The sequence below is a fragment of the Convolutriloba macropyga genome, chromosome 13 (genome assembly GCF_964194025.1).
Source record: "Convolutriloba macropyga chromosome 13, txConMacr16.3, whole genome shotgun sequence".
Classification (NCBI taxonomy): domain Eukaryota; kingdom Metazoa; phylum Xenacoelomorpha; order Acoela; family Convolutidae; genus Convolutriloba; species Convolutriloba macropyga.
This window is the reverse complement of record NC_134480.1, coordinates 42,454,887-42,522,727: the sequence shown is the minus strand read 5'-3', so window position 1 is coordinate 42,522,727 and position 67,841 is coordinate 42,454,887. Positions and strand designations below refer to the sequence as shown.

The 67,841-nt window shown below is 36.8% G+C and overlaps 1 protein-coding gene across 1 annotated transcript; it reads left to right on the top strand.

The window, feature by feature from the left end:
- Window positions 1-8,786: 8,786 nt before the first annotated feature.
- On the top strand, window positions 8,787-32,368 carry LOC142351544 (uncharacterized). The gene is made up of 5 exons (XM_075403627.1): window positions 8,787-8,847; window positions 12,704-12,907; window positions 29,179-29,326; window positions 31,415-31,529; window positions 32,034-32,368. The coding sequence occupies exons 1-5, from the start codon at window positions 8,817-8,819 to the stop codon at window positions 32,181-32,183; spliced, it is 648 nt and encodes a 215-aa protein (XP_075259742.1). The 5' UTR covers window positions 8,787-8,816; the 3' UTR covers window positions 32,184-32,368.
- Window positions 32,369-67,841: the final 35,473 nt, after the last annotated feature.

Here is a 67,841-nt window from a genome sequence, read left to right as displayed (position 1 = left end):
GGTAACAATTTGCCTAAATACTTTAATACGTGTTGGAAAAAACCATTGGAAACGGCGGTTGAGAATGAATCATAACACTACTAAACAAAATACACGGGATAGTTACTGCAAAACTAGTTGGTGGCATGATGGTATTTTAATTCGAAATTATTACTAGCTATGTTTTCATGCTCCAACAGGCAGTTTGAGACAGAGACGCAAATTCAGTTGCGTTTAAAGCCCCAAAGTCTCCCATTTTTCGCATAAAGGCGTACAAATTCTCTCTAATAGCCTAAAGCTTTGCTCGGAATGGTATTTTTGGAACTCTACCTTGTGAATCAGAAACCAACAGAACACAACACGCTCTCGGAAAAAGACCTGTACAGACTCATTAAGAAAGATTTCAAAATGAAGAACTGAAAAACGCGAATCAAAGCATGAGAAAAAAAATTGATATTATTTTGTAGTTGAGACTACGATCTTTTCTAGGTTTGCCAGACTTGTAAGATTTGTATTTAGACTTGCCCAGTACTGGGAAACTAAATAAGTCTTGGATTTAGACTTGCCTAGTACTGATATAGACTTGGAGTTCGGTCCGGGTGTCTATTCAAAGCCGAACAGCAATGACCAGACCATGCGGTCCAGACCAAAAATGGGCATTATCAGATACTGTGATACATATGGATACCTAAATATATATCGAAACCTTTATGTGTACTAAATTATTTACCCTCTATATCTATAATTATATCATGTGTTTTATAAACTAAAAGTTATGACTTCTATTTATTCACCTATATTAATATTCCCGTTAAGTCTACTAAATTATTTCATATTTTGTTCATACCAGTTTATTATTAGTAATCATAATTTCATTTAGTCAATCTGAATTCAAGTTACTCTGCAAACGCTCTTCATAATCCTAAGTTAGTCTTAGCAGTGGATCCGCGTCGCGTTTCCAATAATCAGAATTCGTAATACACAATTAGTTGTGTATTCGCCCTGCACTTGCTACTACATTCGTAAGACAAAGCATTCGCAACGCGAATCCTAAACTATTTAGTAAGATAAGATATAGCATGGCGCAGTCAGCGACAAAGGACAGCGGCAAATCCCCACTTGGAACTCAACCCTTTTGGGAAAAGGCGACACTAGAACCCCCAATTCGCTGGGAGTTCTGGAGAATACAATTGAAACTCGCAATCCTCGCTAGAGAGGGAATTGAAGTGGACCTTCTCTTGGTAGACCCTCCAGAACATGTTCTCTTACCTCCTGAACCAGCATATGAGGACGCAGTGGACAACCCGACGGCACAATCAGAACGAGATCGACGTACCCGCAATGAGCAGGCAAAAACAGCGTGGAAAAATCAATGTCGACGTGGCACTACAGTCGGCGTACTTTGTGGTGACAAACCGTGGAAGTTATGTGATCGAAAAGCATCCTCTCTGATGTACTTGAGTTTAGGCATGGAAGGGCGGCGCGTATTCAACTCAAAAAATTCAACCATCAACCTCGAAACAATCTCAACGAAGGATCTTTGTAATGTTCTAAATACAACTTTCATTCGGATCCATAATATAACCTTCGATAGATACCTCTTCCTCACACGAAAACAGCAAAAGGGAGAACCTATTGAGAAGTTCTATGGACATCTCAAAGAACTTTCGGAAAACTGTGGTCTAGGAGATAAAGGGGACACTGTCAACCGGGACGTCTTTATCGCGAATATGCAAAATGAAGATATTCAGAAGGAACTTCTTAAAGAAACAGTAGACCCGGAAAAAGCATTGGCAATAGCAATTAATATTGAGATGGGTACACTCAACCAATTAAAAATGAACGCAAGCAAAACCGAGTCACAATCAACGGTTAACCAAGTACAACGGACACGTATCGCGAATGCTACCCCTTTTTCCAATATGAACACAACAGCAAGGAAAAAGCCTACAACCTGTCATTTCTGTGGATCTAATTGGACCTCCGACCACCGTAATAAATGTCCCGCTCGGGGAAAAAGATGCAACAACTGTGGTATTGAAAACCACTTCGCAAAGGTTTGTCGCAAACCTAAAGATCCCAATTCGTACCCAAAACCTAAACCGCGGGTCAATAACGTAGAAGAAGACGATCAAACTGAAGATGTCAATCAAATTTCGGCCAATTTTGATCCCGATTTGGAGTCAAACTATTCTTCAGATGAAAATAACTGTGTCGCAGTAATATCTTCAACAGATTCCGCAACTTCGGTGGACGCAACCAATCTCCCTGTAACTCTCGGCAATACATCAACAAACGTTTTGGTGGATTCGGGCAGCGTATGCACAATAATAAATGAATCCTTGGCGAACTCAATCATTTCCCATGACCCAAAATTGAAGTGGATACGCGAAGCGAATCCTAAACAATTGAAAACATTTTCAAATGAACCTATTCATACGGTGGGCATTCTCCAAACTTCAATTCAAAGCAGCAATTGGTACGCGAATCCAATCGAAATTCAAGTAGTGGCGGATGGACATCGTTCTCTATTTGGTAGAGATTTGTTCCCAGCTCTTGGACTTTCAATACATCAATCAAGTAATCAAGTAACAATCAATCAGGTAGATCAAGAATATTGCCCAATCAAAAAACAGATTGCTATTGATTACGCCGACCTAATCTCCAGAATTGGTAAGTCCAAAGTACATATAGTTCGTTCAAAATTCCACAAACATTATACCCCATCACACCAAAAAGGCCGCCGTGTTCCTATAAATTTATTAGACAAAGTATCCGCTGAACTAAAGAAACTTTCTGAACAAGGACACATTGAAAAATTACAAGAATGTTCGGATAAAAACTTCATTTCTCCCATTGTAATTACGGTCAAAAAGTACAAATCTGTACAATTAGCTCTTGATTCGAAAATATTAAACAAAGCGATCCACAAAAACAAGTATCAAATGCCAAACATAGATAGTCTCATCGATTCAATTTCACAACATATTAATAACTCAAATCTGGGAGATAATGTCTATTTTTCAACAATCGATCTAAAATATGCCTATAGCCAACTAAAGCTGCATCCAGATACTGCACGTCATTGTAATTTTAATATCATTTGCGGCGAAGCAACAGGTACGTATCGTTTTAAAACGGGATTTTATGGCCTTACAGATATGCCGGCCGAGTTTCAAAAGGCAATGGATTACACATTGGTTGGGCTGACTAACACATACTGTTTTCTGGATGACATAATCGTAGTTAGCAAAGGCACCCAGGAATCGCATCTCAAATACGTATACAAATGTCTCCAAAAACTTGAAGCAGATAACCTTAGAATTAATTTAAGCAAATGCCAATTCGCAAAACATCAAATAAATTGGCTTGGCTTTACATTCTCACAAAGTGGTGTTAAACCTATCGAATCTAAAACAGCGGCAATTGCGGAAATCAAAGCCCCAAAAACATTGAAACAATTACGGTCATTTTTAGGTAGCGTTCACCATCTAAGCAAATTTATACCTAATCTTGCCAAAATATGCCACCCTCTTCGACCTTTATTAAAGAAAAACGAAAAATTTATTTGGAATGAGAATCATCAATTACATTTTGAACATATCAAAACTGTTATTGCAAACGCTACAGAAAATACTCATTTTACTCCAACACTGGAAACGCGCATCAAATGCGATGCATCCCGCCAAGGCTTAGGCGCTGCGCTTGAACAATTAGATTGTGAAGGGTGGAAAACAATAGCTTTTGCATCTCGTTTTCTTAATAGCAGTGAAGAACGCTATAGTGTAAATGAACTCGAATTACTTGGGGTGGTTTGGGCCATTGAATATTTTAAATATTATCTATTTGGGAAAACTTTCACAGTTTTAACAGATCACAAAGCACTTCTTTCAGTCTTAAAATCACACCGCTCTAATAAATCTTACAACAGTAGATTAACACGATGGATTGACCGTTTGTTACCATTTGATTTAAACATCGAACATATTCCTGGTACCCGAATGGGCTTGGTTGATTATATTTCGCGACAACCAAATCAGAACGCTAAAAGTGTCAATCAATACGATGAGGAATTTATGGTAGCAACAATTTCCCGTATCCGCGACGCGATTACATCTTTATTTAGTAACGCAAATAAAATTCCTTTCCAAAAGCGGCACATAACTAGTAATTATAAGCAACAAGTACACCCGACGCGCGTCCACTCTTGCAAACCTGCTAAAATTAGCGCGCATAATTCAAATGCCTCAATTAATCCATTCATTCCTCGAGCACAAGTAAACAATTACAATTCTGAATTCATTTCTAACTTTAATTGCCGTGCAAATCAATTGCTTCAATCTGATACCACACTCGCATTGCGAATCCAGTCGCAAAATTCTAATTGCCATTTGATAGCTAGCTCCACACAGCAAGTACTTCACATCAACATGTCAGCAAAAGAGGCACCACAAAACAATCAACCAACCTCACCACACACCCCAAGAGTGACATTCCGCACCCAATCCACCCCCATCTCATCTACCAGAGCCGGACCCAGCAACACCCAAGCATCATCATCACCCGAGGAATATGACATCGAGCTCTCTCGGGAAGAGATTTTTGAAAACAACCTCAACCAGCTCTTCACTAAATCTTTCCTGGCAGTCCTCACGAGCAAAGAGGCGGTGTTGAAAGAGATCCGCGATTGTGTAATGCAGGATGATGAGGCCCGTTGTAAAGAATTGAGCACATACATCCACTCCTTTTGGAAGGGCTTACACGTGAAATCTGGGTGTCTGTGTGTTGACCAACGCGTGGCCATTCCAAACTCTATTAAGGATTGGTGCTCGAATCCATCCACATGACGCACCCGGGTAGTTGGGGGATGATATCTCTCTCTCAATATGCATGGTGGCCCTACATGCATAGGGAAATTTTAGCAAAAACATCTGATTGCGTCCCGTGTACGGAAATTGGTAAGAATCTGAGACCTATTATACCAAAATCTAATTGGCACCCACACAAAGCTTGTCAAGAACCAAACGAAGAAATACAGATTGATTTTGGGGGTCCGATAATTAATGATAAAGACAAAGACATTTATTTCTTAACATGTATTGACCGTTATTCTAAATATCCAACTGTTAGAATATTCGACAATGCTAATGAGGTAAATGTAGTAAAATTTCTTCGTGATTATGCATATACTCATGGAATCCCGCGAACAATACGCTTAGACCAAGCAACTTGTCTTGTAGGTAAACAAGTTACAAACTATTGTAACGAAAATAATATCGACATTCTCGACGCTCCGGTCGGTGATCATAGAGCTATTGGATTGGTGGAGCGAATGATCCAAACAATTAAAAGACGCTTATCTTGCATGAAAGCCGAAAATAAAGATACATTTTCCACAGCTAAAGCAATAAAGCAAATAGTCTCTGATTTACGATTAACTAAACAGAAAACAACAAAGATAACACCTTTTGAAGCTCATTTCGGTCGTCCTGCAAATACTCCTTTAAGGAATATTAGCACACTTCCATCAAGTCAAAATCTAACTTATGAAAAAATTGTTAATCACTATTTAGATGCTGAAACAGTTTCTGCTGAGGATTTGCTGGACGAAAATGGATGGATCAGTGCCAACAGAAGTGACATTGAAATAGAGCAGAAGATGTGCCAGGCCTCCTTAGACGCAGGTCAACGCTATCGGGAGTCCGACAATAAAGAGTCCCGTTTCATAACTCATCCGCAGATCACAGACCCTATCCCCAGGACAGAACAGTCCCTTAATGTCAAACTGGCTCGAAAATTAACACAAAAGAAACGAGCAAAAAGACAACTGGCGGGTCTGTACGAAGTACTAAAGCCTGGATCCTTCGTCACCAAGTCGTCACCAACAACGACGATAATCAATGAGCCTGGTAGAACCCCAGTGAAAGTCCGAGATAGTGATCTCGCAAAAATTGGGACTAAAGCCGAAAGATCCAACAACTTGTGGGTATATGCCCAGCGACGCCCTGCTCCCTACGAAAAGACCACAGAATTTAAGATCGCGAAGCATAGTAACGATCTTAAGAAACAGAAGAGGGGCGAAATCAAAATTAGACATCGCCAACGTGATACTACATCAGTAGTATCGTCTGTAAACTCGAACGTATCGCGTGCGCTAACGGTACGCAAGCCGACCAAACCACAGTTCAAAAGACGCCTTAATGTCCCCACAGCTGATATTCAAAAAGACGTACCAGCTCAAAACCAGCCCCTCATTTCGATTGTACCGGCTCCACCTACACCTGCATCACAAGTACCCTCCGCACAGACACAGGACGACTAAACAAAAGGCCGCAAGCGCAATCGACCCCAATTCTATGGCTTCACAGATGCCGACATTTCTCCTACAAGTTCTCTGGCTTCAACAAGTTCTGCTCAACCAAAGAAGCGCAAGAATAAAAAAAAGAGAAGAAACGATCAAAACAGTCCGATTCGGTGGTAGCTCTCATCCAAACGGCCGAACAATCTAGAATCCCGTCACCACCCCGACCCGACTTACAATTGGGACAAGTTTCACCACCGGACCCCAGAGTTCGATATTTTGAATATGAGCAAGAACGGGAAATGTCGGTTTGGGATGCAGAGAATTAAATTTAAGCCCAAAAACTCAGCAAAACTGTCTTAAACTACATTCATTTATTTAGTCTTGTTCCCGCTCTTCTGATCCAAATTTAATGTTAATTTTACTTTTAATTGATTACAGTTCATCCTCAATTGTCGGCCTTTAATTTCTTTCAGTATTCGCCCTTCGAATCCATTTAATTCTGTGTGTGCATTTAAATTATTCAGTATAATGTATTCACTTTACATGTTGAAAATATGACGCGTATTCGCCTTACACTTACACAATTATTTAACAATAGTAGTACCTCTACATTTTGAGTTAAGTTATGTTCATCTCATTCAATTTCATGCTTTGTGTTGATACTAAAAAATTGTAAATACATTAAAATGTTTTTTTGTCACAAGGGAAATGTGATACGTATGGATACCTAAATATATATCGAAACCTTTATGTGTACTAAATTATTTACCCTCTAAATCTATAATTATATCATGTGTTTTATAACTAAAAGTTATGACTTCTATTTATTCACCTATATTAATATTCCCGTTAGTCTACTAAATTATTTCATATTTTGTTCATGCCAGTTTTTTATTAGTAATCATAATTTCATTTTGTCAATCTGAATTCAAGTTACTCTGCAAACGCTCTTCATAATCCTAAGTTAGTCTTAGCAGTGGATCCAATTAGCGTCGCGTTTCCAATAATCAGAATTCGTAAAACACAATTAGTTGTGTATTCGCCCTGCACTTGCTACTATATTCGTAAGACAAAGCATTCGCAACGCGAATCCTAAACTATTTAGTAAGATAAGATATAACAAGCTGCAACGAAACAAAATATGTCAATGTTAAGGCTTCCAGTGGTACCGAGCCACCAGCATACAACTGTCCATGGCCACCGTTCTCATACGCTGTTGGATATAATCCCAAAACCTCGGAATGTTTATCTCGGCAAAGCCGTGACGCGCTTGGATTGCGCGCACCGACCAACCAGGGACGACCTATAATACCGTTTTCTTAGATTTATTCGTCTTGTTAATCTTCTTTTCCAAAATTTGGCGTACTTGCTTATCGGCATGCTTGACCGCCAGGGTAAAAAAAATTGATTTTTCAAAAATAAGGGTTAAATTGCTAATTGCGAACATAACTAACAATTTTCAATCTAGAATTAAACAAAATTGCCTTCATTTTGGTAAAATAATCGCATCAACGACAGTGGTCACCTTCCTTCTAAGCATGCAAAAAGAGAAGATTGAACTTACAAATGTACTGTTTCGTTTTTTAGAAGAAATTTGAACAGAATTATAATGGAAAAACCAAAACTTGCTGAGTAACTGGTGAAAACTTCTCTGTAAAAGACCTGGTAAAAATTACTGACTTAAATGAATTTTGTGGGCAAATCAGTGCTGACAATTATAAACCCATATTTTATTGGTAAAATGATTTGTTTCGCTTTGATGATGTTCAATTGTTTTTTGGAAGGACGTAAATGTAAGCCGGTCAAAACTAAAACAAACAGCAAACACTGTGGAATATATACATTTAAATTTCCTGATATACCCAACAATATACCCCGTTCCCCCCCCCCCCAAAAAAAAATTTTCTTCTATTTATCCTTTATTCCTTTATTCCAAAACATCTAAAAAACGAAGAAAACGAAAAAACTCAAACAAAGATTACATTACTTTGCCAATGTCAGAAAAAGAAAGTTTAGTTACTGGCATACATTTAGCCAGAATTAATCAGAGATGAATGTAACCGATTTCCACAATTGTAAGTACGTATTCAGCCTGACCAAATTCAATGAATTAAATGTTCTTCTGAACAGTGCTATGGCTAACTGCAAAAATGCAAACTGTCTTTTTAATGCACTATTGGTACTGAGCGAAACAATTCCGATTTTAATCAACAAATAGGCTTTCTTTCATGGCTTTTTCATTTCGGTTTAATTGACACTACCTTAGTCACGTAGAAATAAAAAACAAAATCGAGTAAACATCTTCAAAAAAACAAACACTGGCCACGTATTGTTATGCATTTGAACAAATACTTTGGAATTAGAATTTTTTTAAAGGAAAAAAGTCTAAGAATGCATTGAGATAATTACATTGAAGAACTGGGAGGAAAAAAATGTTTTATGTTTTGCGCGAAAAGCATCTTCAATTGTTATTGGCGTTAAACAATGTTTTTTTTCTGATTTGGTTTCAGAGAATGAAGTTGGACAAACTGAGATGTCCGCTGAGTCTACCAAACAATGTGAAGGTAAGGAAGTTTAGTGTTCACACTTTTTTCTCTTTATTCTATATTTACCATCCGAAGTACTATAGAAACTCTTCTTATTTATATTTTAATTTAGGCTCAAGTATTAAGTTGTTCATTATCTTCAGATATTAGTTAAATTTACTCATTTTTTTAAAAGAAGCTATCACAATTAATCCGCAAATGATATGGTCGAAAATGCTACAAGAAATCAGCGGAAAGTTATAATAATTGGTTATCAAATTCTGTATGTTTACCAGCTCATACTTTATTCACAATTGTCGTTTCTGAAAAAGGATACGGGCGAGAACATTTTTTTCCTTTGGAGTTTCAAGGGTTGCAGTTAACTTAATTTCAAAGGCCGTTGTTTTCGCTACAGGCAGTTTGAAGTCTATATCAATTCTTTTCCTTTGAAATGCTTGTTATAATCTGATTTTCAGTCCGCATTGATCGGAACGTATTAATAATAATAAATTGTTTACTGGTGTCTTTACAGAATAAATAGAGCACTTACACAGTTGATCAATACATATAAAAAAGAGCACCAGAAAGATCGCCATTAGACCATAAGGTCCGTTTTCAGGCGTCTCATAGTCGGAAGAGAAATTTCATGTTATTTATTTTAAAAGTTATTTAGTGGAAATCAAAATTAAAGTGAAAGCGAGAAAAAAAGGAACGTTAGTATTAAAATGATTTCAAATTGGTCATAAATTTTGATGAATAAAGTTTCTATTTTAAGCCATAAATTAACCTAGTGAGTTGTTCATTCAGTAAAAAATAGTTTTCTAGCTTTTCGTGAGCAAAATTATTTAACTGTGCACCGCTCAAATTTTTCACTTTTGTTACAAAATTTGAATCCAGTCTTAAGAAAAACGTTTAAGAGTTTTCGGATTTTATTTGACAGACTGTTTTCGGTAAAAGATGAATTAAGGGGTACAGCTTTAACTCGTTTTTCGCATGAGCACAGTTTTGACAGTTCATTTTGTGTAATGATGTGATTTATGTCCATGATGAAATTTTCACGTCTTATGCATTTTGTCATCAATTTGAAAACTTCGTACAGATGAACCTCCTTGGCCAAAAAAACTTTGTATTTCTCTCTGGTGAGAGAAACTGAGTCAAACTTTCGAAAAAAAAGATTACTCTTAGTATTCTACTAATTTTTGCATCGATTTTCTGCATCGTAGCTTTACTGGCAGTCCCATAGACTAGAATCCCGTATTGAACCACTGGTTTAACATAAGTGTTGAAAATCTTGATCAATTGGCTGCGATTTAAAATTTTTCTCAATTTATAGAAAAGTCCGCAAAATTGTACCAATTTATCTTCTACGCGTTTCGAGTGTTCTCTAAAACATAATTTTTTGTCAATCGTTATGCCCAAGTAACTTAAGGAATTTAGATTTTCAAGGCGCTTTCCGTTCTTTGTAAAGACATCATTTCGGTCATGCTTAGTCTTAAAGCTTATGGTTTTATTTTATCCATGTTCAGTGTAAGTTTGTTCATTTTAAGCCATTTTTCTGGTTGAGATAATATCTGTTGATGTTCCCTACAAGCATTTGTTTATTTGATTTTGTGTAAACTGCAGTATCATCAGCATAGGAAATGAATATCGAGCATGGGCTGTTGGTTTTCAAATCATTTATGTAAACAATGAAAAGAAGTGGGCCTAATACTTTGTGGTACCCCGTATTTGACTTCTGTCATTTGCGACTTCCTTTGTCCAGACTGTACAAATTGTTTCCTATTTTCCAAGTAAGTTTCCAAAATATTATATACAGGACCCCTTAGTCCATAAATTTTACACTTTTGAAGCAGAATTTTTCTGTCAATAGTGTCGAAAGCTTTACGTAAATCTAAAAATGTGCAATAAGTGTGCTCTGTATATGAATGTTTTGATGATCGTATCAACTCAACCAAAGTGCTAACTGCGTCAACAGTTCCTCTTTTTTCCCTAAAACCGGATTGTTTGCTGTTTAAAATTTCAAAGTCTTTAAAATAGTTAGAAATACGATATAGAATAATTTTTTCTGAAATTTTACAAAGAGTTGGCAAGAGAGATATTGGGCGGAAGTTATTTGGTTCATTTTTTTCACCTTCTTTATGTAGCGGTATTATTGATGCTATTTTCAATGAGTCCGGAAAACTGCGTTCCTGAAAACATGCGTTAATCAGTTTGGATAGGTAGCGCGCGATTGTAGCTGCTACAGATTTTATAAAGATATAGCTAAGATCCATATAGTCTTCGCTGTATTTTGACTTTCACTCCTGGACAACTCTAAGCACTTCTTTTTTGCTCGTTGGAAACAAAAACATAGATTGAACTTGTTGATTTTTTAAAGAACACTCACTTTGTCTAAACTAAACTTTTTATTCAAATTTTCACCAATTGTTGCAAAGAAGTGATTGAAATAGTTTACATCTTTTTGATTGAGATTTTGTACTTTTTCTCGCTCATTTCCACTAAGATTTCATATTAATTGAAAAATTTTCTGTTTGATTTTGCCGCATGTTTTTCTATTATTTTATGATAAAATTGTTGCATTTTACTTTCACCATACAGTTGACTTTTTACGTTGTTCTTGGTACTTTCCTTTGGCCTCAGTTGTTTTTGATTTCATACTTTCTCTGAACATCCAATTCTTTTTTGCAGTTTCTCTTTTCAATTTGTTATCAACCCAGCAGTGATGGTTTTTATTTTTTACAACCTGCTTGGGAAGATATCTGTCCAAAATTGATTTCAAAAAAATTTGAAGCTCTTCAAACTTGTTATCAATTGTCTTGTATTTCTAACAACTTTCCAGTTTTGATATTTCATGACTCAGAAAAAATTTTTTTTTCAATAAGGGAGATATCTTTAAGTTTTTGCCAGTTTCTTGAAGTGATGTATTCAAGTTTGTTTTCTATCTGTGTTCCTGCTTGAAAACCAAGAAATACAGAATAATGATCAGATATACATATTTTTTTAAGTTTTAACTCTGCTGTAAAATTCCAAAAAAAGATGTCTAAGTTTGATTTTGAGCATTCGGTTTCTCGCGTGATTGAACTTTCATCAATTTCTTTCATACAACCTCCTTTCATAATTTCCTTCAACGTCTCTCGTTTCTGATTGTTCTTCAAAGAATTGATATTAAAGTCACCACAGACGATATTATAAGATTGTGGTTCTATTATTAAACTGTCAATATAACTTTCAATTTTTGTAAGGGTTTCCGTGTTAACTGAATATGGAGGCATATACATGCACGTTACATAGATGACAGTTTCGACGGTTCCGGTAACTCTCATAGTGAGTGCCTGAAGTCCATTTAAACTTTTGCTTGTAGAGATTTTTTTAATAAAAATGGCAACACCACCTTCTCTTTTTTTCTGTTGATATTAACGAGAGGTCTATAACCCTCTTGGAACATTGATTTTGTTGGATGAACTTCCTTGAGCCAAGTTTCCGTCAGACAGATTGCCGACGGTTTCTCTTTTATGCTTTCTAGTAATACTTGTAGATCATCAAAGTTTTTGGTTAGTGAACGAATGTTTTGAAGCATGATTTGAAAACAGTTCGACATGTTTATCGATAAGAGTTGAAGTTTTAACTTAATTGATTAACTAACTAGCTACGCAGGCCGCCAGACACAGCCTAATGTAAAAAGTTTACAAATGGTTTAAAAATTAAAATGGAAAAAAACAAAAAACAAAAAAATAAAAACAATTATAGGTCTTAGAAATTCATGTGCCACGCTTGAAAAAAGACACGAACATGGCTCCGCTCGACTTTCTGGTTCTCTTAGTCAGCACTGATTATAACTTGACTTCGGCATTTTTAAATTGTGCCAGGCTACTTTTCCTTTTTTTGCCTATGCCAGGCTACGACTTAACTGACTGGACTGACGACCCTTGTCCCTGCTACTGTGGCCAGGGAATAACTAAATCCAGACGTGAGTGCGTTTGGAAGGAACTAAATGAAGATGGGATGTGTGTCGAGAGGAGAACCAGTGATGATAATGAGTCACATGGGTGTGGGAATGCTCTTCTGACCAAAGACAAAGATTGCTACAATGGAACATGCTGTAAGTTCACCTTCTATCGATGATAATGATAACACGTCATTCTTATAACAAATTTTCTGGAATCAAGATAACGATTATAAAAAGTTGACTTCACTCGAGAACAATGTTTATCACTCTCCTTGTTTGACTGAATCGTACACAGTCCGAAATTCAATTAAAAACCATAACCAGGGTGGGGGGAAATATCTTGTGGCTATGATGGGAATGCCCGGACTTTTTTAGTGCCCGGGTTGAATTTTTCCGCCCAAAATGATGTAAGAGTGGGGCTGCTATGGGAGGATTTTTTAGGAAAATGCAGCTCAAAACTCTTACGTCTTTTTGGGCTGCATTGGGCTTCCAAGGGGGGTAAAATGGTGTAAGAGTGAGGGGGTAAAAGACAAATTAACCCCCCACTCTTACATCTTTTTTGGTCTGCCAAGGGGGGTAAAATGGTGTAAGAGTGAGGGGGTAAAAGACAAATTAACCCCCCCACTCTTACATCTTTTCTGGTCTGCCAAGGGGGGTAAAATGGTGTAAGAGTGAGGTGGTAAAAGACAAATTAACCCCCCACTCTTACATCTTTTTTGGTCTGCCAAGGGGGGTAAAACGATTTAAGACATGGGGGGTAATTTGTCTTTTACCCCCTCACTCTACCACCATTATTACCACCACTGTACCCATGGGAACACTAAAAAAGCTCTAAACAGCTATTTTAGTGTTCTCACTGCAAAGTTAAGGAATTTTCCATTATAGCCAGAAGAAAATTTTCTCCCTTATCATGGGTTTTTCACTTTATTTGTGGTTGTGTTCATCCCAACAAGACACTCGGGAGGGAGATGTTAGTAGTATAGTAATTTGCCTAGTGCTTGAAGGGGGGTGTTCGGACACCCCCCCCCCCCCCCTACAAGATATTTTCCCTCTGAAAAAGTGATTTTCTCTAAGTCAAATCAAGTTTTTTGGCTAAATTTCGCCAGCCTGGGTGCAATCTCACCCACGCTGGCAAAAGTTAGCCAAAAAATTTGATTTGACTTAGAGAAAATCACTTTTTCAGAGGTAGAATTTCTTGTAGGGGTGGTGTTCGAACCCACCACCCTACAATCACTGGGCAAATTACGGCTGTTCCAATATTCACTAGAGAATAACTGGATAGACCCTAAACTCATAGAATATCATAAAATGATTTTTTTAAAAAAACTCGAAAAATCCTATATGAGACACCTGATGCCTACAACTTAGAAAAAAATTTCAAATTTTTTGTAAAAAATTTTCAAAATTTTTTGAAGTCCTAAAATGGTACGAAATGGATTTTGCGCTATAAAAGAGCACTAAATGATTTTTTGTTGACTTCACTTTTTTCACCTATGCAGTATGGGGGTCCTAACATTGAAAATTTTGAATTTTTTTTTAAAATTTTTCCAAGTAAACTTCGATCCTAAAATGGTATGAAATGGATTTTGCGCCCAAAAGTGATTTTTTGTTGACTTCACTTTTTTCACCTAAGCAGTATAGGGGGTTGAAACATAAAAAATTTCAAATTTTTGAGAAAAATTTTTCAAAATTTTTCAAAGTCCTAATATGGTCTGATAGGGATTTTGCGCTATGAAAGAGCACTCAAAAATGATTTTTTGTTGACATCACTTTTTTTTCACCTAAGCAGTATAGGTTTTGAAACATAAAAAATTTCAATTTTTTGAGAAAAATTTTTCAATATTTTTCAAAGTTCTAAAATGGTCTGATAGGGATTTTGCGCTTTTTTTGCAGTGTAGGGGTCGAAACACCAGAATTTCAAAAATTTTTTTGAAAATTTTTCAAACTTTTTCAAAGTCCTAAAATGGTATGAAATGGATTTTGCGCTATGAAAGGGCATCAAAAGTAATTTTGTGGAGTTCATTTTGTTCAACCAGTTAGTACCGGAACAACTCAGTTTCTGATATAGTCTGAAATAAGTCAAAGAACAGTCAGAAGCAGTTTATGTTGACAATACTTTTGCAAATGTGCAGTATGATGTGGAAACCTTGTCTTCATTTTTTATATATGCATGCGTAACTATGTATGTTTCTATCAAAACAAGTCCGTATATTTGCTTGCATTTGTTCAAAATTGTACTTTTTATGTATGAATAAACAATTGAAAGAATGAAAATTTTATGTATAAAATTATGCGTATTCATATATATAATAATGAAAGTATATATGAAAGTGTATATTTGTTTAAAAAAATATAACTGTGCTTATGTTTAGTAATATGTTTGTATGAGTATAAGCTGAAATGTATGTTTGTGTGTAGAAATTGTAAATGTGTGTATATGTCAAGACGCTCTTGGTTTTATGTGTGTATGTTTTTTCTAAATGTGTACAGTGGAATGTATGTATATATGTCTGAACGTGTTTATGTATTTATGTATTTATATGCTTACAAGACAGACGAGAGAGAGAGAGAGAGAGAGAGAGAAAGGGAGATAAGTCCCTGGAGGGCAATTGAATTGCCTAGAAGATTGTTGTTACTTGTCTCCACGATCCCTATATTATTATATCTTGCAAACAGATTTTGACCTTCAGCGTTGATAAACTCTGTTCTTTAAACATTGGCAAGCAAATTGTAACAACCGAAGACGACAACAATTTTTTTTGATGTTCTGAGCATGCTTTTTTGAAAACCGATTTCTCAACACTTATTCAGCTACCCGTCTAGGAATGGGCAAGATTATTTACCGGAAAAATATATATGAGAAGAATTGTTGAGAGATTAACAATAAAATGAGCTAAGTAAAAAAAAATAAACTCTGTAAAAAACCGAAAACGTTGAAACAGCTTCAGCAAGGCATAGGTCTGGTTTGCGTATTGGTAATAGCAATAATGGATTTTGCGTGCTGGGACTGAAATATTAAACAATAGCGAAACGCATCTTCAGTAAATACTTCCGATAAATTCAATTAATGAACACTGCAAGTAAGGTACCAGAGCAACTCAAGCAACCAGAAATCAAAAACGTTCATTATAGTGTTTTCTTGGATCAAATTTTTTGCGTTCAGTAACCCTGTGTTAAAACTTTGGATTACTTATTATTCTGTCCACGTTTTAAAATGAGATTACCGAAACGATATTTTATAGAGCATCGGAAAGAGGTAAATCCAAAGGAATCTAAAATTAAAAGCAGCAGAGTCTTTATAACAGATAAATGGTTAAGCAGTCTGGTGAACATATTGGAATTTAACACTACTCTACTACTACCTACAACTACTATCTACAATAAGTACCTACTACTACTGCAACTTCTACTACGTAGTACTACCTACAACTTCTACTAGACACTATTACTAAGTACTACAACTACTTATTGGTTCTAAGTTACACTAGTGCCTACTGCTACTTCCTTTTAATACCTTCAAACTTTACCTATTGTTTAGTAACTATCTACAACAATGTGTTTCTGTTTTTTCTAAAAAATGAAAACAATTCTTATCTCTAGAGACTCGTTGAGCATAAACAACAGAAGCTTTCATCTATCTCAAAGTAAAATGCCCTGACTGTTACAGATCATAGAATGTAACCGCCAATATTCACAACAAATCATTAAGTGTTTGAAGTTTTTTGAAAGATATAAAAAACGCTGAATCTTTGTCGTATACATTAACCCAGTAATTTTCAACTCAATGTTAATTTGTTAATTAACAATTAAAAAATTCATGGTATGATATATCAGGTTGATATTTAATTAATTAAATCAATGTAGGGTTTTACTGTTTAGCGAACCAGTCTAATTTTTAGAATTTCAAACAAGTTTTATTGCAATGTTCTTTAATTGAAAAGCAAATTTTATATACCATTTTCACATATGAGGGATCAGTCACAAACTTAAGTCTTTTGTTCAAATGTTGTTTTTTTGTTAATTCAATGTTTGACGTCTGATTCCATTTGCTATTAATGGATCGATATGAATTGCAAATTTTTTAACATTTATAATATGAAGGATTGAATAGCGTGAACATTGACTGGTTCACAATGGCGTTGCACTATGTCTATTTATAATATCAACTTTTTAGAAACATGCTGGCTTCAAAATGTCCATAGTGTGTACCTTAATGGAAACAAACACTTTACAACGTACCTACATTACTGAAAAAACTGAGGTTTTACTCTATATAGTTGTTTTCGTATTTTTATACAGAGTCACCTGTTGTTCAGTTTCAGGTATTAAAAAACGTTTTTGAATCCTTACGTTTCAAAAATTTGTATAGATTGAAAACTTCTGGGATAGCTTTCAGAAGGACATGTGTTAGTTGAATTTCATATTAACCTTAGCTTTGGCTCAGTATGTGTTCACAGCTAAGATTGTAATTGTGAACTTGCCATTCATCAAAATTTAGCGCTACATGATTTTGCAATTTTTGTTATATTAACTTCTTCCTAATTTTATTGAATTTCATTTGGTCATTGTTTATCTGAAGAAAATTAAAAATAAATCAACCTCATGCAACGTTTCTCCGCAAAATTACGTGAAACAGTCTTGTTTTCATAATAGTTGAGTTGTGTTATAAAGTTGCGAACGCAAAACAATTGAAACACGTTCTCACAATCTATTTAAACTACAGCTATATATGAGTCAAAAAAGCGAAGGAGACCTTCTGGTTTTACTAAGCTTTTTGATATAGTTTACTATATTATATAGACTATATTAACATGGTCTGTTATGTAATCTTTTCTGCACGAGTTCTACAAACATTCCTGAAGACTATAATTTTGCATTTTTCTGTAGAAAAGAACAGAAGAAACGCATGGTTATCCGAACTAAGCAGCGTTGACATATTGTACCAGTAATTTTTGAAACCAGCGGTCAGTGCAACTTCTTAAAATATTAATTTTCTCTGAAGAATGTTCGGCTAATGAACTTTAAATATTGCAAAATAACTAATAGGGAGATATTTTCAGTCATGACCACATTAGGTAACAGTTAACACAACTAACTGTGATTTTTGCTACCATAAAAAACCGTCAACACAGACAGTAGAAATCAGCTTAGGCGCTCTGATTCCATCGTAAAACTGACAAGTAAGTTTCTACATTCTTTTGGTCAATTTGGAAATGGTTCCAGTGTTAAAACCCTGTTATCCATAGTAAATTAAGTTCAAAGTTTAAAGTATTCAAAATTTTCGGAAATTAGTGCTTTATTTTTCTATGTGTTAATAAGTATTCTTGGCTTTGTGTACCTCGTTTTGATGGTATCTTTCCGAAAGGGTTTTTAGGTTTTCAAACGTTTGATTGTTATGGATCCTATGAAGAGTCGATTTGAGTTCTAAGACAAAAAACTGAGTCAACTGAGTCAAAGACAAAAAAACAACTGTCAAAGACAAAAAACTGAGTCAACCAAGTCAGAGACAAAAAGCAACTGTCAAAAAACAAATCCTGATTATAGAGGCAATTAGGCTAATTTGATTTCCAGGTTTTTTAATGCAGTATTTCAATCTTATCTGAGATTAAACAATGTGAGAACTATGTAAAACTGTCTCTTAGAAAAAAGTTCCTGGTGGAATTTCACTACTATGTGTTTTGCTAAATGCCACTATTGTCAAAAAAACCATTGTAATTTAACATGACTTCTATCTTCGTGAAAGTTTGTATCCCTATAACAATAAATGGTAGAATAATTATGTACAAGAAAAGTTTTTTTTTTCACGAGTAATCATATAGCTAAATCTTAATTTTCGATAAAGTTTTATTGATCTGCAATTTACGCTAGGAATCAGAGGTCTCACAGGTAGTATGTAAACATTTTTTTCGTGGTGCTCAAAAAAAAGAAAGCCCTAACGGAACTGCAATATTAACAATGGTAAAGAAAAGAAACGTTTTCCACGTTAAATTTGTTTTTTATTTGAAAGACTTAATGTAAAACAATGCCTAGCTGACATAAAAAAAGTTTAGATTATGCAAGACAAAGTTTTATAAGACTTCCCTGTCAAACAAATGTTTATGAATAAGCTGATTTTTCATTACAATTTTAACAAATTTGTACTTTTAGAACGTCAATGGTTTGCCTGGAGGAAACTCATAAGAGTTCTTGCATTCACTTCTTGCATTTATTGGAAATTTCGTTCTGATACGTTAAATGCTTACTATTATTGATACCATAGCTTTATAGATTAACGAAGTTTTGCGTCCGCGTTAATGAATACTTAGAATTTAAAACTTTATGAATTACTTAAATAACAACTGAAATACTTCATATTGACACATAGCTTTAAAAGCTACTGATTGAATTCTGTGAAAATCAAATGTTCCATGACAAAAACAATTTGTTGCGCATGTATAAGGAAAAGAATCAATGTTTGTTATCTACTAACAGAAAACGTGAGCTGAGGGTTTCTTATCGTTCCTCAAATTAAACCACCTCAATACAAAGCAAAATCAATACTATTGTGCAAATAACTTGATATTAAACGTACGACTTAGAACCAGTTACTATATAACCTAGAAGCAATTGTAACCATGAAAGTCAAACAATAAGGCCAATAGATGAATTTAAAAGAATTTGATTTGTCCTATTTATTCAATTCTTTATGTAAGTTAACGTTATTTTGTTTAACTGGAGCACACTGTGGGTTGAAATGTAATAAACAATTGCAAGCCTATGTACTCACTCTCTTGTTATCTCAACGTTTGCTGCAGCACATGTATATACGCCTTCTTGATCACAGACAAGAGAATACTTAAACAAACTAATAAAAGTGCTTTTAGCCGAAAATATTATGCAAGAATTTTGCAGAGCAGACTGAATTTCTCACACGCACAGTGTAATTCTTCTGCTTTATGCATAGCAATCAGATCAAAACCTTGAAGTGTCAATGTCCGAGGTACTTAGGAGAAACTTCAACCCATTTTACAAATGAAAACGAACAAGAGATAGTCTAACAAGTTTAACAACTGAGGCCTCCTCGAACTGATATAGGTATTCATTCAAAACTATTTGTCTAATTAGTCTAATAGAACGAATGCTAACATACCAGGCAAAAGTTTGAATTTACTTTTAACTGAATGACCTGCTTCTCAAAACAACATTTTAGCGTTTTCGATCTTGACTTGTATTCCATTCAGTTAGTGTATGCCAAAACCCAAACTCAACTGCCGGTTTACAAATTATAATGTATCATATCCTAACGCATTTTGAAGGCTCATATCAGCGCACAATTGTCTATCAAACTCGATATGAAAACGATATTGCCTTTATACAACAAAGGAAGGACAGTTTAATTTCAGGCTAGACTACCTTCGATCATTGCCTTTATTGACTTTGTTACTACATTACCTAATATAACCGAGGAAGAAGACTTTATCAACAACTCAACCCCCTCGGAAACTGAAGTAACTTCTCAGCATATACCCAATCCTTTGACTTCTGACATAGGATCATTTCCCATGGACATCAAGAAGATTTTGCGCAGTTACGATTTCTAAAGTATGCCCCTCTTCAGGAGCCATGAAGAATACTTGGCTGCTTTAGAAGATTCGGAAAATCTGTGGAAAAAGCTCGAATCATGCAGAAAAGAAACCAAACTAACCACTATTCACGATAAAATTGATCATACTACATCATCAACTTTCGATGATAACAGAAAGACTTTGATATCTTCCATCTTAGAACGATTCCCTAGTCTTCTTGAAGAAAACTCAAAAATTGAAGAGAATTTCCAGAAATTCAGCACTGAGCCATTGTCTACCAATGCTCTACAAAAGAGGAGCCATTTTCGTGTAGCTCGAGGATGTGGATGATGTAGTATGATCAATTTTATCGTGAATAGTGGTTAGTTTGGTTTCCTTTCTGCATGATTCGAGCTTTTCCCACAGATTTTCCAAAACTTCTAAAGCAGCCAAGTATTCTTCATGGCTCCTGATGAGGGGCATACTTTCGAAATCGTAACTGCGCAAAATCCTCTTGATGTCCATGGGAAGTGATCCTATGTCAGAAGTCAGAGGATTGGGTATATGCTGAGAAGTTACTTCAGTTTCCGAGGGGGTTGAGTTGTTGATAAAGTCTTCTTCCTCGGTTATATTAGGTATTGTAGTAACAAAGTCAATAAATTTTTTGGATATGACGCAATGATCGAAGGTAGTCCAGCTTGAAATTGAACTGTCCTTCATTTGTTGTATAAAGGCAATATTGTTTTCATATCGAGTTTGATAGACAATTGTGCGCTGAAATGAGCCTTCAAATTGCGTTAGGATATGATACATTACAAGTTATAAACCAGCAGTTGAGTTTGGGTTTTGGCATACACTAACTGAATGGAATACAAGTCAAGAATGAAAACGCTAAAATGTTGTTTTGAGAAGCAGGTCATTCAGTTAAAAGTAAATTCAAACTTTTGGCTGGGATGTTAGCATTCGTTCTATTAGCTTAATTAGACAAACAGTTTCGAATGAATACCTATATCAGTTCGAGGAGGCCTCAGTTGTTAAACTTGTTAGACTAATTCTTGTCCGTTTTCATTTGTAAAATGGGTTGAAGTTTCTCCTAAGTACCTCGGACATTGACACTTCAAGGTTTTGATCTGATTGCTATGCATAAAGCAGAAGAATTACACTGTGCGTGTGAGAAATTCAGTCTGCTCTGCAAAATTCTTGCATAATATTTTCGGCTAAAAGCACTTTTATTTGTTTGCTTAAGTATTCTCTCGTCTGTGATCAAGAAGGCGTAAATACATGTGCTGCAGCAAACGTTGAGATAAAAAGAGATTGAGTACATAGGCTTGCAATTGTTTATTACATTTCAACCCACAGTGTGCTCCAGTTAAGCAAAATAACGTTAACTTAAATAAAGCAATTGAATAAACAGGACAAATCAAATTCATTTAAATTCACCTATTGGACTTATTGTTTGACTTTCATGGTTACAATTGCTTCTAGGTTATATAGTAACTGGTTCTAAGTCGTACGTTTAATATCAAGTTATTTGTACAATAGTATTGATTTTGCTTTGCATTGACGTGGTTTAATTTGAGGAACGGTAAGAAACCCTCAGCTCACGTTTTCTGTTAGTAGATAACAAACATTTTTTGCTCAAAGGCTCAATCTGAACCATAAACGTAAGTATGCACTAGTTTTTTCTGTATACATGCGCAACAAATTGTGTTTGTCATGGAACATTTGGTTTTCACAGAATTCACTCAGTAGGTTTTAAAGCTATGTGTCAATATGAAATATTTCAGAATGTTATTTAAGTATATCATAAAATTTTAAATTCTAAGTATTCATTAACGCGGACGCAAAACTTCGTTAATCTATAAAACTATGGTATCAAGAATAGTAAGCATTTAACGTATCAGAACGAAATTTCCAATAAATGCAAGAAGTGAATACTTGTCCGTACTCTAATGAGTTTCCTCCAGGCAAACCATTGAGGTTCTAAAAGTCCAAATTTGTTAAAGTTGTAATGAAAAATCAGCTTATTCATTAACATTTGTTTGACATGGAAGTCTTATAAAACTTTGTCTTGCATAATCTAAACTTTTTTAATGTCAGCTAGGCATTGTTTTACGTTAAGTCTTTCAAATAAAAAACAAATTTAACGTGGAAAACGTTTCTTTTCTTTACCTTTGTTAGTTTTGCAGTTCCGTTAGGGCTTTCTTTTTTTGAGCACCACGAAAAAAATTTTTACATACTATCTGTGAGAACGCTGATTCGTAGCGTAAATTGCAGATCAGTAAAGCCTTATCGAAGATTAAGATTTAGCTATATGATTACTCGTGAAAAAAAACTTTTTCTTGTACATAATTATTCTACCATTTATTGTTATAGGGATACAAACTTTCACGAAGATAGAAATCATGTTAAGTTACAATGGTTTTTTTGACAAAAGTGACATTTAGCAAAACACATAGTAGTGAAATTCCACCAGGAACTTTTTTCTAAGAGACAGTTTTACATAGTTCTCACATTGTTTAATCTCAGGTAAGATTAAAATACTGCATTAAAAAACCTGGAAATCAAATTAGCCTAATAGCCTCTATAATCAGGATTTGTTTTTTGACAGTTGCTTTTTGTCTCTGACTTAGTTGACTCAGTTTTTTTGTCTTTGACAGTTGTTTTTTTGTCTTTGACTCAGTTGACTCAGTTTTTTGTCTTAGAACTCAAATCGACTCTTCATAGGATCCATAACAATCAAACGTTTGAAAACCTAAAAACCCTTTCGGAAAGATACCATCAAAACGAGGTACACAAAGCCAAGAATACTTATTAACAAATAGAAAAATAAAACACTAATTTCCGAAAATTTTGAATACTTTAAACTTTGAACTTAATTTACTATGGATAGCAGGGTTTTAACACTGGAGCCTTTTCCAAATTGACCAAAGGAAGGTAGAAATGTACTTGTCAGTTTGACGATGGAATCAGAGCGCCTAAGCTGATTTCTACTGTCTGTGTTGACGGTTTTTATGGTAGCAAAAATCACAGGTTTTTATGGTAGTTAGTTGTGTTAACTGTTACCTAATGTGGTCATGACTTAAAATATCTCCATATTAGTTATTTTGCAATATTTAAAGTTCATTAGCGGAACATTCTTCAGGGAAAATTAATCACTTAAGAAGTTGCACTGACCACTCTTTTCAAAAATTACTGGTAAAATTTGTCAACGCTGCTTAGTTCGGAAAACCATGCGTTTTTTCTGTTTAATTCTACAGAAAAAAGCAAAATTATAGTCTTCAGGAATGCTTTTAGAACTAGTGCAGTAAAGATTATATAACAGACCATGTGAATATGGTCTATATAATATATTAAACTATATCAAAAAGCTTAAAAAACCAGAAGGTCTCCTTCGCTTTTTTGACTCATATATAGCTGTAGTTTAAATAGATTGTGAGAACGTGTTTCAATTGTTTTGCGTTCGCAACTTTATAACACAACTCAACTATTATGACGTAATTATTCCTCGAATACTATTTTTAGATCACAAACTCAAACTCAAACTCAAACGTTTACATAGAGCGGTAGGCCAAGTTTTCAATTTTCATTATATTTGGTAATTCAAAGAAAGTTACACGGTCCCCAATTATTGTGTTTTTAGTTGTAAAAGTAGTCTTTTTTCAAAGTCAATTATACTTGAATAGTGTTTTTAGATCACAAATTCAGACACAAACTCAAAACTTCCATTTTATGTAGTGCGATTGACCAAGCATCACCATTTTATTATACTTGCTTATCGAAATCCATACCGCCTCCGATTGTTGAGTTTTGAAACCTAAAAAAGAGGTCTTTTGTTTTTAAAAAAGTCCATTATCGTTGAATACTATATTTAGATTACAAACTCGATATACGAACTCAGTGGTTCAACTTTTAGGTAAAGTGATTGACCAGGTTTCACAATTTTATTATACTTGCTTATCCAAAGCCATACCGTCTCCGGATGTTGAGTTTTGAACTCTAATAAAGAAGAATTTTGTTTCAAATGCCGCGAAAAGTAATTCTCTGGAACCATTTGGTGCCCCTTGAGTGTAAGCAGACGTTGAAAACAAATAAAATTTGTTCACCTAAACACCTAAATTCAAAGTTTTCGTTTGAGCTCTCAAATCCAACAAGACTGTTTCACTTAATTTTTCTTAGAAACGTTTCATGAGGTTGATTTATTTTTAATTTTCTTCAGATAAACAAAGACCAAAAGAAATTCAATAAAATTAGGAAGAAGTTAACACAACAAAAATTGCAAAATCATGTTGCGCTAAATTTTGATGAATGGCAAGTTCACAATTACAATCTTAGCTGTGAACAAATACTGAGCCGAAGCTAAGATTAATATGAAACTCAACTAACACATGTCCTTCTGGCAAGCTATCCCAGCAGTCTATAGAAATTTTTGAAACGCAAGGATTCAAAAAAAGTTGTGTAATACCTGAAACTGAAACAACAGGTGACTTTGAATAAACATACGAAAAAAACTATATAGAGTAAAACCTCAGTTTTTCGGATAATGTAGGTACGTTGTAAAGTGTTTGTTTCCATTAAGTCACACACTATGGACCTTTTGAAGCCAGCATGTTTCTAAAAAGTTGATATTATAAATAGACATAGTGCAACGCCATTGTGAACCAGTCAATATTTACGCTATACAATCCTTCATATTATAAATTTTAAAAAATTTACAATTCATATCTATCAATTAATTGCAAATGGAATCAGACGTCAAACATTGAATTAACAAAAAACAACATTTGAACAAAAGACTTAAGTTTGTGACTGATCCCTCATATGTGAAAATAGTATATAAAATTTGCTTTTCAAAAAAAGAACATTGCAATAAAACTTATTTGAAGTTCTAAAAGTTAGACTGGTTCGCTAAACAGTAAAACCCTATATTGATTTAATTAATTAAACATCATCCTCATATATCATGCCATGGATTTTTCATTGTTAATTAACAAATTAACATTGAGTTGAAAATTACTGGGTTAATGTATACGACAAAGCTTCAGCGTTTTTTGTATCTTTGAAAAAACTTCAAAGACTTAATGATTTGTTGTGAATATTGGCGGTCAAAATTCTATCGGTCTGTTACAGTCAGGGCATTTTACTTTAAGATAGATTGAAGCTTCTGTTGTTTATGCTCAACGAGTCTCTAGAGATAAGAATTGTTTTCATTTTTTCGAAAAAACAGAAACACATTGTTGTAGATAGTTAGTAAACAATAGGTAAAGTTTGAAGGTATTAAAAGGAAGTAGCAGTAGGCACTAGTGTAACTTAGAACCAATAAGTAGTTGTAGTACTTAGTAATAGTATCTAGTAGAAGTTGTAGGTATTACTAAAATGTAGCAGTAGCATAGGTACTTATTGAAGATAGTAGTTGTAGGTAGTAGAAGTGTAGTGTTAAATTCCAATATGTTCGCCAGACCTCTTAGCCAATTAAATGTTATAAAGACTCTGCTGCTTTTAATTTTAGATTCCTTTAGATTTACCTCTTTCCGATGCTCTATGGAATATCGTTTCGGTAATCTCATTTTAAAACTTGGACAGAACAATAAGTAATCCAAAGTTTTAACACAGGGTTACTGAACGCAGTAAATTTGATCCAAGAAAACACTCTCATTAACGTTTTGGATTTCTGGTTGCTTGAGTTGCTCTGGTACCTTACTTGCAGTGTTCATTAATTGAATTTTTCGGAAGCATTTACTGAAGGTACGTTTCGCTATTGTTTAATATTTCAGTCCCAGCACGCAAAATCCATTATTGCTATTACCAATACGCAAACAAGACCTATTCATTTCTGAAGCTGTTTCTAGCAACCACCCACGGATCCATAGTTTGTGTTTGTTCTTGCTTAATTGATAAAGTGACTAACTAACTTTTGAAAATTTTAGCACTTTTCACAGTTCCAGTGCAAATTACTCTTCTTGTACATCATTACAATTTTGTCTGATTCAAGCTCTTGATGAACTCCTATCATTCTACTTTATTTAACAAAAAAGTTCAGCTGCTCCTGCATATCATAGTTTTCTCACCAACTTTTTCGGTTTTTTACAGTGTTTATTCTTTTTAGTTAGCTCAATTTATTATCTATCTCTCAACAATTCATCTCATATATATTTTTTCCTGTAAATAATCTTGCTCATGCCTGAAGCTCATTCCTCTTGCTCATTCCTGAAGGGTAGCTGAATAAGTGTAGAAAAATCTATTTTCAAAAAAGCATGCTCAGAGCATCAAAAAGTTGTTTTTGTCTTCTGTGTTGCAACACTTTATCAGTTTCTTGCCAAGGATTAAAAGACAAAGAGCATGAATTTAATTTTTTTTCTCTAAAAATCCTTTATAACTTTTAATATGGTAGCTAGATAGGTCTCGAAATATCAATCTTCAAAAAAGCATGCTCAGAGCATCAAAAAATTGTTGTCGTCTTCGGTTGTGACATTTTGCTTGCCAATGTTTAAAGGACAGAGTTTATCAACGCTGAAGGTCAAAATCTGTTTGCAAGATATAATATTTTTGGATCGTGGAGACAAATAACAACATTTTTCTAGGCAATTAAATTGCCTTCCAGGGACTTTTCTCCCTCTCGCTCTCTCGTCTGACTTGAAAGCATATAATTACATAAATACCTAAACACATTCAGACATATGTACATACATTCCTTTGTATACATATAGAAAAATATACACACATAAAAGCAAGAACGTCTTGACATATACACACATTTACAATTTCTACACAAAAACATACATTTCAGCTGATACTCATACAAACATATTACATAACTTAAGCACAGTTATGTATACTTATAAATAAATATACACTTTCATATAAACTTTCATTATTATATACATGAATACGCATGACTTTATACAAAAAATTTACATTCTTTCATTTCTTTCAATTATTCATTCAGACATAAAGATTACATTTTTGAACACAAGCATGCAAACATACGTACTTGTTTAGATAGAAACAAACATAGTTAAAAATGTATATAAAAAAATAAAGACATGCTTTCCACATCATACCGCATATTTGCAAGATTATTGTCATTAAAATTTGCATCTGACTGCTCTTTGACTTATTTCAGACCATTTCATAAACTGAGTTGTTCCGGTCCTACTTGGTTGAGCAAAATGAAGCCCACAAAAAATCATTTTTGAGTGCTGTTTCATAGCGCAAAATCCATTTCAAACCATTTTAGGACTTTAAAAAATTGTAGATTTTTTTCTCAAAAAATCAAAATTTTTATAATTTTTGACCCCCATACTGCCTAGGTGCAGAAAAGTGAACTCAACCAAAAATCACATTTGAGTGCTCTTTCATAGCGCAAAATCCATTTCATACCATTTTAGGACTTTTGAAAACTTTGAAAAATTTTTGAAAGTTTTTGAAATTTCGTTTCAACCCCTATACTGCATTGGTGAAAAAAAAGTGAAGTCAACAAAAAATCATTTTTGAGTGCTCTTTCATTGCGCAAAATCCCTATCAGACCATTTTAGGACTTTGAAAAATTTTGAAAAATTTTTCTCAAAAATTTGAAATTTTTTATATTTCAACCCCCTATACTGCTTAGGTGAAAAAGTGAAGTCAACAAAAAATCACTTTTGAGTACTCTTTTATAGCGCCAAATCCATTTCATACCATTTTAGGATTGAAGTTTACTTGGAAAAATTTTCGAAAAAAAATAAAAACTTTCAATGTTATGACCCCCATGCTGCATAGGTGAAAAAAGTGAAATCAACAAAAAATCACTTTTGAGTGCTCTTTTATAGCGCAAACTTCATTTCATACCATTTTAGGATCGAATTTTACTTGGAAAAATTTTCGAAAAAAATTCAAAATTTTCAATGTTATGACCCCCATACTGCATAGTTGAAAAAAGTGAAATCAACAAAAAATCATTCTTCAGTGCTCTTTCATAGCGCAAAATCCATTTCAGACAATTTTAGGACTTTGAAAAACTTTGAAAATGTTTCGAAAAAAATTTGAAAATTTTTGAAATTTTTTCCAAGTTGTAGGCATCAGGTGTCTCATATAGGGTTTTTCGAATTTTTAAAAAATCATATTATGATATTCTATGAGTTTAGGGTCTATCCAGTTATTCTCTAGTGAATATTGGAACAGCCGTAATTTGCCCAGTGATTGTAGGGTGGTGGGTTCGAACACCACCCCTACAAGAAATTTTACCTCTGAAAAAAGTGATTTTCTCTAAGTCAAATCAAGTTTTTTTGGTTAAGTTTTGCCAGCGTGGGTGAGAATGCACCCAGGCTGGCGAAAGTTAGCCAAAAAACTTGATTTGACTTAGAGAAAATCACTTTTTCAGAGGTAAAATTTCTTGTAGGGGGGGGGTGTCCGAACACCCCCCCCCCCCCCCCCCCCTACAAGCACTAGGCAAATTACTATACTACTGATGTTAAAATGGGAAAACAATAAAATTAAATCCATAAAATGTTTTCAAAGACATATTCCTGACCTTTTCGTTGTCAGCTATTTGACAAGATTGCATGAATGTATGGCTGATGTGTCTGAAAACGATTATCTATTTTTCAAACCTCGGGATCTGTGTTGAGGGCATAGTTGCTTCAGTTTGGCAGAATCTCTTTCACTTCATTTCAGTTCCAGGTCTCATAAAACCACTGGTGGGCGTGATTCCACTAATCCTGAAAGGCTGTAATGCTAATGCGATTAATTTTTGCGCGTGCTTGGTTTTCTATCTTCGGTGACTGGAAGATATTTCGACTCGCTGGACTGTTTACAGCTATAAATTCGCAAGAGTGAAAACATGAATAAATATTTTTATTTCACGATTTGAGCACTGTTCGCTCATTCCTCACTGTTTTACAGTGATCAACTTGGTGAGTGAGCAGACACAAGACGTGTATGAGGCTGGATCCAACTCCGACTTCTATTATGAGGCATACACCCTGGGAGGACAGGTGTGCAACATTGGCAAACTGGATCTGCCGGACTATAATGACCGACAGAGGGGAAAGTAAGCACCGTAGCAGACTTTTGTATTATAAGATCCGTTTTGGAACACAATAACATTTTGAATTTTTGGTTTAAAAATAAAAACTGCCATTGAAAATTGCAAAACTGGCTCAAATTTTTCTAGAGTCAAATTAATTAAATAGCCTCATCATCGATCAAATGTTGCATGTTGGTTTCAGCTTTGTTGTATAATTTTTAAAGCTGTCATTAAGAAAGAATCACGTTCTGTGCAAAATAAACACTGGGGTTGCTAGTTTAAAACATTTCGCCGCATAGTCGAGAAACCGATATTTCATCATTACCAAAGTGACCAAACTCTAATTTATTGTTTAAACGTCAAATTAAAAACAAAATATCTCTAGAAACTCTTTCTTCTCTACCAAAAATTGTCTTGGATGCTTTAGATTGGAAGTTTTCAGTTGAATTCGGACCAATAGAAAAAAAAACGAAAAATACGGAAAAGCAATTAGAATATATCTAAATAAGATAAATGGGATAACATAATTTTGAAAAAAAAACAGACACAAAGACTCTAATGTCCTATAACCAACTTTGCTGGCTAAATTAGTCTAATAGACAAAATATCACTTATCTTGTTCCCGAAACAATAAATCAAGTTTCCTTGGGTTTAAAGTCTTGTGTAAACTGTCCAAAACCTGGTTGACTCTTCCTAATGCGGTCATTTGTTCCTCAATACGACTAAAATATTATGGGTTATTTTTTCTTGAATCAGCATCCAAAGAACCAACCAAATAAAGTTCGTTTAGTCATAGCTGTTTGTTGTCGACTTCATCTTGCTTGATTTTAATTGTTTGTTTATTGTTTTGCTGGTCATATCTAAAGCTTCCAAAAATTTCCTATTAGAGAAAATCTCTTCTCGTTATGTTGATCGTACGTCCACACCATTATAGTGAGAGTAAATTTGGATACTTTAGTGGGCTGCAACACCACAATATGGTAATTGATTGCAATCCGGCACTGAGCCAACTGGACCACGCTGCGAGGGACTAACTATTCTCTTTTCCTTTGAGCTATCATTTCAAAATCCATCTTATGAGAACAGCTTAATTACTTAGAGTGTTTACTATAACACACCTCTTACGCTGTGCATCATATCTCCTCACTTTCAGTTTCTGGGTAGAGCGTTATGGTGAGCCCATTTTCTATAAGAGCAACTTTTTGCTCATTATGTTGATTCTATGTCAAAGCCATTATAGTGAGAGTGAAGTTTGGGACCTTGGTGGCTTGTTTAATTGGTTGGAATTTTGTGCTCTTTACTGAGCCAAATAGGCCGAACTAAGAGAGACCTACTAAGGTCTCTTGTATTGAACTAACATCTTCTGATCATTGTCATCAAAAAATTTAAAATCAAAAAGTTCCTACAATTGAAACCACACATAAATGAAGCATTCAAACCGAAATAAGCTAACACTTCCTTAGTTGCAAATAGAAAAGGCGTAATCTTTTGAACTTTTCACGCCAAACAACTGAAAAAATCGTTCAAATGAAAAACTTTTGAATCCGAAAATTCTGGGGCCCAACGATGATTTCTTACATTTTAAAACCAAGCAGCTTAAAACCAAGCATTTTAAAACCAAGAACCGAGGATATGTTACAATGAAATACCGAACAAACAGAATTCCTCAAATCTAAAAAATAGAAGTTTTTCTCAGTTAAACATTAATATACTTACAATTTTCTAGGCTCAAAGCAAAAAAAAAAACAAAAACTATCTCACCGACGTTTAGGCTCGAGATTGAAAATTTTTAAATTTTGTAGCCTTCTATATTTTTGGCTAATTTAGACTCGAGTTGTGTAAATTTTTTCCAATTGCTTCAACAAAAATTTCCGCCCCTGCATGCTTGAATTTGCATTCTAATAAAAAAAAACTAATATCAAAAGTTTTGGAAGTTTTTTCAGTCTGTGACGCTTAGATTCTCGAATTACGGACTCAATATTATTGATGATTCGCGCAATGCTTTGTTAATATTTTTTGTTTTCTGTTCATTATTGCTGTTTTCGAATAGTTTTTTTGGTTTGATCACTTTATGTATTTTATAGATAAAGATAAATGCAACTTTTTTTTCAGAATTGACACTTATTATCTATCCATGCCATGCAATGCGTGTATGAAGACATCCACTGAGATATTCGACAAACTCAAAGTCACCATTCACGGCACCGATGGATGGAAGGCTGCCTGGGTAAGAACAGTTTTTTATTCCGCCATTATTTTTTTTTCGCCCATATTCTTCGTCAAAGTCCAGAAATAGAGTTGAACTGGCAAAACGCACAATGAACGGAAGAATACAGAGCAAATACGCTGACTGGATTAAGACAGGAATCAAAATTAGCAGTGGAGAATTGAGAAGCGCGCGGTTTGAACAAAATGTTGGCTGTTTTAAGATGACGTTCGGGTCAATAAACTTCCAGTCCACTCAGAGGTTTCTGAGCTAGTATTTTTAACCAAACACTTTCAACTTAGTTAGCCCATGTATACTCACTAAGTAAGGCCGTGTTTGCACTAAATTTTGGGCAAGACGTAATTGCTTAGGAAAGAAACGCAACTTCAGGTGAATTTTTATCATACAGAAACCTGTGTTGCTTAGTCACGGCAAGCAATCACATTTTGCCCGAAATTATTGCAAAACAAAATGTTTACAGAAAAAAAAACCGACACAACCAACTCTTTTTGATATTTTTTTCAGATTCTGGTGGTTGTAAACAACAACAATGGTACCTACTACAACCCAGAGTGGCTGGACAGCAATGGCAGTCTCATCTATGACAACAACTATTCCCAATCAGCTTCTTCAGCTGAAGAGGAAAACGGGAACGAAAACGAGGAGGAAGTCTAGAGAACTAAGCATGACAAAGATATAAGAAGCTGTGGATAGATAAAATTGAGTTAAAAATTTGGCTATATACCAACGACTGCTCACAGTAGATAGAATAAAACTAATGTATTTCGGAAACAAAAATATATTTGAAATTTTGAAAGTTAAAGCTTCCCTCCCACTGAAGAAAAATCCTGGCAAACAAACTTACACTTTTTAGCCTATCATTTGGTCCAAACTTACACCTGAATTTATGACATCTTTACATTTTGGTAAATGAATAACACGATCTTGATTAACCGGAACTAAAAAGCTGGTTAAAATTTCCCGAATTTCCCGGCAACGGATTATCGTAAATTCATAAAAGCCAGAAGGCCTATCAATGGATTATAGTAGTTCCAAAGGATCCGGGGTTCGCATCGATGCATCCTGGTGAATTCATAGAAATGTTTCTTATTAGCTGAAATTCTACACGCATTATGCTTCTGCAATACGAAGCAAATTTGTTTTAATTTGTTTTAATGATATTGGTCAAGAAAATTTTCTGTGACCGTGGTACAAAAATACAATTGACGGCTTGTGGCACAATCAAAGTTTTTTAATGCTTCAAATCATTTCTTTGGGAATTTTTATTGCTAGCAGCAAAATTATTGATATGCCCCCGATGGATCTTCGATGATCAGAAAAAAGTGATAATGAACCATCGATGATACAAAAGAGCAGTTAAGAAATTAATATGATTCCTCCGTGAGACTCAAGGGGATGCCAACCCGTGAATTTGAATATTGTCATATAGTATAATTCAGTTAAGACTCAAAGTATTTCAAAACTGAGACACAGTTTTTAAATTATATTAATTGATTTCAGATAAGGAGTGTATTAGGAGTTTATTAAGGTCATTCAGTTTTCCCTGAGGAAAATAATTTTGTTGAAATTGAGGTGAGCTTTCTGAGCAAATTGAATTACCTGTTATTGTTTTGTAATTACTTCAGTAGTATATGAGCGTTCAATAATTAAGATGGGTAAAGGTAACTACTACAACGACAATTGATTTTATTGGTAACGACTCAGTGAGCCAAATAAACGAAAATTTGCGCATGTGAGTCAAGTTGAACCATTTTTTTCCAAAACCTTTTTTTATAGACTGTTTATATCAAAATCCCGAAGGCACTGAAACCGAAACTAGCCAGAAAAAAACATGCCTTCATACAGTGTTTCACAAGTTTTGCATTACCATCAACTGCTGGCTCAATGAAAAACTTTCATCGTAATGGGAAAAAAATCTTCGAAAAACTGAGAGTATATTTTAGGCTTGTAAGAACGCTACAAAAATTGTTTTCTCTTGAACTCTATTGTCAAAAATGAAAAAAGATTTTAATTGCTTTCTTACTCTGTTATATTTACTTTCTGTCTACAGGCGTATCTATATCTTACAATATTGGTTCAAAAAACGTATTACACGCAAGCTGGTTAATCGTTCCACAAACTAAAAGTTCATCCGTTTTGAAGGTCGTTTACAACAAAATCAAAGACTATTGAATTATCTCTATAGAAACGTGTTGATTGAGGTGAGCTTTCTGTTGAAAATTCTGTTGAAAATTTTGTTGAAATTGAGGTGAGCTTTCTGAGCAAATTGAATTACCTGTTATTGTTTTGTAATTACTTCAGTAGTATATGAGCGTTCAATAATTAAGATGGGTAAAGGTAACTACTACAACGACAATTGATTTTATTGGTAACGACTCAGTGAGCCAAATAAACGAAAATTTGCGCATGTGAGTCAAGTTGAACCATTTTTTTCCAAAACTTTTTTTATAGACTGTTTATATCAAAATCCCGAAGGCACTGAAACCGAAACTAGCCAGAAAAAAACATGCCTTCATACAGTGTTTCACAAGTTTTGCATTACCATCAACTGCTGGCTCAATGAAAAACTTTCATCGTAATGGGAAAAAAATCTTCGAAAAACTGAGAGTATATTTTAGGCTTGTAAGAACGCTACAAAAATTGTTTTCTCTTGAACTCTATTGTCAAAAATGAAAAAAGATTTTAATTGCTTTCTTACTCTGTTATATTTACTTTCTGTCTACAGGCGTATCTATATCTTACAATATTGGTTCAAAAAACGTATTACACGCAAGCTGGTTAATCGTTCCACAAACTAAAAGTTCATTCGTTTTGAAGGTCGTTTACAACAAAATCAAAGACTATTGAATTATCTCTATAGAAACGTGTTGATTGAGGTGAGCTTTCTGTTGAAAATTCTGTTGAAAATTTTGTTGAAATTGAGGTGAGCTTTCTGAGCAAATTGAATTACCTGTTATTGTTTTGTAATTACTTCAGTAGTATATGAGCGTTCAATAATTAAGATGGGTAAAGGTAACTACTACAACGACAATTGATTTTATTGGTAACGACTCAGTGAGCCAAATAAACGAAAATTTGCGCATGTGAGTCAAGTTGAACCATTTTTTTCCAAAACCTTTTTTTATAGACTGTTTATATCAAAATCCCGAAGGCACTGAAACTGAAACTAGCCAGAAAAAAACATGCCTTCATACAGTGTTTCACAAGTTTTGCATTACCATCAACTGCTGGCTCAATGAAAAACTTTCATCGTAATGGGAAAAAAAATCTTCGAAAAACTGAGAGTATATTTTAGGCTTGTAAGAACGCTACAAAAATTGTTTTCTCTTGAACTCTATTGTCAAAAATGAAAAAAGATTTTAATTGCTTTCTTACTCTGTTATATTTACTTTCTGTCTACAGGCGTATCTATATCTTACAATATTGGTTCAAAAAACGTATTACACGCAAGCTGGTTAATCGTTCCACAAACTAAAAGTTCATCCGTTTTGAAGGTCGTTTACAACAAAATCAAAGACTATTGAATTATCTCTATAGAAACGTTCAGTCTGACTTTTTTATGGTAAAAGTACTATTGTAATACGAAATAAGGCCTACGATTATTTCGATAAAGAAAACACAAATCTTTTGGTAACCTTACGTTTTGATGACATATTTTTCAATAATAGGCACCTATAGTCCTAATTCTAATTTCTTTTAACACAGCTCTCAATAATTTTGCAAATACTATCACATCAGATTCTCTCTTGCTATATCCTCTTTTATACCCTGTTTTACTATAAAATTCTCCTTTGCTATATGTTACAGATACAAAATTTTTATATAACATACATATCTATACACATTTTTATATATAAATATATATATAATATATATATATATATATATATATATATATATATATTTATATATATATATATATATATACATATATATATATATATATATTTATACATATAATCACCATAAAACATTGATGAAGATAAACAAAATGAGTTTTAAAAAATTAATCTTACTCTTTTATTCAATTCAATCGAAATCAATTAAATTTGAACCTTACATTTTGAAAACCGTATGGCGAAAGAAGTGAAAAAGCGAACAATGACAAAATGTAATTTAATTGATACAAAGTTTGCTAAATTCTTGACGCGAAATGTGGTGACAATAGAACTGCGTAAATTGGCGACTAATGCCTCCAAATAGCGCAAATCGTGGCGCTTTTTTGCACAAGGATTAGCTTTATTTATTTGTATCATACCAAAAGTCGATATCAAAAGTGTGGAAAAGAGGGAAAAGTTCAAGAAATATAATCAATAAAAATATCACCAATCGATAAAAACTCAAAATTCGAAATCTACCGACCTAAATATCGGGGCTTGAGCGTGTCAAGATTTTTCGTAATTGCTTAATTTCCTGATCTTTGTGTGTGTTTTTGTGTGTGTGTGTATGTGTGTGTGTGGAAAAAAGCGATCATGCTGAGTATATATACTCAGCCCAATGTGGTTTTAGTTTTGCAAGGCTCTATCGTCTGATCAAATTTGAACAGAAGCGCTAACGATCGCAAAAATCGAGCAAGCTCCTAAAACTCATAAACTCGAGTCAATTGACTCGAGTTTGTTTAATTGAAGAACTTGCTCGAATTTTCATATTTTCAAGATTCGCCTTTTGTTTAAATTTTGTCATCTTTAAAATGAACTTGAACTTTTTTCATTGTAAAACTGCTTTTACCATCGCTTCAAATCTCGGAGGCTAAAATCAGTTGTTTGAAACGTAGAATTTGACACTCTGCGAAGTTTTTAAGCTAATCTGGAGCATATTTCCTTTAAAAATGTCTTTGAGCAGTGTAAGTTGGAGTGAAATTTAGTTCGATTTTGCAATGTAAATTCAAGATGTTTTCATTGGTATCTTCTGACAGAGTGTAATAGTTAATTTATATAAAGAAAGTTCTCAGGAAAAAATTGGGGAGTATTAGTGCTTTCATTTGTTGGCCAATTTGTACCCTGTTTTACTATAAAATTCTCCTTTGCTATATGTTACAGATACAAAATTTTTATATAACATACATATCTATACACATTTTTATATATAAATATATATAAATATATATATATATATATATATATATATATATATATATATATATTTATATATATAAATATATATATATATATATTTATACATATAATCACCATAAAATATTGATGTAGATAAACAAATTGAGTTTTAAAAAATTAATCTTACTCTTTTATTCAATTCAATCGAAATCAATTAAATTTGAACCTTACATTTTGAAAACCGTATGGCGAAAGAAGTGAAAAAGCGAACAATGACAAAATGTAATTTAATTGATACAAAGTTTGCTAAATTCTTGACGCGAAATGTGGTGACAATAGAACTGCGTAAATTGGCGACTAATGCCTCCAAATAGCGCAAATCGTGGCGCTTTTTTGCACAAGGATTAGCTTTATTTATTTGTATCATACCAAAAGTCGATATCAAAAGTTTGGAAAAGAGGGAAAAGTTCAAGAAATATAAACAATAAAAATATCACCAATCGATAAAAACTCAAAATTCGAAATCTACCGACCTAAATATCGGGGCTTGAGCGTGTCAAGATTTTTCGTAATTGCTTAATTTCCTGATCTTTGTGTGTGTTTTTGTAAGTGTGTGTGTATGTGTGTGTGTGGAAAAAAGCGATCATGCTGAGTATATATACTCAGCCCAATGTGGTTTTAGTTTTGCAAGGCTCTATCGTCTGATCAAATTTGAACAGAAGCGCTAACGATCGCAAAAATCGAGCAAGCTCCTAAAACTCATAAACTCGAGTCAATTGACTCGAGTTTGTTTAATTGAAGAACTTGCTCGAATTTTCATTTTTTCAAGATTCGCCTTTTGTTTAAATTTTGTCATCTTTAAAATGAACTTGAACTTTTTTCATTGTAAAACTGCTTTTACCATCGCTTCAAATCTCGGAGGCTAAAATCAGTTGTTTGAAACGTAGAATTTGACACTCTGCGAAGTTTTTAAGCTAATCTGGAGCATATTTCCTTTAAAAATGTCTTTGAGCAGTGTAAGTTGGAGTTAAATTTAGTTCGATTTTGCAATGTAAATTCAAGATGTTTTCATTGGTATCTTCTGACAGAGTGTAATAGTTAATTTATTTAAAGAAAGTTCTCAGGAAAAAATTGGGGAGTATTAGTGCTTTCATTTGTTGGCCAATTTGTACTCTTCCTGGAAAAAGAAAAGTAGTTGCTTGCCAACTAATGATTAACGTCAACACAAACACAAGAATGCTGAGAATAGGAAAAAGCTACAGCAAAAGAATTTATTGGGGAAAACAAAACAAACTGTATGTGGAAAAAAAGATTCATCAAATGTTTTTATATTGCGCATCTTTGGAACAACAATTAGATCCTTACACTTTGACGCTTTCGTGGTGAAATTTTGAAAATTACTGGTTTTTATGCGCATAAGACAAGTGTGTTGAGTTAACAGAGCTTAGGGGCAGTCGAAAGACATTTATAAAAAATTGAACTTAAAACAGAAAGCGAGTGAAACATGGTTGGTATGGCGTAATAGTAGTACATTTTTACAACAAAACTTGGTAAACATTTTGTGGGAGAATTTTTGTTTTTTTAGAAGTAATTTTTGTGATTGAAGGCGAAAATCGGTTAAGTCTTTTAAAAGAAGTACAATTATTTGTTTGAATTCTTCTTTTCATTACTCGTATCAAATATATCTAGGAAAATATTACGAAAATCAAAGCGTTTTCAAGAACGCCAAACTAACAGAGGTTAACTCTATGAGCGGACTTTTTTAATTTTGCAATGAAGAGATCCAATAGGATGTAGCATGAAAAATTGAGGATACAATGTCAAATGAATTGTTTCAGAGCCAAGTGGAACTTTTGAGTTATGACTTAAGTTATGAGTTAAGATAGATAAAAAGGACAAACTGTTGTCCAAATGTTTCTCTAATACTTGTACAGAAGAGGATTTGTACAGACGGGTTGATTGTAACAATTATTCAGCCAAAAAAGCAAGAAAATGGTAATTTTGAGACGGGTTAGCATTCGCGGCCCAACCCTAAACCCTGTGAAATGGTACTTCCCAACGTCTAATTGGCATCAAATTTAGGCAGATGGCTGGAGCAACTTTCTACAGATTTGAAAATCTCCACCAACCAAGAAAATCTCCTATTTGAAAATCTCCACCAACCAAGATGATTTAAACCAGCAGCATTTTATTAGGGACGCGTTAACAATGGCTAAAACCCATCAAAGGCGCATTTATTCCCTGATCTTCCCTATCTTTGAGTATTTAGAAAATTTGTTTGAAATTTTAGTCTTCTAAATGCACATAAATTGATACAGGATCGGAAAAAAATGTTTTTTTTTTATATATGGAGAGGCAAAGCAGATGAGAAGCATGCGGCTATTTGTATAAGAATTGTGAAGCATGAAACATGAGTTTCGTTGAATCCTGAAGTAAATAAAACGAGTTAGACGTAAAACTTCTGTCATCTTGAGCAAACAATTACGTTAAAAATGTTGCATCTTGTGGTCACTTTCATGCACCATCTGTTGTTTCTACAAGCGAGATTAAGAATGTTCTAATAAATTTACACGTTACTAAAAGCCAATAAAAGGCAAACGAAATATAGTACCCTTAGACACAAGAAAAACCATCGGAAGTGAAGTTGAGTTGAGAGAAATTTCTGTTCAGTCGAATGTGAGCAAGCTTCCTGGGAACATAACAGTACACATCCAACAAGTAGACGAACCACCAGACAATTCTTTCGGCAATTCGATTTTCCCCTGTTAGAAGCCATCTAACGACAAAAATACAAAATTATATTTTGTCCAACATCATTTTCACTGATCTTTGGAGTTCAATTTGCCACGATCTTGTTTATTTGTCGACACCCATGCAGCAAGCTTGTAGCCTTGTCATAATCTGGGCGTAACTCGCAAGCTTTAGTATATTTCTTATCGTGGTGTATTAAGTGCCGAGTACCTTAGTTCTGGGAAAATGATAAAAATGAAATTGAAAAATCAAATGTTTATCATTTGTGTAAAACAATAGTTTTTTAGTACAACCCGATAAGTTGAAATCATCATAGGGTTTATAAGTACTCATATAGAGTTAATTTCAATACCAAATCTAATTGGATCAATTTTTCTAGTCAGTTGTCAGTTGATTGCAGTGCTGCAGTTCTTGAATTCAGATGTTCAAGTGTTGAGGTATTTGCAAAGTTCGTGCGACTCCTTCAGAATTGGCAATCCACTAGCCTTGTCTTCGTATGCTCAAACCTGAAATCACTACTTGTTTCGTTTTTCAAAAGAAAGAGATCAATAAAACTTTTTACAGCTACAGAAAGATTTCACACTCAAGCTTTTTTAATTGGAATTGTAAACTGAGACCCATTCTGGTCCCATTTCACAGCCTTTCGTTTGAGCAATAGGGCAATTCAGTTCTGATTTATATAGATGTTACCTATTTTTATCTGCTTGCTCAAATGTTAAAAAATTGACTGAGTTGGACTCCTATTTGGTTAAAAGTATTTATATCCAAATGTACGTCAATGGTTGGGCACAATTCTGCAATTTAGATTTTTTGTTTTGGATTCAGAGTTTAATCAATGATTGCTTCGTTTCCACTCTGATAAAAAAAATGTTTGAAGATTTTCAGTTGTTAGTTAGCTTGGGTAGCAGAGACAGGAAAACGAAAAATTTTGAAGGCCAAATGGATTTAAGAAGACGATTAGCAGTCGAAATAGATGATCAAAATGGTCGAAAATTACTATATTAACCAAGAATAGGAGTGAAGAAAAAATTATTCATTTAGCCACCTGCGCCATTAAAGAACGGTTTTAACGAGGAAAACAAATGCTTAGAGTAAAGAAACATAATTGTTCCGACATATCTTGAAGGAGAGGAACTACATAGTCATGTAAACTGTCCGTAACCGTTTAGCCCCAAGTCCTTCCCCTTGTTGTTTAGTTCAAACTTATTGAGTTCATTTTCATAATCGCTTTAAAAGTCATATCTCTAACATTGATTTTTCATGACTTTCAATGCCAAACCTTTTCATTCATTATCATAAATGAGTTTCGTCGTGCCACACTTAGCTTTGATCATAAATGCGGGTATAATTCACACCTTTGTAAGCTATTATTTAACAATCATACAAGCTTATAGAAGAACACACAGCAAGATAAAATCTTAAAAATCAGTTGTTGTGTCTGAAAGCGGATCAGACTAAAGAAAAGATAACAAATTCTGGCGCATCTTAGGTTTTAAAACCAAACCATCGACTCACAATACAGAGACAACTTAAAATTTCTGACTTGTTGTTTTTCACTAAAACTTTAAAAAATCCCACCAACTAGCTGAATTAAACGTGCTATAGATTTTTTCCATCTGATATTTTTAGCACTTCAAATTAATAGGCTGCCAGGCTTTCTAAGTATGCTACAGTTCGATGACCTTCCCCATGCATCGTTCACTGCACTCCGAATATTATGATGCAGTCCGCTCAATGCAATTCTCTAGTCCAAGCGGCCAGATATCAAGAATTTGCTAATAAGATTGACTTGGGCCTGAGTGGGTAAGGCTGCGGGTTCTCTTTTGGACCAACGCATAGGCCTACGACGGTGATAGTCGAACATATTTGAACATAGGTAGCAAAGCGTGATCTTTCTTAGATTATAGCACGTTCTAGTTCAGCTAAAACTCTCTGACCCTAAGTATAGCGAAAGAGCGTTAAAAAATTCAGGGTTTGATCAAGCCCTTCCTACATTCAAAAAGATACACTAGCTGATTCTGATTTACAGTTTTGCACCTGCTGCCACGCAAGTGCAAAAGTAGGCACACAATTTTCTAAAAAGAAATCAGTATCTTCCCAAGGTTAGGGTGTTTCTCTGCGACCGTGATCAGACAAAACCCTCCCCACAACGCAAAGCGTACATAAAATACTTTAATAAACAGCATTCAAGCAAGAGTTGGTAAATCATAAGACAACCAAACCATTGATTGCTGTCCACAACAGCAACATAAATAGCATTCAAGTTATTTTAGATACAAGAAAAACAATTAATAAGCGTTCTAACAGCACTTTAAATGCTAACTATAAGTGCAGTGATTCATAGGTTTTTTGGGAATGTCACGACTCCTAGGTTTTTTGGGAATGTCATCGTGCAACCATAAACTAAGTAACCATTAACCAATGAGACAAGCCAAAGCCATCTCAAGCAAAACCAAAACAAAGTCAACCTCCAAGGCTCAACTCGTGCAGCTCTTGAAGCTCAAAGTCATTGAGTGAGAAGCAGCACAAGAACTACTCAATGAACAGATGCAAAAAACAGAAGCAGCAGCAGACCTCCAAGAGCGCGTTGACGAAATTCGACTGCGAAAAGCGGAGCTTGATCACATGAGAAACGAACTCATAGAACAACAGTTGACAAAAGAAGATTTCGACACTGTTGATGCAGAGTCTGCACGGAGAAATTGCAAATGGGTGAGAACCAAACGAAAAATCAGATTACTTCATGGGTCAAACCATCAAAAGTTCATCTCTTCCGACACCTCCTCGGAAGAACTCAACAAACTACGGAGCAAGTCTGTTGTTTCAGGAACCAGACGTAAACAACCAAGCGGAATGAGACGTAAAGCGCCAACGCAAAATGCAGGTGAAAACGCTGAGAGCTGGGATGAGGTGTTCAGTTCTGATGACCATGATGGTGTACCGTCCGAAAACCGTCGTCGTGATCTTCAAAAAGAGAGAGCAAGTGTAGCAAAATAAAACGCTCAGCAACAGAAACCAAAAGAGAACAATGAGATGCAGGAGCGTCGCAGCCTCAGTGAAGATGCAAAACAGGTTCAGAATTGCCCGATTTTCGATGTGAATGTTCCAAGTCAAGGTTTTGCTACCCTCAACATTTCAAGCGATCAACCATCAGACACTGTGCACTGGAATTCCGATACAACACGGGGATTTACACCTCAAGCAACGCCTAACAATTTCACTCAACCTTTTGAAGACAATCACTATCCACGTGATCAGCAACAGTCACGTCATTTGTTCGGTATTCAAATCAATCACGCATTCACAGAGACAAACAAGATGATGAACGCTCCCAATGGAGAGATTAACCGTCACTTAAATTTCATGCCACAGCAGTTTTCTGAGCAACATTTCCCACATCGACTCCACAATTTTGAATGGGCCAATCATCAAGTGATGATGAATGCGTTCAGTCTACCAAAGATTTGTCTTGACCATTTGCCAGGCGACCCCCTGATGTGGCATCAATGCTACAGTTTTTTCAAGTCAACCATTCATGATAATCAAGCTTTTTCAACTGTTCAGAAAATGACATACTTGCAAAACTCTGTAATTCACAAAGCAAAGGACATCATCTGTGGTTACTCTTACAACGGAGACTTCTATGAGGAGGCACTTCAGGAACGTATCAGAAAGTTTTGAAAGCCGCAGTATGTTGTGAGTGCGTACCTCACACGAATTGAACAATGGCATAAGACCAGAATGGATGATCCCAGCAGCTTTGTAAGTTTTGCGTCCTTCCTCAGAAGTTTGGTACAGACCTTTCGACTTCACCATTTTGTATCGGACCCAAAAGCTTCTGCGGTAGTTAAAGTGTCCAAGGAACAGTTGAAAACACCAATGACGATTCGCTGGAATCAACATGTAAGGAGCATGAGAATACAGCAACCCAATTTGGCTGATTCTGCAGATTGGATAAGCACATATGCAAAGGCTTAGGAGGACGTCTCTCCACAAATACCACAAAGAACAGACCGGTTTGAATGGCTTTCCCAAGGCCAGAAACACTCCAACAAAATTTTTCAAGCCAGCTCAAAGTGTCAACTATGCTCTTGGGTCACAACCTTGGTCGCGGCAACTTGAACTTAACGTTTTGAAAACCACCCATGGTGAAAGAAGCGACAAAGCGAACAATATAAACAAAATGTAAAATAATTGAAACAAAATTTGCTTTTGTTGACGCGAATTGTGGCGACAATAGAAATGCTTAAATTGGTGACCAATGCTTCCAAATAGCGCAAATTGCGCGCTCTTTTTTGCACGCGGATTTGCATGATTGATCCCGCACCTCTTGAGGTGGGGCAATATACACTCAAAAGGAGAATTTTGGCCGATAGATTTTTTCATCATAGAGAGTTGAGACTGGTATCATTTGAAAGCTTGTCCAGCGTAGAATATGGAATTAATTTTTTTTATTTTCGTTTTTTTACAGGGTGTTATCGGGGTTAAAACTTTCGAGAAATTAGAGTGTATTCCGTTGATTTTTTTGCCTTTTTCCGCATTTTTTGAGAAAATTTTTGATTTTTTTTAAAGAAATTGTTTTTGTTTTTATTTTTTAAGACAAAAATATTGTTGGCTGTTTTTATTTAATTTTTTGTCAGAAATTCTGGCTAAATAATTGAAAATTCAGACTTTCTTCATCAAAAACTGCACCAAATAAGTTTTGCTGGTCCAATTTGTTTAAAATTACAGGAAGTAGACACAATCTTTGTGGACTCAAATGTGGGATATTTCTACTTCAAATGCAGTTTTTTGCTAACTTTACTCGTTGATTATCGAAAACGCAGCATTTATTTTTGATTTTTAAACTGACAATGTTTTTTTTATCTATGACATTTAAAAAACTAAGTACTCCTACTGGACAAAGAGTATTAGCAGGGCTAGTTTTGGACCAATCTTGAAGTATTACAATCCAAAATTATTTCGGATTGTAATCAGTCGTTCTTTTAAAAAAAAATGACCTTTTTTCGTTAATTAAAGAACAGAGCAATTCAAAGCAAAGCTTGCTGCTGATAATCCAATTGGCTTCATAAAGGATTTTCATTTAATGTATCTAGTTTCATTACTTGATATATTATGGTTGTTTTGACATTAAAAAGCTGATTTCTAAACAAGCAATGGCTTATTGAACTTAGCCACTATTTTTCTCTTAATTTGGTCAACTTGTAGCTTAATGTAAGCCATTCAAGATTGCTGCATCTTCCTCCTCTTTTTACTGAATTCAAGTTTAATCTTTTTTGTGGCTTTAAGCGTTAAGTTATGGATTTACGGCTTTGATACTTCTAGATTTCACATGATACTACTAGATTTTAGGCACTGGCCCAATTTTCACATTTTTTTTCTCTTTTTGTCACATTACACCTCATTAACCGTTCATATATTACAAAAATGGAGTTCATAATAAGGCAAAAGTGAATATACAAGTCTTTATATGATAGATTTTGGCTATAAAGGCATCGACACCCCTTTCTAGAAGAATTTAATTGAATTTTTTACATTTGTCTTCAAATGTTGTTTTTAGTTTGCTTTATGAATTTGCCTCGATAATGACAGGTTTGAATGGCTTTGTTGGAGCAGTAAAGGAGCCGATGTTCCGATTTGAGTAGGTAGCTGATGCCTTTCTTTACTTTAAAATCTATTGTTTAAAAAAAACACTTTTTTAATTCGGTCTTCTGTCCTTTTATGTCTTTTTTTTTCACATAGTTTTGTTAATTACTGGCCCCACAGGATATTTTTGTTGTCAGGAAGAGATGAAAGTACAGAAAATCTAATGTTTTCAAATGAATTCGTTTTGACTTTACTTGCTTCGACACGATTTTTTTCGCAAAAAGGTAAACCATTTTCCGATTTCTCTCTAAATTTGACGTTAATTTGTAGACGTTGGAATATTCTGAGAAATTACAGGTCGCAAGCTTCTCCTTAGAACAAGCAAACGAACCTATTTGAATAATTCTTTTTGTATTTATTGGTTTTTGATGACGTTGAAAATAATTGCTTTCGAAAAATGCAAAAGTGAAGTTTTACTTATTTTTGTCCTTTTTCTCTCTCTTCTTTTCTACTTTTTACCTTATATCATTAATGAGAGGTAGCATACCGCATTATTTGCGATCAACGAAAGCTGAATTGAACACAAAACACGGTTTTACCGGTTCGGTAGCGTTTTCTCTCAAGTTTTTGTTTTCTCTATTTGTTGTTCTTTTTGTAACTGAATAATGAGATGTCTCAATGCTCTCGTATAGATGCGTAGGTGATCATATAAGTTATGGATGTTTTCAATTGCCATCTAATGGTTTTCATTACTTTGAAATTCACTGTTGTGAAGGCCATTTTTTTAACCTGGCTGTTTTTTGTTCTTCTTTTGGTCTAATTGTTACCGAGCCCTATTATGGAATGGTCCCATATCTTTTCCAGTGAAGTACAGTTACTTAGTTTTAATTCGATTTTATCGGACTCTTTTTCTTCAGTGTTAAAAAATGGACATAAAGTCTTGGATGTAATTAATGTTTGTTGTTATTGTTGTTTGATTTTGTTGTTCGTCTTGACTTGCTTTCTTAATAAAGGCTGATCTCATCAATCTAATTCTGCATTATTACTTAACTGAGTAATTTGTGTTGGAAGCAACCTTTTTGTTCATTCACATTTATTTGAAAAGTGCTTGAAATTTTTGGGGTTTTCGATCTGGTCCTCGTTTGGTAGACATTCACACCAAAAATGTGGGTGAGTGGGGACGGAACTTGATGTACAAACGCACATTACCGACCCTCCTTGTTAAAGATGTGTTACCTCAAAAGACCCCAAATTGCAAAATGTACTACTGGAAACGAGTTGTGAGTTTTCAGGATATTTACCAAGTATGAAACATTTTAGGAACAACATTATCGACAAATTATATCTATTTTGATTAATTGTTGTACCTTTTTTTGAAAAATGTTGGTCAGGCTGAACAATGAAATAAGAAAAACCCTAGCCCTACCAAAATATTCGAAACGAATTTCGACTGTGAAAGTCTCTGTCTCCGATTGATTTGCGGAGTTGAACTTTTCATTGAATTGAGATATCTGTCAACCGGAGTAGCTGTTTTGCAAAAATTTGAGAATCCGATTCAAATTAATAACTTTGCTGGCAAGGGATTCTGCGTAAGGTTGTTAAATCCGTCACTAAAAAAGCCCATGGGGGCAATGAAGAGGAAAAGTGACTAAACAGTTTGATATAGAAACTAAATAGTATACATACTGTTATCAATACGTCGAAATGGGACCAGAGGGTTAGAATCTCGACGAAGTCTGGCTCCTGCTCCACTTAATCTGACTAGATCTGAAAGTAATATGCATTTATTAGTTTTAACTTTTTAGCAACTGTTCCCTTTAGTTGAAATAAGATTAAAAACTAGAAGCTAAAGCTCAACAAAAAACTAAGTATAACCAGATCTGATTAGATCTGGTTCTTTGTCGTGCGATTAAGTAAACTGATGTCAATGTCGTTTAGAACAAAGATTAGTATTCTGCTAACGGATATCATACAAGGTATACATTGGGAAAAGTTCTCATTTGGAAGGTGACGTTTAATTTTTTATTTTGCATCTGTACAATTAATTTGCATCTGTAGTATGGCAATGCGAAAACTGTATTGATATTAAGCGAGTTCAAAAATTCGAAAATAGCTAGATAACCGTGTTAGTATATTTTTCTTACAAAAAACGTCATAAAACTGTTTCAAATTTTTGCTCTATTTAAATTTATGCACTTCTCGGAGATTCTGATTACTGTTCACATTTTTTTTTGGTTTGCGGTATTTAAAGTAAAGTTCAATGTCATTTAACTCAACGCCATGAGTCTTAATTTCCATTTCCAAACAAATAACAGCTGGATCACATTTTAGCAGCATGAACACATGAACCTCTGTCAATTTTTTTATCAAATGAATTTTTATTCGTTAATTTTTTCTATGAAATAAATAAAACGATCAATAAACTAACTCTTACCATACATAAATTTAGCTTGCAAAAAAGTTATCAAGCAAACTTTTACATTAACCAGAGTTTTGATTTGGTCAATAACCGCTAATTTTTCTTTACGATTGGAAGTACAACCATGTAAATATTTTGTCCGTTTGCAAGGAGGGAGAAAGAAAACTATTGGAGAGAAAGATGGGTCAATTGCATAGGGACACAACAAAACACAAGCATTAGGTTGACTTCATTCTGATGTAAAAGATATTATCATTTTCTTCTAGCAGTCAATGGGACATCCACATAATGAATCGAAAACTTCTCGTACTATCGATAAAAAATAGTCCGACTGCAACTTGACTGCAACTTGAAATTTTTTCTCAATATTGGCTGAAATTTTTTTCTGCATTTTGTTAGTCTTTTCTCTCATTTTCCTCAATTTTTGCGTTAATTTGAAAGCAATTTTTAAATTTGATTGATCTAATTTCGATGAAGTCAAGTAAAATAGGAATCAAAAAGAGGTAAACAGAGAGATTAATATCCTTGATTAGCAAAATTTTGCAGCAGAAAAATTATTATGTGATTAGTAGTTTTATATGGTTTATTGAGCACAGTCCTAGTTTTGTATAGGAAGTAATCAAAATGCCATTTCAATATTTGCTTTAAAAGTTTAAACGTTGATAATTTCATAATTGAAACAGTTGACTGTAGAGCTCGTTTATCAATACGAACAATGGTATAAAAATTTATCTGCCTAGTAATGCACACTTAGACAAATTTAAGGAAAACAACGTAATTAGAAATAAGTTTTGATTTCAAATATTGATGGAATTTTTCAATAAGATAAACCGCATATCTTGCAAGATACTAGCAAAAGAAAGCTTTTATTTGCAGAAGTCAAGATTTTTTCAAGATTGATCATTTCTGCCGATCAGGAATCTTTGAATTCCTTGAAGAACAGTTGGGAATGTTCAATTCAATTAATTTTTGTTTTTCCATTTTCTTGCAAATGCCCTACAGAATTTAAAATCGAGTGCAAAATTGGATACAAATTTCATTCAAATTCCATATTTTTTGTTTTTTGATCAATAAGTTCTAACCTTTTCTCAGACCTCTTCCACCACCGCCTCCACGCTGCAATCCAATATGGTATTCTTTTTGTGAATCTAAAATTTAAGAGTTGTTTCAGAGTAATTCACTCAGACGAAATTTGATAAAAGCGTCCAAATTTATTTAATCCTGAAGCCAATTAAAACCATGACAAACTTTAACTTTACGAAACCGTTGAGAAAACAATTATAATAGTTGTAGAATAATTGTTAAATAAACTTTGTACCAGATCATCTAATCAGTTTTTTTTTGAAAGTTCTATGGTTTTCTATGAATAATAGCAATTACAATTTATTCTTCTATGTTCTTTTTTGTTGCGTCTCAGTTGGTCTCAGTTACATGACGATTGCATGATTTTTGAACATTTTGCGTGTTTTATTTTTTATGTTAAATTTGAGGTGCAGAATATGTACACATGGATGCCTCCAATGTTGAGAAATTAATCGTTAACAAAGTTTGAAAAATTCACATCAACGAAATCAAAAATGAACCAGGAAGCGATTTTTCTATGGATGAAAATTCTCATTTGCCATTCAACCTTGTATGCGAATCAAACTTTTGTTGATGCAAAGTATTCTACAGAAATTCTATTTGGTTAACAGAATTCCCAAGACATCAAATTTGCACTGAAAAAAATGAAGTTATGGAAAGTTGTTCACATTCTTTCGACAAACTTATCAGAGATTCATTTTTGAAATGCAAAACCACGTGACTAGCAGCATAAAAGGAGCTTGACAAACTAGCAAAAATCAGTTGAAATGTCCTTTTTGATCAATCTAAACTGACATGCAGTGCATATTGAAGCACAATTTCTTGAGCGTCAAAATACTAGTGGTCATGTTTCGTTTCTGTAAATCATCGAAGTGATTTACACTTTAACTAACCTTCAACTGTCGAAAAAAAAAATTAACTTTGATATTTTTTTCTGAGGATTAAATTTCCTAAGTAAATCAAACTTTGTGCAACGCAAAAATTTTGTTTATTTTTCTGGCCTTAACGCAGCCTAGCCTAGGGGGTTATTGAAATAATTTGTTAACTTGAATTGAATTTACAAAATCAAAGAATCAGAAATTTAGTTAGAAGGTCTGAGTCTAAGGCTGTTATACGGATGTGAGACACAGACTTGACAGTTTGCACAGCAATAGCCAAGTTATGGGCTGCAACATTTTTTGCTCGGGATTTCCCCATTTCGATTTATTACTTGAGTTGTTAACAAAAACTCATGAAAATTTGACTGTTTCAATTGAAACGTTTTTTTTGTATATTGAGCGAATCAAACTATTGAAAAGCAAAGCTCAACGAATAGTTATTGAACTAATTAAGTATCAAGTAATGCAACGGTTTGCAATCAAGTGATGCAAGTAATCCAACTAATGTCAGTTTTGAAACCGCGGAAACGAACTGGGCGGTGTAAAATCTCCCTTGTCTTTGATAGGAAAGAAGCATGCCGTTACAGCATGGAACTCTGTTTTTCAAGTCCTTATTCCATATTAACAAACGGTTGTAGTTACAAATATGGAGGATTCAATTAGGGAATTTTAAAGACGGCAGTTTCTGTTTTATGAAGTCAAATATTTGGGAAAAGTTTCTACAAGACACCCAGTTGATCGAAAGTTGTAACAGGCGAACATATCTCAGTTTTGTCCCAAAGATTCATAAAATTGTTCACTAAAATTGAATTCAATCAGCCTGAAGCAGTTCTCATTAACTCTTCACATTTAGTTAACTTCAAATTAGAGTTATTATACTATTATATTAAATTAAACCAAAAACTCACTAAACTCGGCCAGTTCGCTCGTCTTCTTTACTTTATATTCAAATAAGTTATTTGTTTCCTGATTGACTATAGACAGGTACTTGTCCGTGTCTAACCTTAAAATAAGATTCGTATCTAAATTTTCTTTGCAAAAAAGTCTGTTTGACCAGTTCAAAAAATTTTGCCCTTTATAGAACGAAGGGCTCTTATCATAGACTCAATATCTTTTGATGTCAATAAATGGAGAAATCGAGCAACAAAAACTTTAATAAAGCCCCTTTTGGATTCCCATCAACAAGAAAACCAATTATTGTTGAAAAATCCAAGATCGGAACTCATTTCTTTCAAATAAGCTATTCAATATACGGTGTTGGTACAGTTAGCATTGATAATTGCTAAAATATTAGATTGAAATATAATTTTTCACTTAAAGTGGAACTACAGGAAGCTCTAAAATCTTTCAGAATTTGTCCAAAATAAAAGAGAAGCCTGTAAACGGAAAATAACACGCAAAATTGAAATTTATGAAAACAGTACAAGAATTTGATAGCCAACTACTATCTTGGTTCCCGTTTTTACATCGTTTGGAAAAGCAACTTTTCACCAAAGCAAAATCATTTAACCTAGATTTTTTGCGTTGATGGATTTTTTTTATAATAGCGTTTATTGATGCAATTTTGAGACCATGTTTAGTGTAAAGTGTAACACGAAATCTAATGCTCTCTCATAGTACAGTTTTCGAATTTCTATTGTTTGTAATCTAAACCAATTATTATAATTGTTCTTTTGTCGCCATATTCCACACGCTCAGGCTCTTATTATATGTATTGAGATACGTTTTTGTAGAAACCAAGAGGTGAAATGGACAAAATGGTACTTGTTAATTTGTATGGGCACTAAATTAGAATTTAAGCTATGGAATTATCGAAGACGTCAAAAAAGAAGTTTTTAAATAATTCTCAATATTCGTTTGACTCTGCAAAAAACATTCCTAATTCTTAAACACAAGCTAGAAACTCTAACTGCGAACCTGTCATGAATTGCCATGTTGTTAATTTCAAGCTTAAGGTGTGATTTTGCAGTGGAAGTTTGATGAGAAGTCTTTAAGTTATATTTAAACTAATAAATTCAACATGAAACGGGTATTTCTAATGTATTGTGAATGCGCATCAAGCGTTATAGAAAGTACATAATTTTTTTATCAATTTTTGTGGTAAAAAATGAAGAAAAGTTCATACAGAACTCATTAATTAAACTCATACAAATAAGTTTATTTTAAACAAGTATATGATGAAGGAACTATACGATTCTGTATAGACCAGATGGCCAAATGCAACTTCTTAAAATTAACCCATTGTCTTGTTACTCTTGGCTATTTTTTCTGCGGCAAAAAAAGATACTTCACATCAAATTAAATTGAAAAGCGCAATGAGATCTAGCATTTACTAAACGAATTGCATTATGACATCTGAAGTTGACAAAATTTCTCAAAAAATTTTGTTAAATTAGGTAGTGGTGCAATATGTTACGCAAACAGAACAACTAACGCCCACACTCTTTTTTGTACAGAAAATAACCAATGGTTAAATTGAAAGATCAAATTAGAGGTGACCCTGACCGGAACGAATTCGAACAAAAATTACAAGTAAGCCAATCGACTTGCAGGTTCTTACAAGGTAAACATTCGATTTGCAAGTTATTATAATTTAACCTTATATTGCAGGAGACTTGCGATTTCTTACAAGTTAACCATCCGGTCTCGACTCGGGATTTTTTTTGATTAATTCAGCTCCCTGAGACTTCTCAAAGCTTTTAAAAATTTATATTTTAATAAACAATCAGTCGAGGGTTCGACTTTTTTCATGCGATTCTACAGCTGATACCTCTCCCTGTTACGCTATACAACAACTAAACTCGCTCACCTGCAATCATCAGAAGCATTACCAGGCACAGAAAGATAGAAGCCCTCATCGCCATAATATTTTGTTGTGTGATCACAAATTGAATTCGAAATGTAGGACCACTTTCGCTTCCGCGCTTGGATTACTTTCTATACTGATTTTGATCAAATGAATTGATATTTCAAACAATCCTTTGTGAATAGCAATTTGAGTGTGAAGGTCTTCCTGGAGTTTTACACAGACAACTGTAAGGAGAGGGGGAATAGGAAAAAATAATGAAAAATGAAGTGAACAAAGTCTGAAAAATTTGTACTACAGGAGACAAAAATTCTCTGTTTTCTGGGATCCAACAATTGGTTGTTACATCGCAAATTCACTCTTTTCAATTTTGAAAGACAGACACTGAGACAACCAGCAGACAAAATGGTTGAGTTTTCTATCATAAAAACAAGAAAGCGTATTGACAGCACATGTTTTGGATTGATATCAAACAGGTATGTCATCTATACCAAGAAAAAGAGCTGTTTGGCTGTTTCCTTTAAGTTATATTAATTTAGAAATTTGGAAGATTAGTTCTGAGTTTACTGGGGGGGGGGGGGTAATTGTCTATGGGGGGGGGGAGTGAAACTATGAAAGATTAGGGGGCAAGGGGTAGGGGTAATGGGAAGAACTATTAGAGTTAACCCCCAAAAATTACCCCTCAAAAGATGTAGGGTTAGGGGGTTATTTTAGGTGGTGAAACGATGCGAGAGAAGGTGTGTAATGAGGATAATGTGGAGTAATGGGGGGAATTTCTAGATTTTACCCTCCAAAAATAACCCCCCAAAAAGATGTAAGTTTAATGGGTTAATTTCAGGGGGTAAAACGATGCAGATAAAGTAAAAAGATAAGGGGTAATGGGGTAATGGGTGTTAATGTGGGGAATTTTTAGATTTTACCCCTCAAAATTACCTCCCCCATAATGCGTATGATTGGGGGTAATTTTATAGGGATACAACAATGTAAGATAAGAAGGGTGATGGCGGTAATGGGGAGAAGATTCAAACAGACCGTCAATAACGGGCAAGCATTGACGGTCTGGAGGCTGAGGAGAACCGGCTTATGTTACAGAGTTTGCGGTTTGAAGACTCTCAGTCTTCGAGTATAGAGGGGGGCTAAAACAATGTAAGATTGGGGCTTCCAAGGGGGAAACATCCAATGACCCCCCTACCCTTGCATCACTTTACCCTTATAATTACCCCCTACTATTGCACCACTTTAGCTCAGCCCAAATTACCCCCCAACCTTTGCTCTCCAAAAAAGATGAAAGAGTTTTAAGGAGAATTTTCGAAAAATTACCCGATTACCCCCAAACTTACATCTTTTAAGAGTAAAAAATCGACACAGGAATCCAAAATGTATGATGATTACCAAGATCAATTGTTAAAAACAAATAATTTCACGATCAACTCCATACACGGACCAAAGTCCCATTGCGTATCAGTAGAACCAGAACCAGTAAATACTCGCCGAATGATTGGATCCTGACAAATTTGGGCCATGGTTAATATTTCGGATTGTAAACCCCAAGCCATAATTAGTAAACACATGTAAACCCTATGTCCTACGCAGTGAACACTTGTAATCCCCATACCAGACGTAGTAAACTTGTGTAAAACCCTTGCTTTATGCACTAAACACGTGTACATTCCCAGCTAGTTGTGATAAACACGTACAATTGTCTGAAACATAATAGTTGTGAGATAAGCTAAGCATGAATGGTCTTATTGCTCAAAGAATTTTAAGGCTGAAAATTTTCAATGCTGTCGATTGAATTCAGAGAACTTTTTTATCCTCTTTTTTTAACATGAAAACTATAAGATATGACATGATCATAGTACTCTTCAGTCTTCAGAAAAAAAACACAGAATAATTGAATTACTATTTTCAGGATTGATTTTGTTTTTGAGTCTAGTGCCCGTAATACTCCGAACAATAGATTTTGAATGCTTTTCAATCAAATTGCTGAAACAGTAGAAAACATCAAAGCATAGCGTAGAAACCATAACGAACTGATGAATGGATAAGGTTTATAATTATTTAGTATTTCTTGCCGCAGGAGCTAGTTTAGGAGAAAATTTTAAATAATTGTGAATTTCTAAGTTTAATTCCTTATATAGAACTATATGTTATTTCTTCGTACATAACGAAAAATTAAAATAGGTTAAATTTTTCGAGTGGTCGCGATCGTTCTTAAAATTTGCCTTAATAAATTGTTTTTTTTATGCTGGTCTCAAATTATCAAAACCTTGAAAAGTTTATTTCAGCTAAAAGGATAGATAGGATGAATCTATAGTTCTGAGAGCCAATGATCGTGTTGATTCAAAGTTGTGTTGTTTATTAGTTGCAGTTTACAGTTCTTTTGACGTTTTTAGAGCTTGGTATATCAATAATGTCTTGAATTGGAAAAATAATAATAAAACTACCTTTGTAACATTATGGGTTAATGATTCATTCTTGATCGAAATTTTGAAGAAAAAGAAAGCATAACAAAAATTGTTCCAGGGTTGAATTTTTCCGCCCAAAATGATGAAAGAGTGGGGCTGCAATGGGAGGATTTCTTTTAAGAAAATGCAGCTCAAAACTCTTACGTCTTTTTGGGCTGCATTGGGCTTCCAAGGGGGGTAAAATGGTGTAAGAGTGAGGGGGTAAAAGACAGATTAACCCCCCACTCTTACATCTTTTTTGGTTTGCCAAGGGGGGGGATAAAATGATGTAAGAGTTCGTGGGTAATTTGTCTTTTACCCCCTCACTCTTATACCATTTTATCCCCCAAGGCAGACCAAAAAAGCTGTAAGAGTGGGGGGGTTAATCTGTCTTTTACCCCCTCACTCTTACACCATTTTACCCTCCTTGGAAGCTCAATGCAGCCCAAAAAGATGTAAGAGTTTTGAGCTTCATTTTCCTATAAAATCCTCCCATTGCAGCCCCACACTTACATCATTTTACCCCCTCAATCTTACATTTTTTTAGCCCCCATACCAGTAGACTGCCAGTCTTGAACCCACAACCTCTGTACCCTCAGCTGCGTCGCTTTATCCTCCAGACCATCAAAGCCTGTCCAACTCTTGACGGTCTATTTATATGAATAATATTTGTTAGAATTGCCCCATCTCAACGAATTACCCCCTCACTCTTACATCGTTTTACCCCCTCAGAACAAATTACCCCCTCACTCTTACACCATTTTACCCCCCTTGGCAGCCCAACTCTTACATCATTTTACCCCCTCTGAACAAATTACCCCCTCACTTTTACACCATTTTATTCCCCTTGGCAGCCCAACTATTACATCAATTTAACCCCTCTGAACAACTTACCCCCTTGTTCTTACAACATTTTACCCCCCTTGGCAGCCCAACTCTTACATCATTAAACCCCTCTGAACAAATTACCCCCTCACTCTTACACCATTTTACCCACCTCGGCAGCTCAACTCTTACATCATTTTACCCCGTCTGAATAAGTTACCACCTCACTCTTACGCCATTTTACCCCCCTTGGCAGCTCAAAAATTAGCTCATGTTAACCCCTCTAGACAAATTACCCCCTCACTCTTACACCATTTTACCCCCTTGGCAGCCCAACTCTTACATCAATTAACCCCCTCTGAAAAAATTACCCCCTTGCTCTTACACCATTTTACCCACCTTGGCAGCTCAACTCTTAGCTCATTTTACCCCCCTCTGGACAATTTGACCCTCACTCTTACACCATTTTATCACCCTTGGCAGCCCAACTATTTTATTGTTTTACCCCCTCTGAACAAATTACCCCCTCACTTTTACACCATTTTATCCCCCTTGGCAGCCCAACTATTACATCAATTTACCCCCTCTGAACAAATTACCCCCTCGTTCTTACAACATTTTACCCCCCTTGGCAGCCCAACTCTTACATCATTAAACCCCCTCTGAACAAATTACCCCCTCACTCTTACACCATTTTACCCACCTCGGCAGCTCAACTCTTACATCATTTTACCCCGTCTGAATAAGTTACCACCTCACTCTTACGACATTTTACCCCCCTTGGCAGCTCAAATATTAGCTCATGTTAACCCCTCTAGACAAATTACCCCCTCACTCTTACACCATTTTACCCCCTTGGCAGCCCAACTCTTACATCAATTAACCCCCTCTGAAAAAATTACCCCCTTGCTCTTACACCATTTTACCCCCCTTGGCAGCTCAACTCTTAGCTCATTTTACCCCCCTCTGGACAATTTGACCCTCACTCTTACATCATTTTATCACCCTTGGCAGCCCAACAATTACATCAATTTACCCCCTCTGAACAAATTACCCCCTCGTTCTTACAACATTTTACCCCCCTTGGCAGCCCAACTCTTACATCATTAAACCCCCTCTGAACAAATTACCCCCTCACTCTTACACCATTTTACCCACCTCGGCAGCTCAACTCTTACATCATTTTACCCCGTCTGAATAAGTTACCACCTCACTCTTACGCCATTTTACCCCCCTTGGCAGCTCAAGTATTAGCTCATGTTAACCCCTCTAGACAAATTACCCCCTCACTCTTACACCATTTTACCCCCTTGGCAGCCCAACTCTTACATCAATTAACCCCCTCTGAAAAAATTACCCCCTTGCTCTTACACCATTTTACCCCCCTTGGCAGCTCAACTCTTAGCTCATTTTACCCCCCTCTGGACAATTTGACCCTCACTCTTACACCATTTTATCACCCTTGGCAGCCCAACTATTATATTATTTTACCCCCTCTGAACAAATTACCCCCTCACTCTTACAACACTTTACCCCGCTTGGCAGCCCTACTCTTACATCATTTTACCCTCTCTGGACAATTTACCCCCTCACTCTTACACCATTTTACTCCCCTTGGCAGCCCAACACTTACATCACTAACCCCGCTCTGAACAAATTACCCTCTCACTCTTACACCATTTCACCCCCTTGGCAGCCCAACTCTTACATCATTTTGCCCCCTCTGGACAAATTACCCCCTGACTCTTACACCATTTTATCCCCCTGGCAGCCCGACTCTTAAATCATTTTATGCCCTCTGAACAAATTAACCCCCTCACTCTTACACCATTTTACCCCCCTTGGCAGCCCAACTTTTACATCACTAAACCCCTCTGAACAAATTACCCCCTCACTCTTACACCATTTTACCCACCTTGGCAGTCCAACTCTTACATCATTTTGCCCCTCTCTGGACAAATTACCCCCTGACTATTACACCATTTTGCCCTCCTTGGCAACCCGACTCTTACATTAATTTACCCCCTCTGAACAAATTTCCCCCTCACTCTTACATCATTTTACACCCCTTGGCAGCCCAACTCTTACATCACTAAACCCCCTCTGATCAAATTACCCCCTCACTTTTACACTATTTTACACCCCTGGCAGCCCAACTATTACATCACTAAGCCCCCTCTGAACAAACTACCCCCTCACTCTTACACCATTTTACCCCCCTTGTCAGCCCAACTCTTACATCATTTTGCCCCCTCTGGACAAATTACCCCCTCACTCTTACACCTTTTTACCCCCCTTGGCAGCCCGACTCTTACATCATTTTACCCCCTCTGAATAAATTACCCCCTCAATCTTGCATCTTTTTACCCCCCTTGGCAGCTCAACTCTTACATGACTAAACCCCATCTGAACAATTTACGCCCTCACTCTTACACCATTTTACCCCCCTTGTCAGCTCAACTCTTACATCACTAAATCCCCTCTGAACAAATTACCCCCTGACTCTTACACCATTTTACCCCCTTGGCAGCCCAACTCTTACATTTTTTTGCCCCCTCTGGACAAATTTCCCCCTCAATCTTACATCATTTTACACCCCTTGGCAGCCCAACTCTTACATCACTAAACCCCCTCTGATCAAATTACCCCCTCACTTTTACACTATTTTACACCCCTGGCAGCCCAACTATTACATCACTAAGCCCCCTCTGAACAAACTACCCCCTCACTCTTACACCATTTTACCCCCCTTGTCAGCCCAACTCTTACATCATTTTGCCCCCTCTGGACAAATTACCCCCTCACTCTTACACCTTTTTACCCCCCTTGGCAGCCCGACTCTTACATCATTTTACCCCCTCTGAATAAATTACCCCCTCAATCTTGCATCTTTTTACCCCCCTTGGCAGCTCAACTCTTACATGACTAAACCCCATCTGAACAATTTACGCCCTCACTCTTACACCATTTTACCCCCCTTGTCAGCTCAACTCTTACATCACTAAATCCCCTCTGAACAAATTACCCCCTCACTCTTACACCATTTTACCCCCCTTGGCAGCCCAACTCTTACATCATTTTGCCCCCTCTGGACAAATTACCCCCTCACTCTTACACCATTTTACCCCCCTTGGCAGCCCAACTTTTACATCACTAAACCCCCTCTGAACAAATTATCCCCTCACTCTTAAACCATTTTACCCCCCTTGGCAGCCCAACTCTTACATCATTTTGCCCCCTCTGGACAAATTACCCCCTGACTCTTACACCATTTTATCCCCCTGGCAGCCCGACTCTTACATCATTTTATGCCCTCTGAACAAATTACCCCCTCACTCTTACACCATTTTACCCCCCTTGGCAGCCCAACTTTTACATCACTAAACCCCTCTGAACAAATTACCCCCTCACTCTTACACTATTTTACCCCCCCTGGCAGCCCAACTATTACATCACTAAACCCCCTCTGAACAGAGAACCCCCTCACTCTTACTCTATTTTACCCCCCCCCCCCTGGCACCCAACTATTACATCAATAAACCCCCTCTGAACAAATTACCCCCTCACTCTTACACCATTTTACCCCCCTTGGCAGCCCAACTCTTACATCATTTTGCCCCCTCTGGACAAATTACCCCCTCACTCTTACACCATTTTACCCCCCTTGTCAGCTCAACTCTTACATCACTAAATCCCCTCTGAACAAATTACCCCCTGACTCTTACACCATTTTACCCCCTTGGCAGCCCAACTCTTACATTTTTTTGCCCCCTCTGGACAAAATTACCCCCTCACTCTTACACCATTTTACCCCCCTTGGCAGCCCAACTTTTACATCACTAAACCCCCTCTGAACAGAGAACCCCCTCACTCTTACTCTATTTTACACCCCCCCCCCCCTGGCACCCAACTATTACATCAATAAACCCCCTCTGAACAAATTACCCCCTCACTCTTACACCATTTTACCCCCCTTGGCAGCCCAACTCTTACATCATTTTGCCCCCTCTGGACAAATTACCCCCTCACTCTTACACCATTTTACCCCCCTTGGCAGCCCAACTTTTACATCACTAAACCCCCTCTGAACAGAGAACCCCCTCACTCTTACTCTATTTTACCCCCCCCCCCTGGCACCCAACTATTACATCACTAAACCCCTCTGAACAAATTACCCCCTCACTCCTACACCATTTTACCCCCCTTGGCAGCCCAACTCTTACACCATTTTGCCCCCTCTGGACAAATTACCCCCTCACTCTTACACCATTTTACCCCCCTTGGCAGCCCAACTTTTACATCACTAAACCCCCTCTGAACAGAGAACCCCCTCACTCTTACTCTATTTTACCCCCCCCCCCTGGCACCCAACTATTACATCACTAAACCCCCTCTGAACAAATTACCCCCTCACTCTTACACCATTTTACCCCCCTTGGCAGCCCAACTTTTACATCACTAAACCCCCTCTGAACAAATTATCCCCTCACTCTTAAACCATTTTACCCCCCTTGGCAGCCCAACTCTTACATCACTAAACCCCCTCTGAACAGAGAACCCCCTCACTCTTACTCTATTTTACCCCCCCCCCCCCCCTGGCACCCAACTATTACATCACTAAACCCCCTCTGAACAAATTACCCCCTCACTCTTACACCATTTTACTCCCCTTGGCAGCCCAACTTTTACATCACTAAACCCCCTCTGAACAGAGAACCCCCTCACTCTTACTCTATTTTACCCCCCCCCCCCCCTGGCACCCAACTATTACATCACTAAACCCCCTCTGAACAAATTACCCCCTCACTCTTACACCATTTTACTCCCCTTGGCAGCCCAACTCTTACATCACTAACCCCGCTCTGAACAAATTACCCTCTCACTCTTACACCATTTCACCCCCCTTGGCAGCCCAACTCTTACATCATTTTGCCCCCTCTGGACAAATTACCCCCTGACTCTTACACCATTTTATCCCCCTGGCAGCCCGACTCTTACATCATTTTATGCCCTCTGAACAAATTACCCCCTCACTCTTACACCATTTTACCCCCCTTGGCAGCCCAACTTTTACATCACTAAACCCCTCTGAACAAATTACCCCCTCACTCTTACACTATTTTACCCCCCCTGGCAGCCCAACTATTACATCACTAAGCCCCCTCTGAACAAATTACCCTCTCACTCTTACACCATTTCACCCCCCTTGGCAGCCCAACTCTTACATCATTTTGCCCCCTCTGGACAAATTACCCCCTGACTCTTAGACCATTTTATCCCCCTGGCAGCCCGACTCTTACATCATTTTATGCCCTCTGAACAAATTACCCCCTCACTCTTACACCATTTTACCCCCCTTGGCAGCCCAACTTTTACATCACTAAACCCCCTCTGAACAGAGAACCCCCTCACTCTTACTCTATTTTACCCCCCCCCCCCTGGCACCCAACTATTACATCACTAAACCCCCTCTGAACAAATTACCCCCTCACTCTTACACCATTTTACTCCCCTTGGCAGCCCAACTCTTACATCACTAACCCCGCTCTGAACAAATTACCCTCTCACTCTTACACCATTTCACCCCCCTTGGCAGCCCAACTCTTACATCATTTTGCCCCCTCTGGACAAATTACCCCCTGACTCTTACACCATTTTATCCCCCTGGCAGCCCGACTCTTACATCATTTTATGCCCTCTGAACAAATTACCCCCTCACTCTTACACCATTTTACCCCCCTTGGCAGCCCAACTTTTACATCACTAAACCCCTCTGAACAAATTACCCCCTCACTCTTACACTATTTTACCCCCCCTGGCAGCCCAACTATTACATCACTAAGCCCCCTCTGAACAAATTACCCTCTCACTCTTACACCATTTCACCCCCCTTGGCAGCCCAACTCTTACATCATTTTGCCCCCTCTGGACAAATTACCCCCTGACTCTTACACCATTTTATCCCCCTGGCAGCCCGACTCTTACATCATTTTATGCCCTCTGAACAAATTACCCCCTCACTCTTACACCATTTTACCCCCCTTGGCAGCCCAACTTTTACATCACTAAACCCCCTCTGAACAGAGAACCCCCTCACTCTTACTCTATTTTACCCCCCCCCCCTGGCACCCAACTATTATATCACTAAACCCCCTCTGAACAAATTACCCCCTCACTCTTACACCATTTTACTCACCTTGGCAGCCCAACTCTTACATCACTAACCCCGCTCTGAACAAATTACCCTCTCACTCTTACACCATTTCACCCCCCTTGGCAGCCCAACTCTTACATCATTTTGCCCCCTCTGGACAAATTACCCCCTGACTCTTACACCATTTTATCCCCCTGGCAGCCCGACTCTTACATCATTTTATGCCCTCTGAACAAATTACCCCCTCACTCTTACACCATTTTACCCCCCTTGGCAGCCCAACTTTTACATCACTAAACCCCTCTGAACAAATTACCCCCTCACTCTTACACTATTTTACCCCCCTGGCAGCCCAACTATTACATCACTAAGCCCCCTCTGAACAAATTACCCCCTCACTCTTACACCATTTCACCCCCCTTGGCAGCCCAACTCTTACATCATTTTGCCCCCTCTGGACAAATTACCCCCTGACTCTTACACCATTTTATCCCCCTGGCAGCCCGACTCTTACATCATTTTATGCCCTCTGAACAAATTACCCCCTCACTCTTACACCATTTTACCCCCCTTGGCAGCCCAACTTTTACATCACTAAACCCCCTCTGAACAGAGAACCCCCTCACTCTTACTCTATTTTACCCCCCCCCCCTGGCACCCAACTATTACATCACTAAACCCCCTCTGAACAAATTACCCCCTCACTCTTACACCATTTTACTCCCCTTGGCAGCCCAACTCTTACATCACTAACCCCGCTCTGAACAAATTACCCTCTCACTCTTACACCATTTCACCCCCCTTGGCAGCCCAACTCTTACATCATTTTGCCCCCTCTGGACAAATTACCCCCTGACTCTTACACCATTTTATCCCCCTGGCAGCCCGACTCTTACATCATTTTATGCCCTCTGAACAATTTACCCCCTCACTCTTACACCATTTTACCTCCCTTGGCAGCCCAACTTTTACATCACTAAACCCCCTCTGAACAGAGAACCCCCTCACTCTTACTCTATTTTACCCCCCCCCTGGCACCCAACTATTACATCACTAAACCCCCTCTGAACAAATTACCCCCTCACTCTTACACCATTTTACACCCCTTGGCAGCCCAACTCTTACATCACTAACCCCGCTCTGAACAAATTACCCTCTCACTCTTACACCATTTCACCCCCTTGGCAGCCCAACTCTTACATCATTTTGCCCCCTCTGGACAAATTACCCCCTGACTCTTACACCATTTTATCCCCCTGGCAGCCCGACTCTTACATCATTTTATGCCCTCTGAACAAATTACCCCCTCACTCTTACACCATTTTACCCCCCTTGGCAGCCCAACTTTTACATCACTAAACCCCTCTGAACAAATTACCCCCTCACTCTTACACTATTTTACCCCCCCCCCCCCCCTGGCAGCCCAACTATTACATCACTAAGCCCCCTCTGAACAAATTACCCCCTCACTCTTACACCATTTTACCCCCCTTGTCAGCCGAACTCTTACATCATTTTGCCCCCTCTGGACAAATAACCCCCTCACTCTTACACCTTTTTACCCCCCTTGGCAGCCCGACTCTTTCATCATTTTACCCCCTCTGAATAAATTACCACCTCAATCTTGCATCTTTTTACCCTCCTTGTCAGCTCAACTCTTACATCACTAAATCCCCTCTGAACAAATTACACCCTGACTCTTACACCATTTTACCCCCTTGGCAGCCTAACTCTTACATCTTTTTGCCCCCTCTGGACAAAATTACCCCCTCACTCTTACACCATTTTACCCCCCTTCGCAGCCCAACTTTTACATCACTAAACCCCCTCTGAACAGAGAACCCCCTCACTCTTACTCTATTTTACCCCCCTGGCACCCAACTATTACATCACTAAACCCCCTCTGAACAAATTACCCCCTCACTCTTACACCATTTTACCCCCCTTGGCAGCCAAACTCTTACATCATTTTGCCCCCTCTGGACAAACTACCCCCTCACTCTTACACCATTTTACCCCCCTTGGCAGCCCGACTCTTACATCATTTTACCCCCTCTGAACAAATTGCCCCTCACTCTTACATCATTTTACCCCCCTTGGCAGCCCAACTCTTACATCACTAAACCCTCTCTGAACAAATTACCCCCTCACTCGTACACCATTTTACCCCCCTTGGCAGCCCAACTCTTACATCAATCTGCCCCCTATGGACAAATTACCCGCTGACTCTTACACCATCTTACCCCCTTGGCAGCCCGACTCTTACATCATTTTACCCCTCTGAACAAATTGCCCCCTCACTCTTACACCATTTTAGCCCCCTTGGCAGCCCGACTCTTACATCATTTTACCCCCTCTGAACAAATTGCCCCCTCACTCTTACATCATTTTACCCCCCTTGGCAGCCCAACTCTTACATCACTAAACCCCCTCTGAACAAATTACCCCCTCACTCTTACACCATTTTACCCCCCCCCCCCCCCCTGGCAGCCAACTATTACATCACTAAACCCCCTCTGAACAAATTACCCCTCACTCTTACACCATTTTACCCCCTTGGCAGCCCAACTCTTACATCATTTTGCCCCCTCTGGACAAATTACCCCCTCACTCTTACACCATTTTACCCCCCTTGGCAGCCCGACTCTTACATCATTTTACCCACTCTGAACAAATTGCCCCCTCACTCTTACATCATTTTACCCCCCTTGGCAGCCCAACTCTTACATCACTAAACCCCCTCTGAACAAATTACCCCTCACTCTTACACCATTTTACCCCCTTGGCAGCCCAACTCTTACATCATTTTGCCCCCTCTGGACAAACTACCCCCTCATTCTTACACCATTTTACCCCCTTGGCAGCCCAACTCTTACATCATTTTGCCCCCTCTGGACAAACTACCCCCTCATTCTTACATCATTTTACCCCCCTTGGCAGCCCAACTCTTACATCACTAAACCCCCTCTGAACAAATTACCCCTCATTCTTACACCATTTTACCCCTCTTGGCAACCCGACTCTTACATCATTTTGCCCCCTCTGGACAAATTACCCCCTCACTCCTACACCATTTTACCCCCCTTGGCAGCCCAACTTTTACATCACTAAACCCCTCTGAACAAATTACCCCCTCACTCTTACACTATTTTACCCCCCCTGGCAGCCCAACTATTACATCACTAAGCCCCCTCTGAACAAATTACCCTCTCACTCTTACACCATTTCACCCCCCTTGGCAGCCCAACTCTTACATCATTTTGCCCCCTCTGGACAAATTACCCCCTGACTCTTACACCATTTTATCCCCCTTGGCAGCCCGACTCTTACATCATTTTACCCCCTCTGAACAAATTGCCCCTCACTCTTACATCATTTTACCCCCCTTGGCAGCCCGACTCTTACATCATTTTACCCCCTCTGAACAAATTGCCCCTCACTCTTACATCATTTTACCCCCCTTGGCAGCCCAACTCTTACATCACTAAACCCTCTCTGAACAAATTACCCCCTCACTCGTACACCATTTTACCCCCCTTGGCAGCCCAACTCTTACATCAATCTGCCCCCTATGGACAAATTACCCGCTGACTCTTACACCATCTTACCCCCTTGGCAGCCCGACTCTTACATCATTTTACCCCCTCTGAACAAATTGCCCCCTCACTCTTACACCATTTTAGCCCCCTTGGCAGCCCGACTCTTACATCATTTTACCCCCTCTGAACAAATTGCCCCCTCACTCTTACATCATTTTACCCCCCTTGGCAGCCCAACTCTTACATCACTAAACCCCCTCTGAACAAATTACCCCCTCACTCTTACACCATTTTACCACCCCCCCCCCCTGGCAGCCAACTATTACATCACTAAACCCCCTCTGAACAAATTACCCCTCACTCTTACACCATTTTACCCCCTTGGCAGCCCAACTCTTACATCATTTTGCCCCCTCTGGACAAATTACCCCCTCACTCTTACACCATTTTACCCCCCTTGGCAGCCCGACTCTTACATCATTTTACCCACTCTGAACAAATTGCCCCCTCACTCTTACATCATTTTACCCCCCTTGGCAGCCCAACTCTTACATCACTAAACCCCCTCTGAACAAATTACCCCTCACTCTTACACCATTTTACCCCCTTGGCAGCCCAACTCTTGCATCATTTTGCCCCCTCTGGACAAACTACCCCCTCATTCTTACACCATTTTACCCCCTTGGCAGCCCAACTCTTACATCATTTTGCCCCCTCTGGACAAACTACCCCCTCATTCTTACATCATTTTACCCCCCTTGGCAGCCCAACTCTTACATCACTAAACCCCCTCTGAACAAATTACCCCTCATTCTTACACCATTTTACCCCTCTTGGCAACCCGACTCTTACATCATTTTGCCCCCTCTGGACAAATTACCCCCTCACTCCTACACCATTTTACCCCCCTTGGCAGCCCGACTCTTACATAATTTTACCCCCTCTGAACAAATTGCCCCCTCACTCTTACACCATTTTTCCCCACTTGGCAGCCCAACTCTTACATCATTTTACTCTCTCTGGATAATTTACCCCTTCACTCTTACACAATTTTACCCCCCTTGTTAGCCCAACTCTTACATCACTAAACCCCTTCTGAACAAATTACCCCCTCACTCTTACACCATTTTACCCACCTTGGCAGTCCAACTCTTACATAATTTTGCCCCCTCTGGACAAATTACCCCCTCACTCTTACACCATTTTACCCCCCTTGGCAGCCCGACTCTTTCATCATTTTAACCCCTCTGAACAAATTACCCCCTCACTCTTACATCATTTTAACACCTTGGCAGCCCAATTCTTACATCACTAAACCCCCTCTGAACAAAATACCCCCTCACTCTTACACCATTTTACCCCCCTTGGCAGCCCAACTCTTACATCATTTTACTCTCTCTGGATAATTTACCCCTTCACTCTTACACCATTTTAACCCCCTTGTTAGCCCAACTCTTACATCACCAAACCCCTTCTGAACAAATTACCCCTCACTCTTACACCATTTTACCCCCCTTGGCAGCCCGACTCTTTCATCATTTTACCCCTCTGAACAAATTACCCCCTCACTCTTACATCATTTTAACACCTTGGCAGCCCAACTCTTACATCACTAAACCCCCTCTGAACAAAATACCCCCTCATTCTTACATCGTTTTACCCCCCTGGCAGCCCAACTATTACATCATTTTACCCCCTCTGGACAAATTACCCCCTCACTCTTACACCATTTTACCCCCCTTGGCAGCCCGACTCTTTCATCATTTTACCCCTCTGAACAAATTACCCCCTCACTCTTACATCATTTTAACACCTTGGCAGCCCAACTCTTACATCACTAAACCCCCTCTGAACAAAATACCCCCTCACCCTTACACCATTTTACCCCCCTTGGCAGCCCAACTCTTACATCATTTTACTCTCTCTGGATAATTTACCCCTTCACTCTTACACCATTTTAATCCCCTTGTTAGCCCAACTCTTACATCACCAAACCCCTTCTGAACAAATTACCCCCTCACTCTTACACCATTTTACCCCCCTTGGCAGCCCCGACTCTTTCATCATTTTACCCCTCTGAACAAAATACCCCCTCACTCTTACATCATTTTAACACCTTGGCAGCCCAACTCTTACATCACTAAACCCCCACTGAACAAAATACCCCCTCATTTTTACATCGTTTTACCCCCCTGGCAGCCCAACTATTACATCATTTTACCCCCTCTGGACAAATTACCCCCTCACTCTTACACCATTTTACCCCCCTTGGCAGCCCGACTCTTTCATCATTTTACCCCTCTGAAACAAAATACCCCCTCACTCTTACACCATTTTACCCCCCTTGGCAGCCCAACTCTTACATCATTTTACTCTCTCTGGATAATTTACCCCTTCACTCTTACACCATTTTAACCCCCTTGTTAGCCCAACTCTTACATCACCAAACCCCTTCTGAACAAATTACCCCCTCACTCTTACACCATTTTACCCCCCTTGGCAGCCCGACTCTTTCATCATTTTACCCCTCTGAACAAATTACCCCCTCACTCTTACATCATTTTAACACCTTGGCAGCCCAACTCTTACATCACTAAACCCCCTCTGAACAAAATACCCCCTCATTCCTACATCGTTTTACCCCCCTGGCAGCCCAACTATTACATCATTTTACCCCCTCTGAATAAATTACCCCCTCACTCTTACAACATTTTAACACCTTGGCAGCCCAACTCTTACATCACTAAACCCCCTCTGAACAAAATACCCC

What these genes read in the sequence shown, in the direction of transcription:
- LOC142351544 (XM_075403627.1), top strand. Translation starts at nt 8,817, where the DNA reads ATGTCCGCTGAGTCTACCAAACAATGTGAAG. An exon ending in TTGCTACAATGGAACATGCT is followed by an intron (nt 12,908 to 29,178) that starts GTAAGTTCACCT and finishes ACTGTTTTACAG; the next exon opens with TGATCAACTTGGTGAGTGAG. An exon ending in ATGGATGGAAGGCTGCCTGG is followed by an intron (nt 31,530 to 32,033) that starts GTAAGAACAGTT and finishes TATTTTTTTCAG; the next exon opens with ATTCTGGTGGTTGTAAACAA.